A 72089-nucleotide genomic window follows, 5' to 3' on the forward strand; every position below is an offset into this window, starting at 1 on the left:
CACTCCTGAACCATCATAGCAGTCATTGAAGCTGCACGTCGGCTCAATGCATCGACCACCACATTTGCCTTCCCTGGGTGATATAAAATCTCACAATCATAATCCTTAAATAATTTAATCCATCGTCGCTACCTCATGTTTAACTCCTTCTAAGAGAAAATGTATTTCAAACTCTTATGATCTGTGTAAATTTCTATATTCTCACCATACAAATAATGCCTCTAAATTTTGAGAGCAAACACCACTACCGCTAACTCCAAGTTATGAGTAGGGTAGTTCATCTCTTATTTCTTCAACTATCTCAAGGCATAGGCATTTACATGCCCATCTTGCATCAACATACAGCCCGAACCTGTATGTGAAGCATCACTATAAATGGTGAACTTCTCCCCACTCCTTGGAATAGCCAGCACCGAAGTTGTAGTTAGCCTCCTCTTCAATTCTAGGATACAATTTTCGCATGCCTCATTCTACTCAAACTTAACTCCTTTCCATGTCAACTTGGTTATGGGTGAGAATAAACAGAGAAACCCTCAATAAATGTCCAATAATATCCAACTTAACGGCCTTCTTGGATGAATTTCCCCTTCCCAAGACTAAAATCAAAACTCTAATCATCAATTGCACTTAACAACAATTTATTTGAAGAATGGGGAGAAGAACACAAGCATTTTGAAAAGCAAGGGTTGAAAACAAGGCAGGACCAGTCGATAGTCACCAAGAAACAGGCGATCATTTAAGTGCTTTGGAAGGAAACAGTCGATAGGAATCAAAAAGCGATCGACAACCTCATCACAACTGTCGACAGCCAAACACATTTCTCCAAAACGATCACCTATGCATATTATTGACTTCCCGATACCAAGAAGCAACATGAAGACCGCAACCAAGACGAGAAAATGCATACGAGAACAGCAATCTTGCATTGCTCTAACCCTAACCAAAAAAAAAAAAAATGCATCATTCCTTTAAAGAAAAAGGGTGAAACAAAACCCTATTGAGACTTTGAATGAGGACCATCAAAAATCCAAGAAGACTCGTAAAGCTTACAAACCAAGGAAGGAAACCCACCAAGTCCAAAAATAGATTTCAAGAACACAACCCCAAGGAGAAAATGAACGAACCCTTGACCCATGAACTAAAAGAGGATTTAAAATCCTCATCTAGGAGAGAAAATCAAGGAAGTAACTTGCATTTTGAAATGAAGAAAAGGAAGAGAACTTGCTTTGATGATTGAACCGAAAAGGAAAAAGCAAACCTATTGAAAAAAATCTGAAAATCCCACCACTTGAAGCTCCAAGCCAAGAAGAAAATGGGAGAAGAAGAAAAGCAATTGAGTAGGGACAAGAAGGAGAGGAAAGAAAAGATGAAGTATGGGGAGGAGAGGGAGGAGGATTGGCCTGCCGCCACTTTCCAATAACTCCCACACCTTCCTTTTTCCCATTTTACCCCTCCATTTTATTCAATAATACATACATATCCCCTCTTATATACACACACATATACATATGTATATATATACGGCAGCCCATTTCATTTTCTATTCATCCCCCAATAAATTTTGACTTTTCAACCCTTGGCTTTTTGACTTTTTCAGACACATTTCTTTGACTTTTCAACTATCATTTAAATTCCCTTTTCATTTACTTAAACTTTTAATCACACACCTATTTCATTTATTTTGGGCTTTTCACATTTATTTCTTCTAAGCACCGAATACAATGTATCAAAACATTTCACATACAAAAATGACGATCAAATAATCTAGACCCACTAACGAGTTGTTACAGATTATCTAATGATTTTTTTCTATCACAATCCTCAAGCCAATTCTTAATCTTGGAATTTGTCTCATCATCCTTTTCCTGAGTTGGTTTGAGGATATCTCTAGTGACAATACGCCAAAGTTTTGATAGGCCCCCGGTCTATTGGACATACAAAAGATAATCCAAGAGGTAGGGATAGGAGAGTAAATTGCCTAGCTAGCATAACACCCAGCCATGTGCAAAAGTGTAGAGTTGGAAATCGTTGGTAAAGTTGTAACAAACCAGCATGTACGAATCCAAATTCGATTAGAGGATGAGGAGAAGAAAATATAAAGATAGAGAAAATTGTAAGAGAGTAGGTTGATTTTGGGATTTAGTTCTTCTGGACAGTTAAGGGCCTCTCGAATGCCCAATTTTCTTTTGTAATTTCGATTGGAATTGGTGAATTGACTCAAAGTTTTAGTGATTTTCTTTCTGGTACCCATCAATTTGGTATTAAAGCACCACCAACCCTAATGGTGAACCTAATGGATCGAGTAGGCGAATTGGAAATAAGGATGGAAGGAATGCAACGGGGAGTTGATGCCATGAGGGGTGAGGTTCAATCAGTGGAGAAGAATGTCGCAAACATGATGGAGTAGTTCGCATGGATGAGAACAAGGTAGGAAGAACATGAATGAGAGAGAAAGAATAAGGAGAAGATAGGAAATCAGCCACCAAAATTCGCTCGAGATTTCAAGGCAATGATGGAAATAGAAGGATAGCATGCTAAAGCAGGGGGTTCTGAAGGAGTTTGGCGACCAAAAATCTGTGGTCATCGATTAGAGATGCTCCTCTTCGAAAGTGAAGATCTGGATGGTTGGATATTTCGAGTTGAATGGTACTTTGCAGTGAACGAGTTGACTGATGATGAGAAGTTGGATACAGCAGCACTATGTTTGAAGTGTGTTGCACTTTCGTTGTTTCAAAGGGAAGAAAAGCAATGAAGGATGAGGAATTGGGAGGACTTCAAATTGCTACTGAGGAGTCATTTTTTACCCACCCAAGAAGGCTTCGTAAATGTGCAATTTCTAGCCCTTTGATAAAAAGGAACCATCATGGAGTACCGCTAATGCTTCGAGACATTGGCATCACCCATTGAGAACCTTCCAGAAGCCATGTTGGAAAGGCATTTCATAAATAGTTTAAAGCCTAATATTAAGGCTGAGTTGAGGGTGTTGAGGCCGAGGGGCTTGGAGTAGATGATGGATTTGGCTCAACATATAGAGGAACAAAATCAGGTGGTTCGTGGAGGTGCAATCGGATCAAGTTTGAATAAGGACAAGCCATTCCCAACCCAATTCTAACGTATCAGAGAAGGGGGATTTTTCCACACTCACAGCAGCCCGCCAAACCAATGACAGTCAGTCCTACCAACCCATATCGATCACAAGCCAATGGGAGATGGAGCAACCCTCCCTTCAAACAGCTTAGCAAGGAAGAGTGGAAGGCAAAAAGGGATAAGGGCCTATGTTTTGGCTGTGATGAGAAATATATTATAGGCCACAAGTGTAAAAATAAAGAGTTGCAAGTGATGATTATATATGATGAAGAGGTAGAAGAGGAAAGAGTTGAGGGAGAAACGTTGGAAAATGGAGAAGGAGAGCCAGGGCAAGGGGGTGAGGTCATTGAGCTCTCAATAAACTCTATAGTTGGATTGACTATGCCACAAACTATGAAGCTAAAGGGGGACATAAAGGGGCATCTAGTAGTGGTGCTTAATGATGGAGGAGCAATGCATAATTTTATAACAACCGAGATGGTACAGTAATTGGGTTTACCCAGGGCGGAAACAGTAGGATATGGGGTAATTATGGGAACGAGAATTGCAGTGCAAGGGGCTAGAATTTGCAAAGGAGTGAAGCTTAATCTCCAAAATCTGCAAAATTGTGGAGGATATTTTACCTCTAGAATTGGGGAGCTCGGATGTAATTTTGTGAATGAAGTGGCTAGCATCCGTTTGAAAGATGAATGTGAATTTGAAGACCCTCATGATGAAATTTTAGATAGGAGGCATAGTTGCAACATTGCAGTGGGGGGCTAGCTTGAGCAAGACCTTAGTGTCCTTGAAGGCTATGGTGAAAGCCTTTAAGGAAAATGGGGAGAGAATATTGTTGGAATTGGGAACCCTGGCAACTAAAATTAAAAAAGATCAGAAGGAAGTTCCAGTGATGCTGAGAGGGGTGTTGGTCAAGTTTGAGAGGGTTTTTTCTACACCAGAAGGGCTACCACCTTGCGGAGGAAAGATCATGCCACAAATCTGGTTTCGGGAACCACACCGATTAATGTAAGGCCCTGTTGTTACCCTTATTTACAAAAAAATAAAATTGAGAAGTTGGTGGGAGAGATGTTTGTTGTTGGAATTGTTCAGCCTAGTTCTAGCCAATTTTCTAGTCCAATGTTGTTGGTAAGGAAGAATGATGGAGGGTTGCATTTTTGTGTGGACTATAGGGCTTTAAACAAGGTTACTGTTCCTGACAAATTTTCCATTCCCATGATAGAAGAGTTACTTGATGAGTTGCACGGTACCATAGTCTTCTCCAACCTTGATTTGAAATCTAGTTACCATCAGATTAGAGTTAAGTCTAAGGATGTCCCTAAGACCGCTTTCAGGACTCATGAAGGGCATTACAAGTTCCTAGTAATGCCATTCGGGCTGACGAATGTGCCAGCCACCTTTCAATCATTGATGAATGATATTTTTAGAGAATATTTGAGGCGTTTTGTGTTGGTATTTTTTGATGCCATATTGGTGTATAGTAGGAATTTTGAACAGCACACACAACATTTACATTGTTTTTTAAAGGTACTAGCTATAACAACCTGCCCTTCCAAAGCGTGTCACTATTCTGGGATTTATATATATATATATATTTCTTGCAATACCATCTCAAAATTCTCAAAATATCATATTTAAAAATCCATAAACATAGATATTTAGCATTCCAAATGGCAAGCTAAAGAATGGTAAATTAAATACTTGCGAAAGCAGAATCGAAACCTGATGTGATATTGCAATCGCAAAGGAAAACAAATGGCACAATATTGTTCTTAATAACGTAAAAATTACAATATCCAGCAAATAAAACAATAGCCATAACATGCCACATTATTATCAAGATTCTCAAAACTTGTCCTATCACGAGTGTAGGACCATTACATGACTACCAATACAATTGTAACGCCCCGCTCCCACTTACGGGTGTTACTCGTGAACAATTACCCGAATTGTCCACCTGCCCGGGCAGAGATGAAGGGCGGACTATGTTTCAAGAAGAAACGCCCTAGGTGGGAACTAGGCTCGTCCTTCCCTTCCCTTCCCTTAAACCCCAAGATTTTCTAGTAGGATTGGGCTTTAAACCACACCGCGTTTGGTTAAAAAGAAATCTCGCGAAAACGCCCAATCATTATTTTCTCATTTGAATTTAATTCTTTTTCGACCAAGAATTTTACCGGGCTCCAAAAATCACCATTTAAACCAATCCATTGATGGATCACCAATTTTGGAGGAAAAACTCATCATTTTCAAATTTCCAAAATTTTGGTATTTTTTTCAAAATGCCCGAAAAATCCCTTTACTTTGAAAATTCCTTCGGGACCCAAATTCAATTAAAAAACGCCCCAAATTTCTCAATTTTTTTAAAAAATTTGGCCGGCAGGGCCCACGGCACGCCCCGGGGCCCACTCGGGGCCCTGCTGGCACTGGTCGCGCCTGCCCGAGCGCGGCCGCCTGCGCGCGCGGCCGCCTGCTCGCGTGCGGCAACAGCCTGCTGCTGCTGGCTGCCCCTTTTGCTGCTTCTGCATTTTTTTTTTTTTTCTTGGGCATTTAAACCCAAACTTTCCAGAAAAATAAATTGAATAAAATGCCTCACTTTCATCCAAATTTTGCCTTTAATTCTCCATAATTAAGGCCTAAACAATATACTTGATATCTCCACAACATACATCAAACACCCACTATTTTCCAACCATAAATCATAGGATTTAACTTCTTAGTGCTTCCCACCATACACGCCATATGAGACCTCACTCGACCTAGGCACCAACGTGCCATAAGCCACTATCTCATTGTATAAATACAACATACACTTCAACTAACAACAAATTTACATTACACAAATCAAACACATAAGTTTCCACAAGCCAAAATATACACTTGAATCTTCTTCCATGCTTTCCCATGCCATTTCACCTTGTCTTGACTTTACCATGCTTTCACAACCTACATATGAGGGTAAAAACCTCATGAGCCATTAAGCTCAATAAGGGTGCTTATGCAATAAGTATGAACATAAACATAAATCATGTAATGGCATGTGCATGCAAATGTAGTTAGGTCTTCCATGCTCTCACAACCTCTCAAGGTTTGAAGCCTTAACCTACCCTTTCCACCATGTATCTTAACAATCCCTATGGTCATAGCTATTATGTACATGAGGAGCATGCTTAATACAACATGAAAAGTTTATAAACATACTTACAACCATGCAAGGCCACCATCCCATGGGGCCATCCCTTACCTTTTTCCATTCTTTAAAGTTTCCACATGCTTTAACTTCAAGGCCTTCATTGCTTTCAACCTTTGCTCTTTCTCAAGAAACCCTTAAAAAAAAATAAGGTAGCTAAGCCACCATACAAGAAAGATAAAAGTATTTCTCTTTATTACTATAAGGTAGAAACCTTACCTTTGCATTCTTCATTTCCTTCTTCCTTTCTTCTCCATTCTTTCTTTTCTTCCTCTAAGCATTTGGCCAAAAAGCTTAGCCTTCTTCTCTACCTCCCTTTATATAGCCAAAATTCCCCTTTAACTCACTTATTTTATTTCCATGGCAAGAATAAATCTTAGCCCTAGGATTTCACTTAAGTTGGAAGAATACATCCTAGCCTTCCATAACAAGCACAATCCATGTGCTCTTGTCTTCTTTAATCTCCACCATTAGATTTCTTTTACTTTTGAAGACTAGATCTCAACCATTCAAATCCCTTTACATGTGGCAATCCATGCCGCTTCTCTTGAATCATCTCAACCATTAGATTTTCAAGACTTAATCTCCACCCTTGGATCAAGTCTTCCATGCCAAAATAGCTATTTTTCTCATTTATTTTTAAGGGGACTAATTTCATGCCATCACTTGAAAGACCACTTGAGAGACATAATTCATTTCCATAATGAATTAATTAAATGCCACCATTTTCCAACCATTAATGCATGACTATTTTCTTTTCCTTTTGCATTTTCTTTTTAAGCAACATTATCATTGCCTTCATTAAATGCTAGAATGACTAATATCATTTCTTTTACATTTATTTAACTCTTCATTTAACTTGGACCACCACTTGCCAAGTGTCACTCCATGACACCATTCTTGGCTTCCAAGCTTTAATCTCATCCATCCATGTGGCATCCCCACATTTATTCACCAAATTTAGGGAAAATTAATTATTTTCTCACATAATTCAATATTCACCATTTTCCCTATTTCCATAATTAAATTCCTTTATGGAATTAAATTCCAAATTCCAAAATACCCTTTGTGAATTTATTAATCCCTTAACTCCACATAATTACAAAATTGGGATTTAATTCACCTACTCACCTAATTCCACATAGGAATTATTTCCAATTTACCAAAATACCCTTTTTATTGGATTTCACTATCCAAATTACCAAAATGTCCCTCTCATAGGGCACCCTCAATCTCAAGGATCCAACACCTTCTCAAGGGCATTTTTGGAATTTTTCTCACTTTCTTTCCTATTCTTTTAACACCTGTAACACCGGGTGTTACAACAATCATATCTCAAAACCTCATTTTCTTTCCCTCTGCTCTTCTCACTTGGAATGTTGAATATTCTAGGGACAAAGTCCAAATTAGAAGATGAATCTTCTAAATGAGAGTTTGAAATAATTTTCATGAATGTATGATGCATGGACATAAATCAACCAACACCCTTTTTGTTAGCATTCTAGCCCTAGCACGGAACTCTCGACAATCATCTCAGCAATCACACACGACACGAGATACTTCTACAATCATTCCGAAAAAACTCACTTAGGAAAATACAAGTCACGCTACTAGGGCAACATCCCATCCCACCATGGTCAACATGGATGACACAATTATTGATATGCCAATAATTTCATGTCAAATGCATTATCATAATTACCGAGGCAATACAACATGCACAGATATGACAAGATGCACTTAAATCGCAAATATTTTGGCAACCCTTATGAGATTCACGCTCAATTTGGGTAAACCATTTGATGTGCAAATTTTTAGGATAAATCACACACCTTGATCTAACTGTTTAAGCTTACTCGAAACTCATGCCTTGCCTCAAAACACATACCCTGATATTTTTCCTTTACGTGCCTACACACTCCTGCACCCACGCGGCTTGTGCGTGCTTCCCACGTGCCTTCTTCGATCGTCTTCTTTGATTGCCCTCTCGCCATCGGCCACTGGTTTTTGCTTTTTGTTCTTCCTCTTTCTTACTCTATTCTCCCTTCCGATCACGATGGACCCCCTAATGGCTTGCAAATCTAGCCAAAATCCCCTCGATTTGAAAGATTAATCCTCGGCTCTGGCAAGTACTCGATTTTCTGGTGAGGCTTTGAAACACCCTCAAAACTACCTCAAAATTCCTCAAACTCTCTAGAAATTCTCTCATTCACTTGGAGAACAAAAGCCCTCTATCCATTTTCCCCAATTTTTCCCCAAATGCTCAGATTTTCAACTAAAAATTTTGATGAAACCCTCGACCAAAAAACCCCTATTTATAGCCAATTCCGGTCATTTTTCTAGCCAATTAGGTGGTCCCTTGCACCAATGACCTTACCTTAGGCCATAATGGCCCTAATCCTTTCCTAGACGTCGATTTGACATCTGTTACTAACAGGCACAGTACGGTTTGCTTGCAATTTGCAGTGTGTTCACATTGCTTATTGCATTTTAGCCCCTTAGCTTTTTCCCTCTTTCACTTTAGCCCCTTGCCCTCAAGTCCTTAGGTTTCAAAAATTACACTTAGTCCCCATAACTTTGAGAAATTACACTTTTGCCCCTAATAACTTTGAAAAAATACACTTTTACCCCCACAATAAAAATTACACCTAAGTACAAAACTTTTTGGGTATTACACTAACGAACAACCAATTCTTTGCCAATAGGAAGAAGTATGTGCTTGGACAACTGGAAATTGAATATTTAGGCCATATTATATCTCAACAAAAGGTTTTAGCCGATCAAAATAAGGTACAAGCTATGTTAAATTGGCCTACTCCTACAATGGTAAAGGAATTGAGAGGGTTTATTAGCCTTACGGGGTATTATAGACATCTTGTGAAAGATTATGGCAAGTTGGCAAGGCCTCTAATGGAGAGATTAAGGAAGAACAATTTCTTTTGCGATGTGGTAGCCAAGCAGGCCTTCCAACAACTTAAGGCTAAAATGGTATCCCTACCTATTTTAGCCTTGTTGAACTTTAGGAAGCATTTCATCATTGAATCTGATGCCTTGAGACAAGGAATGGGGGTTGTATTAATGCAAGAACAAAGGCCTATTGCTTATTTCAATCATGCTTTTAGTTAGTTAGGGAGGAAAAAATCTATTTATGAGAGGGAACTGATGTCCATAGTGTTTGTTGTGAAAAAATTGAGATACTACTTATTAGGCAGGAAGTTTGTGGTTCGAACTAATCAAAAGAGTCTCAAATACTTGATGGAATAGCAGGCGATGAGTCCAAAATACTTGAAATGGATGGTGACATTGATGGGGTTCCAATTTGAGATTCAATATCGGCCAGGTTTGGAGAATAAGGTTGTTGATGGGCTGTCAAGAATCTACCACCCAGTAATAATAATGGCATTAACAGTGCCCAAGGTGGTCCAAATTGATCAATTAGCCTGTGAGATAGAAGCAGGTGAAAGATTGCAAGGAATTATCAAAGATCTCCAAGTTGATCCTTCTTCATAACCTAACTTCTAGCTGGTAAACAACCATCTCCTTTACAAGGGAAGGTCGTATTTACCAAAGGGATCCACTCTTATTCCGTTGTTACTTCATGAGGGGCATGATGAAAGTATAGGACATTCAGGGTTCTTAAAAACTTACAAGATGGTGGCAGCAAATGCTTGTTGGCAAGGAATGAAGAGGGACATATATTGGTATGTAAGTGATTGTTCGATTTTCCAACAAAATAAATACATGGCCTTAGCACCGAGGGGACTCTTGCAACCCCTTCCTATCCCAAACCAAATTTGGGACAACATTGCTATGAACTTCATTGAGGGATTGCCCAAGTCTGGCAAGATAGACTCAATTTTGGTGATGATGGATAGACTTAGTAAGTATAGGCATTTCATTAGCCTTAAAACACCCATTTACAACTGGGGAGGTGGCAGGAATTTTTATTAAAGAAGTGGTGCGGCTTCATGGAATGCCAAGATCCATTGTTTCGGATAGAGAAAAAACTTTGGGAAGAGATGTTCCGACTACAAGGCACCAAACTCAATAGAAGCATAGCCTATCACCCTCAAACAGATGGGCAAACGGAGGTACTTAATCGGACTTTGGAAACATACCTACGCTGTTTTGCTTCCTCAAAACTGAAGGCATGGTACATATCCTTGGGCTAAATTATGGTATAATACCTCTTATCACACAGCTGCTAGGGTGATTCCATTTCAAGCAGTATATGGGTGAGAACCACCACCTTTATTGAGTCTAAGAAGGGACTACCCCTGTTTCAATGGTGGAGCAGCAGTTGATTGAAAGAGATTAATCCTTGAGGAATTGAAGGCACAGATGATGAGAGCACAAGCGGTGATGAAGAAATGAGCAAATATGAAAAAATGGAGGTGAAGTACAAAGAAGAAGACTTGGTTTATTTGAAATTAAGGACATATCATTAGAAATCATTGGCAACTCGTGCAAATGAAAAGTTAGTTGCCCGATATTATGGTCCATTTAAAATTGAGAAGGAAGTAGGCCTAGTAGCCTATAAGCTAATACTGCCACCTCATTGCCCTATCCATCCCGTATTCCACGTATCCCAACTATAGGAGACAAGAGGGGAATTGAAAGCTAATGTGGAGATTCCCCGACAATTTAATGAAAACCTTGAGATGCTGGTAGAACTTAAGGTAGTGCTTGGAGTTCGGCTGAGGACTAGAAAGAACTTACAAGGATTAAAGGTGCTCATACAATGGAATGAGCTATCACCTTTAAAAGCTAATTGGGAGCCTTACCTCTTGATCCAACAGTAATTCCCATTTTTCCACCTTGAGGACAAGGTGAAAGTTGGGGGAGGGGGGAGTAATGATAGGCTCCCAGTCCACTAGACGTACCAAAGACAATCCAAGGGGCAGGGATAAAAGACCAAATTGGTTGGCTAGCATAACAGCCAACCATGTGCGGAGGGGTAGACTTGCATGTTTGTGTAACAAACTCACAGGTGGGAATCCAAATTCGGTTAGAGGAGAAGGAAAAGAAAATATAAGAAGAAGAGAAAATTATAGGAGAATAGGTTGGTTTTGGGATGTAGTTCTTTGGAGAGTTAAGGGTCTCTTGAATGTCCAATTTTCTTTTGTAATTTCAATTAGAGTTCGTGAATTGACTCAAAGTTTCACTCAAAGTTTCAGTAATTTTCTTAGTAATTTTCTTTCTGATGCACCTAATCAAAAATCTTTTCATACCTTGAACCCGAAGCTGTAGTTGGAACCGTCCGTTCAAAACAGTGGCGGTAATAGGCTTGGAAACTTCAAATTTCTCCATTTCAGGTGGCAGATTCGATGACGTGGCAGGGATTAAGATTCAGGGTGGGCAGGAGCAGTGTGAAACCGTGGGCTCAATTTGAAAAGACAAGCGGGCTGAATCTGGTTTGGGTCCTGCGCGCCACGTGTCACAAGCTCAGGTGGTTGAACTGGGGCCTGAGAGAAGAGGAAGAGAAAGGCGGTGGTGGTGAGGGGGAGGATGAAGGATTGTGTTGGCCATAAACAGAGAATTAAGCAAAAATAAAGGGAGCTTCTCAATTTATGCATGTATGAGAAAGAGCTCAGAAAAAGGAAAAATAATCAAAAATCCGAAATCAATTCTAAAATCATGTCTACAATCAAGCCTTGGAGCCTATAGCTGTACAATTAATTGCTATAATTTAGGGTCAATCCCTTAAATATGCCAGCACATAGGATACAATATGATTCGTGACACAAAAATTAGGCCTTTCAAATATATCTCAATTTCACAAGTATCATTAGAAGTTTTAGATTTTGCTTCAATTTTAGAATTTAATTTTGACAGGTAAGAGGTTGCGGAAATCTAACAAGGATGGAGGAGAAAAAGGCGAGTCATTTCCAAAATACTACTAGTGTTTTGAGATTTTAGAAACTTAGGGAAACAAAATAACAGACCAATTTTAGAAATTTCAGAAGCAATAATTCTAACAAAAAAAAAGAAGAGGATATTTATAGTAACTAAATAATATTAGATTAAAAAAAATTGGTAGCTAAGTTTTGGGCTATCTGTTCCTCTTGTCTCTCCCTCTTTTTATCTTCTCTATTTTGTCCTAGCTCCAGCAAGAGCTTATTTCTATCCCACATGACAACAATGCCTTTGAACTCCTATTTGTTGGTTAACAATGAAAACTATATATATTTATTGAAGTGTTTAATAGATGAAAAGGTCTAGCAATCAACAAAAAAACAAAAGTATGCATATGTTGTTTTATAACTGAAAATGAAGTCCCAAAAATATCTTCAAGAGGATTATAGAAAAGAATGGAGTCCAAGTTGATTATACAAAATATTATTGAAGATATGTACACGACAAGGTATCAAGTTAGTCTTAATCTCATTAGCTGGAGTCAAAATCACCAATCATCCTTGTCTACATATTTATGCAATGCAAGTAGCATCATTATTGATATTCTTTTACCTTCCAACTCTCCAATCCATAAATGGGGGCAATAAAGTCAGAAAGTTATTGACCATTTAGAGAAAACTCAGTTCTATGGAGGAATCAGCCAAGCTTCTTCCCAAGTCATTCATTCAAGTAGTAACCGCACTAAACATTAAAATGCCTAACTGGTATATGGTCATATTGTTAGATCAAACAGGTAAAAATAAAGAGCTCGCAAGCAATATTCATAAAGTGGTGCTCAACCAGCCTACATAACAGAACAAATCCATACACAAAGGATAATGCTTTACTCCAGTCCTCAAGAATAGGCAAAATCTCAAGATATCCAATAAGAGCATGGAGAAGAACCCAGAATGATTCTGCCTCGTCAAAACTAAAGAGGGAAAGACACAAAGAGCAAAATCCTGGTTTTTGCAACACATGCAGTACCCTAAGCAAGAAACCACTTACAATAAAATAAGTATGTAATAGAAAATGAACTAAAGAAACTTAAAAGAGTTACAAAAGGCTGATTGCCAATTTATTACTACCGAATACAATTGATATCCAATAACTTCCCTCCTGACATTAACATGTTTAATACAGTGCTAAATTCGCCCCTAGTACAACAACTTGGCTGGATAATGCCAACAGGAAAAGAATTCAATGAAGCTTGTTTCAACTCCAATTTAATACTAGTACCAAAAGGGCAGGCCAAACACAAACCTAATCTCTGGAAATATTTGTGCAATTGACTGCCTAGAACTCAATTTGCGTTCTGGCACATACTTTCTGGATCATATTGCTCCAATTTCCTACTTCCCTCCAAAATCACTGAAACAATCTCAGAAGATGTTTTAATATAATTAACTTTCATCCGCCAAGGAGTACGAAAGCGTAGAAGTGGATACTAAACATAGATGCTTTTACAGCAAATTGGGTAACTAGGGATTCAGGGTGACTTTACCTGAGAACATAAATTAGAAGTAATCCCAAGACAACCTAACACAAGTTACAGAACAATTAAACAGGTCTCTTGATACAAAACCAAAGAAATCCTGTTTTGCCATTAATTATTCATAAAGAGAGCATAGAGGAAGCACAAGCATGAAATATCCAATAGTGTCCGAAAAGAAAAGAAACAGGCCATAACAAAGAATAACTATAGTAATAACTACAGAAATGCATATAGAATTAACATCTCATTAGACTTTCACAGCGTCCTATTACATATAGACCTCAAAGCCAGTATACTTCGGGGTCTGACACAATGGGCAGATACCAAGCTTACCCTCGCATTCTTTACACAGGCAAAGATGCTTACAAGGTAACAAAAGCATGCAAGCTTCATTAACTCTACAAACCTTACAAGTAATCAAACCCTTCCTTGCGTTATTCTCCTTGCGAAGAAGGTGGAAATCAATAGCACGGACATTGCAGCAAGAGGCTGTATCATCAACCTCACTGTCACCACACCCTTCCTTACTTTCTTTATTCTGAGCATAGACTTGCTGAAGATTGAATGTAAGGGTGTTAATCATGTTTTCATTGTATTTGGCCCGTTCTTGCCAAGCACCTGCTTCCATAGCCAACTGCTCCATTTGCAATTCAAGCTCCATATTTTTCTTATTGATGTTTTCCACCTCTGCTTCTTTCTCACGGAGCTTTTGGATGACTTTATCTTCTACATATGAAAGAACTTGAAGCTGGTTTGCCTGAACCTTCTCTAGGACTTCTTGTTTCAACCGGTCACCCTTTTTCAACCACAAAAAGTAAGTTAAAATTTAATGAACAATACCATAAATAATGATAAGGATAAATAGTAGCTAATATCTATAAATTAATCTAAGACTCATTGCCATCAATAAAAATATGCTTCCCAAGTTAACATTTTTGCATCATTTAACGTCATATGAAATCGCCAATCAGGGGCTTGATCTCCCAGTTCAATTAATTTATCATCACTATCTGTCAATCTATAAAATATACACGTTGCATGGGAATTAAATTAGGGGCATGTAGAAAATTCACTTTAAGTGCAAAGTGCAGCATGCTGGAGACTCTTTCTGTGTGAAGCTCGGCAAATTTAGCTGAGCGTGATTAAAGCACCCTTAAGTGGCACTTTCACTTGTGGTTCAAAGCAAGCACTATACAGCGCACATTAAAAAAACACTTGGGTTTTTTTTTTATCAAACAATATAAATGATTGGATTTGTTTAAATTTTTGAAATTTTAGCAATGTTGTAACTGCTTGTATGGAATCCTTACCCAAAAAAGCTATTACTAGATCTTAGAAAGACCTAAACAAGTTCATATATACATTAAAAAAAAAAAAGAAAAAAGAAGATCCAGCTGTATCTACTGATCAAGAAATATTGAAGTGTCAGATCCAGATCTTGGATCTGACAATGGTTATTTCAGTAAAATTGAAAGTAGAGAGGGAGAGTGGAGAAGGAAATTGAGAAAGAAAATGAGAGAGAATCAGGAAAGAGGGAAAGATTCAATCTTCAATTGTCTGAATGCCTCCCCATCCCTTACAACTAGCCTTTTATAGGCATTACCAGGTTGTTCTTTAGTTATTGCAACTGAAGCTCAACAAACACAGCAACAGCCAGGGCATCTAACCTACTTACAACAGTATGATCTAACCGAATTACAACCATATGCAACCCAATTACAGTATTACCCTTCTACTATCGTAGGGTCGTGACATGAAGGAAACATGTGTCACAATCCAAGTGCAATTTTGAATTTTTTGTTGTTAAGGCAGCAGCCACGTGTATTAGTTAGTTGCTGCTTTGTTGATTGTACCCCTAGAGTTATGCTGTTAGCTGGTGCGAAGAGCCTATGTAAGGCTATGACGTAAGAGGATGGGAGTTCATGTTGAGAAATAACATAATTATTTCCCTCCTGTTTCTCTTCTGTTAGCAAACCTCTAGTGTACCATCGGTCTACACATGAAAAATTCAGAAATTAAATTCTGAATTAGGTATCATTAATTAATTATTGTATTTTATGTTAAGTTAGTGTTTATTTTGAATTTATTTGCTGATTAGTTATTATGTTGCAGTTGAGGAGGTTACTCCTCCACTTTTCCTGTATTCCTTGTTTTAGGAGGTAGTTACCCCCACCAAGCTTGTATTTAGAGATTTGACTTATTCAATGGAATTATCAGAAAAATTTATGCCTAGTTTCTGAAGACTTATCTCAGGAGATTGCAGGTTCTCTACGAGGAATCAGCATCATTGGTAGACACAGGAAAACACCTTTCCCAACCCCTTCTTCTAATTTTGAAACCACAATATTTCGTCCCATCACCAGATTTATCTCTAGGGACCGTAACATCTTCCCTCTCAATTCTCTCTTTCAAATTCTCCCTCCAAAACTCTCTTCTCTCCCTCGATCACTATCTAATTTCTGCTCTGCTCGAGTCTTACCTTAGAGACTTGACAACATGTAATTAGATGTAAATAAAGGGTTGCTAATCTATTCCTAATTGCAAGACAATAGGAATTGATGATTGACTCCAAATTGTTGTAAATTAGGGATTGTTGGTTTATTGTAAATTAGAGATTGATTGATTGGGGATGGCTGTAAATCAGGAATTGATTAATTAGAAATTGTTGTAAATTAGGGATAACTTTTTTCCTTATTCTTCTATGCAATCCTCTGTCTAATGAAATAGAATGGTTTTTTGCCAAACTTTTACAAAAAAACAAAAGACTCAGCAAAATCAAAAATAAAAAAGAATAAAAAAAAAACTAAAAAAGAAGCCTTAGCATATTTAGGTCCTTTCAACCGAGAGTTCAAACCAGATTGTCTTCAAATTCCATCAGGACTAGTAGCCAACTAGTTTGTATCTTTTTATATGTCCCCTATGTTTTTGCGCCTGTCACATGAACTTGTAAACGGGTATAAAATATAAATGAAAAATGGTATCTCATTTTTTCTTTTTTAATTTGCGGCCTTCCTTCTTGTTTATTTTGTTAATGATTGCTTTTTTAATAGTTATAGCTTATATGCTTATAAAAGTTTATATTATATTTTATTTATACGCACTTCACTTCACTTAAGTGTGCACTTTGCACTTAAGTGCAGTTAGCACCTTTAAAAAACAATGTTAGACCCTTGTACTTTGATGCTAAATACCAATAAAAAAGGGCAGAGGGGATAACTATTTAAAGTTTTTGAAACTAATCTCATGAAGACAATTTCAGAATGAAATAATGCCATAGGAGAGGCCACGGTAACAGCTGATCTGATTGACATTGAATGGATATGATTTCAGAAAGTGATGCCCTGAACAATCCTAGAATTCTACATCAAATGCAACACTTAATTAATATAAGAATACAACTGTAGAAAATATTTAGGAGAAAGGAAATTCACTGCTTCTGCATTCGTGCATGATATAGAAGTCCATTCTATTTACAAGATATCTAAGTTAATTTAAAATACAAACTAGCTATCTCTAAATTTTAGAAATATAATTTAAACTGAATTATCCTTTATCTCTAACTTCCCTAAGATTTTGAATCCTAATCTTGCACCATTCTTGGCCTGCTAGCCTCTCGATCTCTTAATTCCACTCCCCCCTCAAGCTGGACTGAATATGTTATTTAGGCCAAGTTTGCATCTTAACTCATCAAATATTCTTCTTGGTAAAGTCTTAGTGAGAATGTCAGCTACTTGACTGTTAGGAGTGTAGCTTAACTTGAATGCCCCTTCTTCTATCTTCTATTTGATGAAATGCCCATCAATCACCACATGTTTTGTCCGGTCATGATGAACCGGATTTTTTGCAATACTAATAGCTGATTAGTTATCACACGATACTTGTACTGGCTCAGTCCTAGGTATTTGTAATTCTTGAAGTAGCCTTCTTAGCTATATTCCTTCACAAAATCCTTAAGTCATAGCTCTAAGCTCAACCTCCGCACTACTCCTAGAGACAACAGATTGTTTCTTGCTGCGCCAAATAACTAGATTTCCTCATACAAAAGAACAATATCTAGAGGTTGATTTTCTATCTAGGATTGACCCAACCCAATCAGCATCACCATAGATTTTTATCCCCCAGTCTGCCTTTTTCCTAAACATTAATCTCTTGCCTGAAGTTAATTTTAAGTACCTTAAGATGTGATAAACTGCTCCAAATGCTCTTCTTTGGAATTATTCATGAATTGACTTACAATGCTCGCAGAAAAGCCTATATCCGGTCTAGTATGTGACAAATAAATGAGTTTTCCCACCAACCTTTAATATCTCCCTTTGTCAACTGGCGTGCTTTCTTTGTCACTGTCTAATTTTGTCATAGATTCCATAGGAGTATCTACCGGTTTGCAATCCAACATCCCTGTCTTATTTAAGAGATCTAGGATATACTTTCTTTGGAAGACTGAAATCTCTTCTTTGGACCTTGCAACTTCTATGCCTAAGAAGTATCTTAGACTTCCGAGATCCTTAATCTCAAATTCCCTTGCAAGTATTTCTTCAAGATTTTTTATTTCAGTAATATCATTTCCCATAACAATGACATCATCCACGTATACAAAAAAAAATAGATATTTTACCTTCCAAGGAGTGCTTGATGAATAAGGTGTGGTCTGTTTGGCATTGATTATATCCATGCTTCTTGATTGCCCTTGTTTAAGTCCATAGAGTGATCTCCTTAGCTTGCATACTTTGTTTCTTGTAAGCTTAGTTTCAAACCCATGGGAAATTTTCATGTAGACTTCCTCTTCTAGATCTCCATTTAGGAATACATTCTTTACATCTAACTGATGCAAAGGCCAATCCAAATTTGCTGCTAGAGACAACAACACTCTAATGGTATTTAGCTTTGTCACAGGGGCAAATATTTCTTGATATTCGATACCATAGGATTGGGTGAATCCCTTTGCCACTAGTCTAGCTTTAAACCTGTCAATCCTTCCATCCTGCCTGTATTTTACTGTAAAAACCCATTTGCAGCCCACAAGATTCTTTCCAAGAGGTAAATCAATGATATCCCATGTCTCAGTTTTTTCCAAAGCTTTGATTTCCTCAAGGACAGCTTCCCTCCACATAGGATGTTGAAAAGCCTCTTGAATAGTGTTGGGAACCTGCACTTTATCCACATTTAAAACAAATGTGCTAAATTTGGGTGAGAGACCCATGTATGAGATATAGTTTTGTATAGGATGTTGTCTGCATTGTCATGATCCTAGGGCTTATCCTAGGATCAGTTTGGGAATCGGAAGAATCTAATTCAGCTGCGACCAAAAACAGAAGGAAATTAAGGAGGAATTGGAAGAATGAGGGAGAGATTAGAAGAAGTGTTGGGGGGATTAGAAGAATAGAATAGAGGGAGATGAAGATCAAGAAAGGAGAGAGAATTTGGAAGAGGAGAAAAACAAATTTCAATTCATTAATTTCTTGGATAAGGAAACAAACCATTACAGCAACCTTTTATAGGCATATTTGCCTTCTAACAGCCTAGCACATGCTCCCATGTGCTTCTAACCACTTGCTAAAATATCCCTAGCAAGCTATTCTATCCTATTACAATAATACTCTTTTATTGCTCATAGGGTCATGACAATTCCCCCCTCCTTAAGAGAGTTCTTGTCCCCAAGAACTTGCCCCGAGTAGCCGTTGCTCTTCATCCAATTCCAACCTTCTCCATGCGGATCATCCTCCTTTCTTTCTTTCTACTTCTAGGTCTCTTCTTCTTCATTCTTAGATTTTCAAGATTAATTCCAAGTATAAATTGGCCCACAATTTCATTAGGGAAAACTCCATTACCCTCCCCCATTCAACCCACAGCCATGCTCTGCTGCAAAAATATCAACAGCAGCCTTCAAATGCAGCAATGGGGACTTGTAGATTTGCCTTGAATGCTCATACCAAGGCTGTTTGTGAGCATTAACATTAGGAGCTACTGCAATCTCAATTCCAGCCAACAATTTCTCAATGATTGACACTTCGCAAGTGTCTCAGCACTAGTAAGAGTGCTTGAGAGGTTGTCAATTGATTGAGTGCCTTCCTCCAATTCATTTTCCTCACTTTTTTCTTCCTCCTCCTCTTCTTCTTCTTCCCCTTCTTCCTTAAAGTTGGCTGCTCTTGTTGCAGAATCGCAAAAACATCACCATCGAGAACTTCTTTTCCCTTTTGTTGGCTGCAATTCCCCTCTATTTGGACTTCTTTTTCAGCAATATCAAATGATCCCTCTGCATTGAATGCCCTATCAATATGTTCATTACAGGTTCCCTTTGAAGGATGTAATCCATCACCAATATCCTCTTTGATGCTGCCAACATCCTTCTTGATATTGCTACCTAATTCAAAATACCCAAGCACATACTCGGAAGTCAATGATGAATCAGTTTCCCACCTTCTTGTCTTTTCCTTCGACTTCTCCATTTTAAAAAACTCCTCTTTGTTAAAACTTCCATAATAGTCATCAAAGTATTCGGCGGGAAAACTGTAATGATACTCCTTAGATAGTATCATTGCAAACTCTTGTAGCTTTTCACGTATCATTTGGCCTAATTCTTTGCTCGATTCATATACTACACTTCTTGTTTCCTTGTCAACTTGGCTAATCTCCTTCTCAAGATCCTTTCCCCATGTTTGATGCTTCTGGTCAACTGAAAATGCAGCCTTCTTTGGCCACTATAGAGACTCCATTCCAACTGAAAATGAGGCATTCTGCTTCATGTATGTGTTGTCGCCCCTAGCTTCACGAATAGGATACCCCACTAAAAATGTAGCACTAGTCCGCTGCAATGGAGTCTGCTCTCTTGCTTGAAAATTAACCACTGAAAATGCAGCATCATTCGGTTGCAATTGAGACCCCTTTTGTTTCAGGTGTGCCCTGCTTCCCTTAGCTGATTTTTCACAATCAGCATACTTTGAATATGAAGGAATATGAGTTCTATACATTCTGGATCTAACCCCTCCGCGAGCTAATCGGTTCTAAATTTGAATTGCCTCAAACAACACAGAATTACCATCGGAAGCACTGGGCCTGCTCCTATTCAAGAATTGAACTGAAATTCAGATCAGCCGACCCGTTACAGTCAGGAGAATAACTTCGCTCTGTGATGCTTGCAACACCTCCCAATTACGAACTGAGGGTGCTCGCTTGCTTGGAGATTAACACCTCCCAACGCCTAACCACCTTCCAGATGTCCAGAGTCGCTGGAACACTGCCCAGCCAAGTCGCCTTCTAGTCTTCTCAACCTGAACCTAATCACTGAGACAGATTTTCCTACCTTCAACTCGAATTGAAACCACAGACATGCAGCTACTACCCAATCATCGACCAACACCACCATCTCTGCTGTTGCTGGCCAGAATCAGCTCTGCTCGCGATTGCTGCGGATTCAACAATCTTCTCCAGCCGAATCCTTCTCACCCAATCACCAACCACAACTTGAGGACACTAACTCCCCTTCAAAATTTAATTTGAGAGATGCTCACCCGCTCCGATCTGCTTCCGGATCACAAAATGCCATGTGGTCGCCTTCCTGAACCACGTCTACAATAGCCAAAATCCCAAATTTTGTCGCGGCAAGGGAAGTTCGCTGGATTGGTGGACTCGCCATGAATCCTTCCTCCGGTTCTGCCTACACACTGATTGCGTTTGATAATGGCCCCCACACCTTCCTCGCCCGCGTCGCTAACTACAACGGAGCTCTCATGCCAACCTTCCACTCTGGTAGCAAGTCTCCTGGCCGTCCACGTTAATACCAATGGACTCGTTATCTCCTTGGAACTTCTACCTATTCACGAACGCTTGGGTTCCTCGCCTTCCTTAATCGGTTTTGTTACTTAGTCAGTGCCACTCTAATACGTTAATCGACTCTAGCGCAACCTTCGTTGGTTGAATTTTGCAACCAATAATCAACAGCTGCTTGGTCTTCAAAACTTTGTGACTCACTGCTGTGGTTTGTGGAAATTAGTTGACACCATTGATTTCGCACCTTCAAGTCACTCGGATTTCTACACAAAGATCACTTCTATAATCGACTACCTCCGTCGCTACTCCATCTTTCAGTTTCGAACTGCTTAGGATTAATTGATGCACTTGGTGAGAACTGCTTTGCTCTCTCGTTCACTATCAATCTTAATATCCTCCGAATCAAATTGGAAACAATCGCCTATCAACAGCCGATAATCACCCTCAGAACTTGAATCAAAACCACAGCCAAGGATGGCCATGCTCTGATACCATTTGTCATGATCCTAGGGCTTATCCTAGAATCAGCTTGGGAATCAGAAGAATCCGATTCAACTACAGCCAAAAACAAAAAGAAATTAAGGAGGAATTGGAAGAATGAGGGAGAGATTAGAAGAAGTGTTGGGAGGATTAGAAGAACAGAAAAGAGGGAGATGAAGATCAAGAAAGGGAGAGAGAATTTGGAAGAGGAGAAAAACAAATTTCAATTCATTAATTTCTTGGATAAGGAAACAAACCATTACAGCAACCTTTTATAGGCATATTTGCCTTCTAACAGCCTAGCACATGCTTCCATGTGCTTTTAACCATTTGCTAAAATATCCCTAACAAACTATTCTATCCTATTACAATAATACCCTTTTATTACTTATAGGATCATGACATGCATGATCTTAATCCTTTTCTCAAGGCAATGGGCCAATGCAAATCCTCGTTATCAATAGAAGTAGTATTAGAATCCTCACTAATGGTTGTATTCCTTCCCCTTATTATCACTGGATCTGAATTTGGGTTAGCTTCTCGATCAGTCCTAGGGCATATTTGGTCCTCACTTTCCTTATTTTTAGACTATCATTGAGAATAAACTTGAAATTCCTTAGTAGGAGAAGGAGAATGGTTGATTTTGGAATTAGAGTTTGGTTCCTCAGGCTGCTAGTTACTAGCAGGGAGCTTATCAGTAAGGAGAGGTAGAATATCCCAAAACTAGTATTCTGAAGTGTTATTTTGATTGTTTTGAGTAGTCTCCCCCTAAATATCAAATTTGGGATAATATGGTTGATGTTCAAAAAAGGTTACATCCATAAAGGTGAAGAATTTCTTAAGCTCGGGAGAGTAGCATTTGTAACATTTTTGATGAGGAGAGTAGCCTAGGAAGATGCATTTGATGGACTTAGAATCAAGTTTGCTTCTAAGGTGGATGTGAACATGAACAAATGCACAACAACCAAAAATTTTTAGAGGAATTTGTGAAAGAATCCGAGTGTGAGGAAAGGATTTGAGGAGAAGTTGACTAGGAGTTTGATCCTTTAGGAAGCGCGAGGGTATTCTATTTATAAGGTATGAGGTCGTAAGAATGGCCTCACCCCAAAAATGTTTGGGAAAATTAGTAGAACAATGAAGATCTTGCCACTTCTAAGAAGTATCGTTCTACCATTCAACAAACCCCATTTTGTTGGGGGGTATCGACACATGAGCTTTGATGTATAACGCCTTGTTGGGAGAGATAATAACCAAGAATAGAATTGAAGTATTCTTTGCCATTATTGATCCTTAGGATCTAAATTTTGGTATTAAATTGATATTGTACCATTGAATGAAAGCTTTTGAAAATAGGACCAGCTTTAGATTATCTTTCAGAAGAAACACCCGAGTTAAACGAGAATGATCATCAATAAAGGATATGAACCAATGAGCCTCAATAATGTTTTTAACCCTCAAAGGCCCCCACACATCACTATGAATCAAAGAAAAAGGATAAGATGGAATATAGGTCTGACTTGGATAAGTGTTTCAAATATGTTTAGAGAATTGATAGATTTCACATTGCAACATATGTGGATCTTGATTCTCAAATAATGAGGGAAAGAGTTTTTGGAGGTAAACAAAATTAGGATGTCCTAGTCTATAGTGCCATAACATAATTGCACTATTATTGGTAGAATGAAAATTAGACAGACAAACAGAGGGTTTAATGGAGGAACCATTGCTGAAATGAGCAAGCTTATTGCTAGAAGTAGTCCCTTGAAGGATGTAGTCCCGAACATGCCTCAACACTGCCAATCGTCTTCTCCGAAATCCAATCCTGAAATTCACACTTATTTTGTGAGAATTTAATCACACAATCATGATCAACAGACAACTTACTAACTGATAATAGGTTGCAGTCTAGATTTGGCACCAAAAGTACAGAATTTAAGGTAAGGTTTGTAGATGGAGCCACTGAACCTATTCCAGCCACCTTTGACAGTGAGCCATCAACAATTCTTACCATCCAATCTTACTTGCATGGTTGAAATCTAGTTAGTAGATTAGTATCTCTAGTCATGTGATCTGAAGCCCCTAAATCAACAACCCATATAGCAGAAAAATTACTCTTAGCAGTCAAGGCATAGAAGTTGTTACCTTTATGGGCTATAGAACCGGATGTTAATGTAGGAGACTGAGAAATTTGTGTCTTGCCAAACATATTTTGAAGCCATTCCATTTGTTCTTTGCTAAATAGGTTGGGTGATGGGGCTGTTGTGGTTTCCTCTATGGAGGCTAGGGTACCTCTACTCTTCCTTTCATAGGTCGGCTTCCAATCAGGTGGCTTCCCATGGATTTCCTAGCAAGTATCCTTAGTGTGGTCTGTCTTGTGACAATGGTCACACCAAGGACGCCCCTTCTTTTGTTTAGTTGAAGTTTGATGGCTTCCTCAGGGTGATTAAGGCTGATTGCTCCAAAGGTCGGGTTTGTATGCTTCAGCATGACTTTCATCTGACTTTCCTCCCTTCGAACTTCCGCAAACGCTTCTCTAAGACTTGGCAGAGGCTTTATACCAAGGATTCTCCCTCTTACTCCATCTACGTTTTTGTTCAAACCTATGAGAAACTTGTATAGTCTCTTCTTTTCCACAATCTACTTATATCTTGCTGAATCATCTGTACACTTTCATTGGATAGTATCATACTTATACAATTGAAGCCAATACTTGTTTAGGGAGTTAAAATACTGTGTAACATGAGAATCTCCTTGCTTTAGATCATCAAGCATGCTCTCTATCTCAAATAATTTAGAGGTATTCTCAATATGTGAATAGGCTTCCCTAGCAGCCACCCAAATCTCTTGTGCGGAGTCAAAAAGAAGAAAATTCTCACCTATTTCATTTGTCATAGAGTTGATGAGCCAAGACATCACCATATTATTTTCGGACTTCCAAGCTTTGAATCCTGGTTCTGCTTATCCCGATTTGGTTATGGCTCCTGTTAAGTAATCATCTTTTCCCTTGCCCATATATAAACATCAACACTGATTGTGACCATTAAAGATAGTTCTGACCATTTAGTTTGTGCCCCGTAATGGTGAACATCATGTTGTTGTCAATGCTTCCAAGGTTGCTATTTGGTAGGGGAATGATCCTTAGAGGATTGGTTGCTTTTGCCAGCCATTGTAAATCACGGCAAGACTGGAAGATACGGGTAAAAGGAGGCTACATTATGCGGCGGCTAATCCCTTAGGGTTTGATAACAAGAAAAAATCCTGCTCTGATATCATGTAAAAAATATTTAGGAGAAAGGAAATTCACTGCTTCTGCATTTGTGCATGGGATGTATGTATATGCATAAGACATCTACCTCCTATAGAAGTTTATTCTATTTACAAGATATCTAAGTTAATTTAAAATACAAACTAGCTATCTCTAAATTTTAGGAATATAATTTAAACTGAATTATCCTTTATCTCTAACTTCCCTAAGATTTCATATCCTTATCTTGCACCATTATCAAGCTACTAGCCTCTCGATCTCTTAATTCCACAACAACACAAGCTAACAATATTATTCTTTGGATGATGTTGCACATATTAGAACATGAAATGCATATGATAAGTTGTACAACATTAGGGGCAAAGAAAGACAAATAGCATCATCTAAATGTAGACACGGGGGGTTCAATTTTGGCAGCACACCGCTAATTGATCTCTTGAAGAAGGGAAACTTCAAATGGGGTAAAGAGGCTGATGAAGCTTTTCAAAAGCTTAAGGAAGCAATGAGTACAGTGCCAACTTTAGGATTGCCAAACTTCATTGAACCCTTTGTATTGGAGACTAACACTTGTGGGGTAGTCATAGGGGTAGTCCTAGTGCAAAAAGGGAGGCCACTGGCATTCTTGAGCCAAGCCTTAAGTACAAGGCACTTGGGGTTGAGCATCTATGAGAAAGAATTCCTAGTAGTGTTAACGGCTGTGGAGAAGTGGCAGGCATTATTTAGGAGGTAGATTTATCGTTAAAACAGATCATGAAAGTCTCAAGTTCTTACTACAACAGAAGTTACAAACTCAATTGCAAAAAAAGGGTATGGCCAGGTTGATGGGACTTGATTATTCAATACAATATAGGTGAGGCAAGGAAAATGTAGCTACCAATGCACTATCAAGGTGCCAAGAGGAAGGTAGTGTGGCAGCCATTACTACTGTGGTGCTTGAGTGGTGTCAGGAAGTTATTGATAGCTATGCCAACAATGAACAAATAAGGGAGCTACTGGAAAGGCTAGTGGTGGAGTCTAACGAGGCTGGAGGCTACACTCTAACAGAGGGGATGTTGAGGTTCAAGGGCAGGATTGTCATAAGGGGTAAAAGGGACCTTAAGCAAAAAAATCTTACAGTCCTTGCATGAGTCACCGGTGGGGGGAAATTCGAGTATCCAAAACACCTATCTCAGGGTTAAACAATTATTCTATTGGCCCAAGATGAAAATGGATGTAAAGAACTTTGTGCTAGCATGTGACATATGCAAGAGGTGTAAGCATGAGAATGTGGCTTACCCCGGTCTCTTACAGCCCCTACCAATACCTGACCGAGCTTGGGTTAGTGTGACCATGGATTTTATCTAAGGACTGCCCAAGTCATAAAAAAATGACAGTATTATGGTTGTGGTGGACAGGTTCACAAAGTTTGATCAGTTTATAGGGTTGTTGGCTCACCCTTGCACATCCAAGGAGGTAGGGTATTTATGGACAAGGTAGTGTCACAACATGGGGTGCCGGGAACCATTGTATCAAACCATGACAAGGTGTTTACAAGTCATTTTTGGAAGGAGCTTATGGGATCTATGAGAATTAAGCTCAACATGTCAACAGCCTATCACCCCCAAACGGATGGGCAAACTGAGAAGGTTAACCAAGTGTTGGAAACCTACCTAAGGTGCATGTGTATCTAGTAGCCCAAGAACTGGCATAGGTGGCTAGCCTTGGCACAATGGTGGTATAATTCTACTTACCACACATCCCTAAAAATGTCCCCATTTGAGGCACTGTATGGATACAAACCCCACTATTACCTGCCATAGAAGGGCATACTACGACAATGACAGTGGAAGAATACCTACAGCAAAGGAGGGTAGTTTTGTTACAATTAAAACAGGTGTTGGCCTCAGCCTGGAATCAGATGAAGCAATACGCAGACAAGAAGAGAAGTGACCAAGAATTTGAGGTGGGAGAAAAAGTGTATCCAAGGCTAAGGTATCCACACTTGAAGACCATCAATTAGGGTTCAGTGTCCAAGTTAAGTCCCTAGTATTTTGGTCCATTCATCATAACAGGCAAAGTAGGCAAGGTGGCTTACCGGCTCCAATTACCCGAAGGCACCCACATACATCCGATTTTTCACGTGTCCCTTTTAAAGAGGTCAACTAGAACCGAGCAAGTCAACCTAGCTCTACCTACACTACTTAAGGAGAAGGATAGCTAGATGGAGCCAGAAGGTATTATGGACAAGAGAGTTGTATACAATCAGGGGATTCCCCTCATCCAAGTATTGGTGAAATGGGAGCATGGGGACACCAAGGGCAACACCTGGGAGTATCTACCGAGCCTACTCCAACGTTTTCCAAGGGTTGCGAATCTCCTTAGCATTTCTTGAGGACAAGAAATGTTTCCAAGGGAGGGGAAATTGTCACAGCTATGGCTATTTAAATTTTTTGCCTTGATATTCAGTCTTTATTTTGTTTCCTTGTTATGTTGTAATTCCTTTATTTCAATTATTGTACTTAATTTCCAGTTGTCAATTCTGTTAGCGTAGGAGGGCCACGTGTGAGGCCATAGAAAAGGACAAAAGAAGTTGTTCTAACCGCTAGTAAGGGGGGTGATCTGCTGCATCCGCACCCATGCCAAGCGAGTATATTTACCCTCCCTACTCTATCAGAGAGGTTATGCAAAATCAAATACAGAACAACTCAATTTCTCTCCCTCTACACTCTCTTGTCGCACTCTTTTCTCTTTGTTCTTCCTTTGCTCTCTCTGATTTTCCCTGTTACGATCCCTTGAATCTCACCGAATCAAGGGAAACTCTATTGTTTCTGCCAAGGGAAGTGACAGCGTGCACTTTGCACTTAAGTGCAGTTAGCACCTTTAAAAAACAATGTTAGACCCTTGTACTTTGATGCTAATTACCAATACAAAGGGGCAGAGGGGATAACTATTTAAAGTTTTTGAAACTAATCTCATGAAGACAATTTCAGAATGAAATAATGCCATAGGAGAGGCCATGGTAACAGCTGATCTGATTTGACATTGAATGGATATGATTTCAGAAAGTGATGCCCTGAGCAATCCTAGAATTCTACATCAAATGCAACACTTAATTAATATAAGAATACAACACAAGCTAACAATATTATTCTTTGGATGATGCCACACATCTTAGAACATGAAATGCATATGATAAGCTGTACAACATTAAGGGCAAAGAAAGACCGATGACATCATCCAAATGTCTACAGGGGGTTCAATTTTGGCAGCACACCATCACTTCCAATCAACCTAGAGCTAAAAAGGGATACCATGTTCTCCGATACACGTATGCTTAAAATCATTTGTCCAATTCAAATAAAGGAAACACGGTCAATCCAATTTTGGCAGGAGAACCTCTAACCCATAAACCTGAAATGTAAATAAAGATACATTCTATTCCAAAGATACGTTTACAAGGTGTCCAAACCTTTGCCAGATACAATACAATAACATTGCATTGCAAATACTACAACATTAGCAAATACAATAACATGAGAAGCAACATTAGCAACCTAAATCAAAAACTGTAAAATACTATGTAATCAATAAATCCATTCAGATAATCATAAAGAACATTCAATAAATCAACTGAAAAAAGGCAAGGTAACAAATATGAGGGAAACCATGGGGGAAACGGCATAAGAAATAAAGTCAATGCTCACACGGATGAAACAATATCCATGTAAGTATATGCCAAATCCAGACCTGAACTTTGAGAAATCTAGCAATCTCAGCATCCTGGCGCTGTAACTCGAGATCAATGTCATCTCCGAAAAGGCCGGGAAAAGGCGAGTCGCCTGACGAAGCCAAGCGACCATTGTCCAGTGACAAGCCCAAACCTGTGGAGACCGATCGGGCCTGAAAGAAGTCCACGGACGAAATCTGTGAATTGTTCTCCAAGAAATCCTGCTCTTTCAACCTCTTCTTCACTGGTTCCAAGACATAGTTCCATTGCAATTCGAGTCCACCGTCACTGCCGTCTGCGGCAGGGCCCGGACCGGGCGCGAACCCAGCCACGTGAACTGGAATCCACAAAGAATCAAAGCCAGATCAGCGAAGTTTGTCCAATTACAGTGAAAAGAACTAGGGTTAAAGAAAGGACAGAGAAAGGGAAGATACAAGGAGGGATATACGGAGGATGGTCCTGGGACTGATCGGGAAGATTGTGGCCGCTGAAGTACGCCACCGGCGGCGAAATCTGGCTGTCAACGTTGTACAAATTTCTGGAACCAAAAGAAAAATGTTGAATACAGATGAAAGGGAAAACTTGTTTGAAATAGATAGGGTTTTGGACGATTGGTATTAGGCGTGGCTTACCTGAAGGGTTTAGATTGCAGCTGTTGTTGGAAAAGGTGATTCTGAGGCATAGCCATTGCCGGAGGGGGAGAGAGGGGGTTTCTGCAAGTAGCTGCGGAGATAGTATACGATGCCCGATGGGAAGAGATTCTTTCAAATTATGTTGCTGACCCTTTGATAAATATCGAAAATTTCTAGGGAAGTCCTACAACTTCCATTAATTCTAGATAATGGCCCATTCGAGTCGATTCCGTGGTACCCTTCTCGTCTTCAAATACTTTTAACTCGAAACAGATCGATAGATCTAGAATTAAGTTTAAGTTTGGATCCATTTATCTTTGGACCAGATCTGGATCTTGTCAATATATATTTATATTTTCTTCTGGGCAAATTACTAAAACATTCAGATATATTTGTTAATGATCAATCTGAATGTTTGCTATTTGAGTGAAATCTTTCTAATCTAATATCGATTTTGATGATGCGGAGCCGATCACCTTCTTCTGTCTTGAACCAAGTACCTGCAAAAAGGGTGGGGACTTGCTCCCCGTGATCCCTCCGACGCTCAAGTCAGTTCATAGGGTTTTTGAGGAGTATAATAACAGTAATGAAGGATAATCAAAGAGTCCCTTCGGAGTCCGCCCCCATACCTGTAGAGCCTGTCCTCTATTTATAGATGTCCCGTGGCCTTTCCCTTAGGAGATAAGATATATTTCAAAAGGAGAGGTTGATCCCCTTTCCATGGGGAGAAAAGATAATCTTCCCTAATAGAGATAATTCTTGAGATATTTAAAGATATCATTGGTTGACTTAATCTTCTTCTTTATCTCTTTCCAATTCAAAATCATAATAAAGATTATAAAGATAAGCGGAACTCCTAAGTCTTGACACGTGGCGATCGCCCATTGGCCTTTACTAGCACACGTGGCTCCAAGTTAATAGTAACCTCTAGGGGTAGCACAGTAAAATTGCCCCCCTATAAATATTCCCTCATCAGATTTCTTGTGGGATTGAATCAGGCATTGTAAATAAATGACATGGAATGGAAGGAAGGAAAGATGTCTAGGCTTTATAAGTCGGTAAGAAAGTTCGAGCAACTATGACTTCCTCTTAGAGTTGAAATTTTTTTATTTTTTAACCTTTTTTAAAGATATTACAAAACATTTTGATTCATGTTACCTTTAATTAGATTTTATTTAACGTAGCTAACGTCAAAACTTAACAAAAGGGGTAACGTGACAATATAGGAAAACTGTAAAGACTTGTTCAACTTAAAAGACATCACAGGGGTTCTTGAGCAAAAGGTCCAAACCACGTATATGTGGGAGCAATTAAATCTATTGTAAAGTTGAAATTGAACACAAAATTGATATAGAAATAAAAAAAACAAATTAATTTTAAGATTAAAAGTTTTTCTTTCTCATCTCTTATCACACTTTCTTGTTACTCTCTCATTTTAAAAAATAAAAATAATGGTTATTACTATTACTTGAATACAACAATAATATTTAGAGTCTCGAGAAATATATTTTTGAACTTATAAAACCCTATAACGAAGAATACCGTCAAAGGACGCAGAGCGATCCTTACGCAAAACTCTGATGCTTTATGTCAGTAGATGATAGATTGCTAAAAAAATTCACAAAATGCTTGATATCAGTAAGAATGACTTACCTAAGAGATATGGATCATCTTCTATTTGTAGGAATGATTTCTCAAAAAATGTAGGATTTCTTGTTATTGTGGGATAAGGATTGCTAATAGATAAGTCTTATTTGTTGAGATATTTTCGAATTGAACATCTAAGGTAAGCTACATGTTTCTTTGTGGATGCCCCGCAACTGGTCAAATAGGAGACTCAATCAAGGAAGGCATTTGTAATTCTCTTATGAGGCTTCTTAGAGGTCGACACAAAAGGGTCTCCCAAAGACTTTCCCTTATTTGGGAGATTATGTCGGATCCCTTGACTTGGCCTGGTCTTCGAGTCTCTTGGAGAAAAAAATAGTTTTTCATGCCGGATGACTCTCCCAAGAAAGTCTCTTGGATGAATGATCTTGATGTACATGAAGACTTATTTCTTTCATTTTGCTAGTGTACTAGTCCTTATCATGGGGTATCTTCCATTGGAAGACTTTTTCTTCTAATTTTTTATCTATTGCCATATTCTAATTAGACAATCGGAATTAGTAGACTTTTATTCTCCCATTTTCCTCTATAAATGGGGCTTGATTATTTATTCATTTTACCTTTTCACCATCTATTTACTCCATGCGATTTTTTATTAGCATTTAGAAGACTTTTCGATTTCATGTGTGGACCAAGTGACTCTTGTGATCTCCTAAAAGAGTCATTTAGATTTCGTATTTTCCCAATAGACTCTCATTCTACCTAAAAGACTTTCTTGAATCTTACTTTTAAAACTTTGGCAAGTTTCTTCTTTGTGATGGCTATAATAAGGCATCCTAGTCGAAAGGTAACTTTTCATCTTTTGAGAGTTATGAAAGATCATCCAAGAGGAGGTGAATTGAATGTTTTGGGAACTTTTGTGATATTTAAAAATAATTATGCATTAAACAAAATTTGAAATATACTTCTTATAAAATAAAAATGTTGCAGCAACTCAATAAGAAATATATGGATTAAAATATTTTTATGCAAATTAGTTCAAACTATGTATGAATGAAAAAATATCATTTTAGGATGAGAATGAGAAAACTAGCAATGTTGTAAAAAAAAAAAAAAGGTTTTATTTGATTAACTTTCAAAACATATGCATATTTGAAAAGCTCACATGCAAGAAGAAATATTTTGAATTTGAAAGATCACCTAAGAGATGAGTGAATTAAGTGTTTTGGAGACTTTTAAAATTATATGAAATATCATGTAGTAAAGTTATTTGAAAATGACATTTTCTTAAACTATAAATAATTGTTGTTAGTGTTGTATACCTTAGTGCTAGATTTGGATGACATCTAATGGGTGTATAATTAGTCACATTTATTGTATCTTTGTATATATTTATAAAAGACAAGTTTTCATCATTCATAAACTCTTTAGTTTATCACATGAATGAATCCCTGGATATTCTATCTATTTGATAGTCTTATTCTCAAGGTGTTGAGACTGTGTGACATATTTCTCTGGTAACAAGATGTCTTAAACAATTCCTAATGCTTAGATTCTTTGGATGGGGACTTCGATTAGTTGAATATGGACTAGCACAGTGATTACTACCTCGTTCAATATGAGTTACTAATGGGAGGGTGGTATATTACACGCCATATGACATAGGGATGTCGTTAATATACTTGTGGATGATTGTTAGGGAACAACCAGCCAAAAGTGTCGCCGATGACATACCACATGGCATGGTGGATAATGGTTTTTGTCGTCAAACTACAATGGGGTGTTGATCATTGGACTTAAACCAACACGGTTGTTTTGTATATTGGTGTGCAAGATTTGTTAATGAGCCGAAGCATCCAATCGGGAGGTGGAGAGGTTTATTTATGTGGTTTCGTATTGTTGATTTATGGAGATAGGTGTTGGGAATATGATTTGTTGCCCTTGTCAATAATTGATGGAATGAACATCCTATGTGATCTATTGTTAGTGTGATAAGACAATCCCTAGCTAGGGCAGATTGAATATCAAGGAAAGAGTTTCCTAATGTGTTCTCTAGTTACATTGAGAAGGTCAAATACATAGTTAATGAGTTTGTGAGTTTATCATTTCATGACTCTCACTTAGTCAGGATGTTAAGTGATGGAAGAATTATAGCATATAGTAATCGTTAGTCATAATAAGTTCACTTGAAGTGAGATTTCACTACCACTTATACTGCCTTAAACCGTAACTAGGCGCTATTTAAGAACTCTCGGATCATCATTGGGATATGGAGAGATTTCAATGATGGGTCAAGAAGTTAACCGGTACCAAAAGAGGTTTTAGTGATATCTGATTGCTAACGGGTAATGAACTCACACACTATATAGTGTCACGTTTGGTAACCACATCTTGTGCCTTAAGCGTCTCAGGGGTTGACAAATCAAACATTGACTTACTAGCTAGAGAGCTAACTTTCCTATGGTGGATGTCAACTTTCGGGGCAACGAAAGTCGACTTCCACTAAGGAAAAAGTTGATTTTCAGTCACCAAAGTACCGCTCTAATTAAGTGCCACGTGTTGGCCGATCAAAAGAGGGCGTGGGTGAGGCGGTGGATGTTTCTAGGGCAGGATTAAATTGGAGAAGCAGAGAGTTTACTACTTGACTCTTGCGTCTTTTTCTTCTGTTTCCTCTATTATTCTACTAACATAAAAATTAACACGTGTGACGGTCACGCAAGGAAAATTTGAGACGCAGGTACAGGGGCAACCCTTGTGTCTAGCTCGGGAAGGGAAAACCAGAATGGTACCGAACAATGTGTTAGGTGTGGACCGACTATGACCACCACAACATGAGATGGAACGATCTCAATATAGAAATAGTTTATGTACCAACCCTACATTAGGCTACAAGTATGTGTATATTTATATTCATGAGATGAATATATATGTTGTTTAAATACCCAATCTACATGTATGGCATGCATGTATATATTCCGCTCTGCATATCTGATGTGCATAAAATTTTAAAATTCTATATGTGACCATACACGGATTTTCAGTCAGTTGTAGCCACTTAGCCGATAATATATATACAAGTATAAATGTGCCATAAAATATTTTTCATAAAAACTATGTTAAGAAACTTTAATCATTTGATATATATGAATAAATTGATATATGAATGTATGCATTTGAAGAAGAAATTTAAAAAGCCTTTTCTCATCAAGAACAATCAATTTGAAACATATGAAATTAAATGTATGCATTGAGAAATAAGTATGGTACTTGAGAGATTCATAAAGCTTTTGTTTATGTAATGAAAACTGATGTTTACAAAACTTTTATGCAAGCAATGAGAATCATTACAAAAATACTTGATAATGATTGAGATAAATGATAATACATTGTATAAAAATGAATGAATGTTTTATGAAAACCAAATTCAAGTTTTAAGTCATAGAAAATATATGTAATGATGAAATGTAACATTTGAAAATAAGAATGAGCAAACTAGTTATGAAGATATAAAATGGTTATGCTGATTTTCCTAAATCTTAATCTTTAATTTTCATAAAAAATTTATGCATTTAAGAAGAATACATGCAAGTGGAAAATAAGTTCTTTATACTAAAAATAGATATTGAAACAAATATATATTTTTAAGATGATTCCAACAAGAAAGCATTTAAATGATGGCTAAAAAGACAAAACAATGTGCTGTTATTAGGTAAGAAATCATTTGTATGTTAAAGGAAAAATGATACTATTAAAACATAAATATTAGAAGCAAACACCATAAACACAACAGATTTAGAGTAGTTCGACCAACATGCTTAGCCCACTACTTTAACTTCTCACTAAAAATTTGAAAACATTTACTATAAAATTTTAGTTTTTAGAGCTCAACTATTGGCTGCACTCTCACCCTGCAATTAAAATACAAAACAAAACATAATAAAAATTTTATATTTTTTTTTCTTTATTTTGGTGAGAGGTTTATACTCATCAGTGTACAAGTGTAATTGTAGTTCAAATTTAAATTTATATTTTCTAGATGAGTCCAGGTCGTCCACTGAGAGATTTATTTATAATAAAAGAAAAAGAATGTCATACACACGCACACGCATTTGGACAAATTGGCAACAAGATTTTTTCTATGAATTTTTAGATAACAGATACTATGAAATAAAGCAAGACAAAGTTGAAATAAACGCTAAATGTGAGAATATGAAATTGGATAGCACTTGAGTTAAGACAATTTCAGCACCAACCCATTGATTCTAAAATTTTAGCATAAAAGATTAGCAACATTAATTTAATTTCAAATATGAGGGTTTGTTATTAAATACAATTAGAGATGATGATAGTTCTACTTTAAGCAATCCCCATACATGATATGCAGGATTCTAATTTAAGCAACTACTATAAATTCAATTGTAATTAATACACAAACACAATTAAATTAATTATCCAGGTTTGGGTATAATAGCGTTTCCAGTTCTAGTAACTCCTATGCATGGCATGGAAGCTCTAAATTAGGCTTACGCTCCAATCCAAATCTAGTGATTTCTCAATAATTAATACACACTCATACTGAAATTTAAATTAATATTACTCATTTAAAACACAGCTTTCTTTGGGAATCATTGGTGTTGGACACTGTCATTGCCTTAACCCAAAATTGGATTTAGCTACTCATTTTCATTTAAAAGTTAATTGACAGGAATTTAAATGGCGTAATTTAAATAATAGAATTTAAATTACAGGAATTAAAATAGTATAAATTAAATGTACATTTAGGCAGTGGATAATAAAATGACAGGAATTAAAATTAGAGAAATTTAAAAGTAGAAATTAACCGACCATTTAGGTGGTGGATAATAAAGTAACAATAAATGTCATAAGAATTCAATAGAAGAAAGAAAGAAAGTAAGATTACAAGAGAAAACAATAAAGAAAATAAGAAAGAACAAAAATAATTCTCAAAGAGAATATCTAAGAAAACAATTAAGTTTTGATTCAAGAATAATAATCTCCCTTACAATTGCAATCAAGTGAGTTATTTATAGCCCACAAAATGCAATACAAACCACACAATTTTAATTATTCAACTAGACATAATTATATCTAATGGACACTCACACACTTAAAGTTAAATGGATTTTAGCTATAATACACACCTAAAGTTAAATGAATTTTAGCTAAAATACATACCTAATAAAATACTCATAAAAAATATTAAAAAAATAAAAATAGATTTCTACAATTGGGTTTTTGATTTTCATTAGGATTAAAAATAATACTTGGGCTTTCTCCAAATGATGTCTTCCATGGGCTTGCTCAAGTTGGGCCTTAAGTATGTGCATGTATTGGGCTTTAATTGTTCATTCTTTAATCCAATTTGAGTCTCCAAGCCCATCTTCTTCATGCCTAAAAACAAATAATTGAGTGTTATTAAATTATATATTATGTATATATTTATATGATATATTATATGGTATATTATATACTTATATATTATATAGATGCTCCATGCATGCACTCCATTGAGTATATGTATTATGTTATAATATATATATATATATATTACACATAACTATTCAATTAAACCAATTTAAAATCAAAACACGGGTTATAATTATAACAAAATTTTCCACTAATCATACCCCCCAACTTAAACATTGCTAGTTCCTTAGCAATCAGACTACACATTTGCCAAGATTTATTCACAATAACTGTATGAATGTAAAAATTTCAAATTCGAAACCTAAATGTATAAAATCGAATAAGTAATTTAGCATTCTAAACAGATTTTTGGTTAAAGGTCATACAATCTCAGGAATGACAATTAGGATAACCAACACACAGACTTACTCCCTCGAAGTTTTGACTTTAAACCTTACTATGGATTTTTCCTCCAATAAAAAGGATTCCTCAGGTATACACACAAGGGGGTGCACCGTTATAAAAGTAAATACAGAACAAGTTCAAAACTCGGTGTCATCCCAAATACAAGGAACATATTTTCATGAAAGAATAGGGAAAATGACATAGCTTCATGACTGGAATAATGCTCTAGATGAATAACTTCCGAATTTAAACATAATTCCCTATTCCAAACTCGAATTCTGAGATCACATGATTTATAGCATCAAGAGAGACCAGACCAGGTTGTAATGGGGCTATGAGGTTAATACGGGTTGTCAAAGAAAAGGTAAAGTATGCAAAGGGTGTGTCGGGAATTTTTTTTTCCAGCATTTATTTTGAAACAATTATGCTGAATAGTTAAGAGAATTCCTTTTTTTTTTTTCACTTTTTTTTCTTTTTTTTCTTTGTTCTTTTTTTTTTAAATATGAAAATAGCTAGACAGACTAATTCCCAAAATCACACCAGTTGGACAAAATTCATATGGTTATGGGTTAAACGAGGGTAACGAAAAAAGTTGTACTACAATTAGCTCAAATAGGCTAGCAAGGGAGGTTAATGTAAATAAAGAAAAAGGTTAATAGGCCCAAAATGAAAGAAATTGATCCCCCTATCATGCTTATATAAAACGATGTTACTTAGTCATCTAATTTGGAATTTGAAACTAGTCAAATTCATCCGCTATCATACTAGACATTCAAAGCAAATTGATTTTTTGAAGCCATTGAAAAGATAAGATAAACAATAAAGCATATTTAGAGTAAGTGTTATTTCACTCAAAATTAACAATTATTAGGCTCAAAAACTCACTTGGGTAATAGTCTCCACTTTTATTGAGGGATCATACAGTGTACTAATCAGTTAATTACTGTTACCTTTGACTTTATGACCGATAATCAATTTTTAAATTTTGAATACCCGATGAATGCAAATTACTTATTCTAATGCATATACGTTTTCAAATAAGAAATCAATGTATTCATGTTTCGTATTACAAACTTAACCGGCTATTAGTGCATAACTCCAAAACTTTAGGAATAACATTATTTAAAACACACAATTTTTTTTTTTTTAATAAGAGCAGATACTGATAATCAATTCACACAAGACTATTAGCTAGCAATAGTAAACTCACAGTTAAACATGAACCAGATAATTCATAACTAGACCTTACACCCTCTAACATGAATTATAGTAATAAAATAGGGTTGTTAGAAATACTTGTAACTCCACAAGTCCATAGATTTACTGTGAACTGTTAAAACTCAAACAAACAAATGAGCATATCATATAGATATATATTTATATTTTCACACCAAAATAAAATTTTCATGCAAGTCATAAGATAAACAAAATGCGTCTCAAGAGTACAAAAAGTACTCCTTACTCAGCCATCTTATCATAGACTTGCCTAATAGCATTTCACAGTTTTTTTTTTTGTTAATTAATTTTTTTTTTTAGGAACACAACTAAGAAAAATCCTCCAAGTTGTACAATAATTATATGCGTCTCAAGAGTATAAAAAATACTCCTTACTCAGCCATCTTAACAAAGAGCACTCTTCACAGTGATAGATCTAAATTAATCAGACCCATTTAGCGCTTGTTACTGATTGCCTTAGTCCAGTCTATCCGAGACTCATGAGGATCGTTCTGTGGAACATAAGCGTATAATTTCTCTATCAGCTCCTCAATGGTGGATGCAGAAATGAGAATCTTTCTTGCTGAAGAGAAATGAACTTTTGGTCCACAACCTGATCAAGAAAATAGAGTAACCCATCGAAAAAATGGTTAACATTTAAAAGTCCAATGAGTTTGGTATAGAGATTACTCTTAGCCTAGGAGATTATACAAAAGATTTCTTCAAGTGTTTCAAAACCTCCTAGTAAATCAATGAAGGCGTCTAACTGATAAATCTTACAAGCCATACACTCAGACATAAAAGTCGTTTCTATAAGTTGACCGCATGTAATCCCGAAAATATGTGGTTCAACCAAAGGAATTGGCATTACACCTGCCACAGATGATTTTTCAAGATGTGCAGCTTGTGAAATATAATCATTCAATCCACGAATTTCCCCTCTATATACCAAATTAATTTTTTTCTCTCCCAATTTTTTGCCAAGTTCGCTCGCTGTAAGTGCGTAACAAATATCGCTCCCAAGTTGAGAGCCACAAAGTACACATATGGTATTGATTCGACGAACTAACTAGCCTTCCATGTTTGTTCCTTTTGTATGCCCTGGAAAGAGGTTTGGCGATCAAAAGTAGCTATTCAAAAATTCAACAAGAAATAAATACAAACAAAAATCATACGTATGTACAAGTAGTTGTGATTGTGGCTTATATCTTCCTCTAGTTTTACGTCCAGAAATGGCTTAAACACTTTCTATGAAGTGGGGATAGGCTTCCCATCCAATTTTCTTATAGATTGGCAAATATATTCATTTTTAGTCAGATTCCCAAGACTATAGCATTGGTGGTCACTTTTAAACTGGGTCCATAAAGCAAGAAATTCTCTTTGCACTATTCTACATGGATGCATCTCAAGAGTCAATCGGATATCATCCAAAGACTTCTTACTCAATCCATCCTTTATGAAACTAATTTTATCTTCTCGATTTATAGACATAAACCCCACAGATTTGCATTGTGTGTTACAGGTCCATCGAGCACATTTGTAACAACCATTCACTCTTTTCACTCTTCGTTTCTTCGCAAAACTACTCTTCCTTAAGCCTGGAAAGTGCTTAAAACTAGGTGAAGTTTCGCCAGCTAATCAAACTTTTGCTTCGATTAGCTAACGAATATCTTCAGGGATGTTATTACACGTCAACAGCCTAAGTCTTTCACACCTAGCGGCATCAATTTTTTTCAAATCATTCATTGGGAGAGATGTATAGTACTTGCGAATTTTTGAGAGTTAAAGATCCATTTTTTTTTAAATAACTATAATGAAAAGAAAGTAAAGAATTATAAACCTTACAAAATGGATGAGAGTACCTGATCGGAGAATAACACAAATGAGAGAAGACTGAGCTCAAAGAAGTGTAGCTTGCCTCATATAGATATGGAGTCTCTTATAGAGCAATGAGCATCACTATTCTACACTCGGCTCGAGGCATGCCATAATTGCACCGTCAGGCTTGGCATCGTCTAGCGTCTCATTTTTCAACATTTGACAGTGTGCCTCTTTCTTTATAGGGCAGTGTGATTGCACTGCCCGAGAAAAATGGCTACCACCAGCGTCAATTATGTCTCCCTCTTTTCTCTATCTTTTTTTTTGTATATATATATATATTTATTTTTTTAAAAAATATTTTTATTATATATTTTTATTATTTTTCTTAGAGTTTTTCTTTTCTTTTCTTCTAGTTAAGGATCAAATGAGTGGTTGTCCACCTAATCGTATAATAAATCCCATTCATTACACCACTTTTAAAGTTATTTTCAAAATTATGTAAATTGATTTTTCTCATGAATGCACATACATATTTTGAAAATATATCATCCGAAGGTGTTGGTTTTATTACATCAGAGTACGACACATTAATTCGTACAAACACCTCATACATGTTTGGTTTAATTTGATCCCCAATAATATAGACTAGCCTAAAAGATAGAAATTTAGGCTTAAATGTGGATAAACCTATGACATCTTCATATTTTGGCTCTCGAATTTTATCCTCTTCTTCCTCCCAGGTTTCTTCTTTTCTCACATCATTTTGGTCCAATTTTTCTTTTATGATTACTTGTATCATCCTAGGTTCATCAAGACTCTCAATTGGCTTATCATTCATAGGGATGGATGTAAATTGGATCAACTGTTGACCTATGGGTGCATTAAGTAACGATTTTTCCCCTTCGAAATTTTGATTGGGTTGGTTTGAAAACTCGCCAGGCTCACTCACGCTTGAGGTCTGTGTAAACTCAATCATTTGTTCTAAAATGTCACCTATGGCCCTAGTGGTTTGTTCTTGAAATTCGGCCACTTGTATATTAAAACTCATTTGACCTTGCATAAACTCCTAAAGGGTGTCCTCTAAAAAAATTTCATCTTGAAGTTGATAAGTATCAGTTCTAACCCCTTGTTCTAACTTGAATTGGTGAGATACTAGAGAGAAAAGTTCATAAGATTGGAACAAAGAGTCATCGTTCCAAGGATAATTCCAATGGTCATAGGAACTGGGGTAATCAGTATAAAGATCCGGGTCGTAGCTCGACAGATAAGAATTCTCCTTCTAACTCTAGTTAAAAGAAAACCTCCCCTCACTGGGATCGGGATGGCCAAATGCATTAGAAGACACATAAATGCTAAAATATTGAGACATAAAAAATATGAAAATGACAATTCAACAACAGATAATGATGCTAATGAATCAATTAATGTTTTAATAATCATACCTGACCGTAGTCTCTTTGCCGAGGCCAAAATTTGGCTGTTCTATCACCCTGCAATTAAAACACAAAACAAAACACAATAAAAATTTTATATATTTTTTTCCCTTTATTTTGGTGAGAGGTTTATACTCATCACTGTATGAGTACAGTTGTAGTCCAAATTTAAATTTATATCTTCTAGATGAGTCTAGATCATCCACTAAGAGATTTATTTATAGCAAAAGAAAAAGAATGTGACACACACACACACGCATTTGGACAAATTGACAACAAGATTTTTTTATGGATTTTTAGATAACAGATACTAGGAAATAAAGCAAGGCAGAAGTTGAAATAAATGCTAAAAGTGAGAATATGAAATTGGATAGCACTTGAGTTAAGACAATTTCAGCACCAACCCGTTGATTCCCAAATTTTAGCATAAAAGATTAGTAATATTAATTTAATTTTAGATATGAGGGTTTGTTATTAAATACAATTAGAGATGATGATAATTTTAGTTTAAGCAATCCCCATACATGATATGCAGGATTCTAATTTAAGCAACTACCATAAATCCAATTGCAATTAATACACAAACACAACTAAATTAATCATCTAGATTTGGGTATGATAGTGTTTCCAATTCTAGTAACTCCTATACATGGCATGGAAGCTCTAAGTTAGGCTTACGCTCCAATCCAAATCTATTGATTTCTCAATAATTAATACACACTCATACTGAAATTTAAATTAATGTTACTCATTTAAAACGCAATTTTCTTTGGGAATCATTGGCGTTGGACACTGTCCTTACCTTAACCCAAAATTGGATTTAGCTACTCATCTCCATTTAAAAGTTAATTGACAGAAATTTAAATGGCGTAATTTAAATAACAGAATTTAAATGACAGGAATTAAAATAGCAAAAATTAACTGACCATTTAGGCGGTGGATAATAAAGTAACAATAAATGGCATAAAAATTCAAGAGAAGAAAGTAAGATTATAAGAGAAAACAATAAAGAAAAAAAGAAAGAGCAAGAACAATTCTCAAAGATAATATCTAAGAAAACAATTAAGGTTTGATTCAAGAATAATAATTTCCCTTACAAATGCAATTAAGTGAGTTATTTATAGCCTACAAGATGCAATACAAACCACACAATTTCAATTATTCAACTAGACATAATTATATCTAATGGGCACTCACACACTTAAAGTTAAATGAATTTTAGCTATAATACACACCTAAAGTTAAATGGATTTTAGCTATAATACACACTTAAAGTTAAATGGATTTTAGCTAAAATACATACCTAATAAAGCACTCATAAAACAAATATTAAAAAAAATAAAAATAGATTTCTACAATTGGGTTGTTGATCTTCATTAGAATTAAAAATAATATTTGGGCCTTCTCCAAATGATGTCTTCCATGGGTTTACTCAAGTTGGGCCTTAAGCATGTGTTGGGCCTTGGGCCTTCAATTTAATGGGCATGTGTTGGACTTTAATTCTTTATTCTTCAATCCAATTTGAATCTCCAAGTCCACCTTCTTTATGCCTACAAACAAGCAATTGAGTGTTATTAAATTATATATTATTTATATATTTATATGATATATTATATAGTATATTATATTCTTATATATTATATAGATGCTCCACGTATGCACTCCATTGAGTATTTGTATTATGTTATAATATATATATATATATTACACATAACTATTCAATTAAACCAATTTAAAATCAAAACAGGGGTTATAATTATAACAAAATTTTACAAAATTTTCCACTAATCAACTATAACCTATATATAGTTTTTACAAGTTCACCTATAATCTCCACTTTTAATAGGTTAAGTAGGAACTTCAACTTTTACAGGAGTAGCCATAACCTTTACATGAGACTTTTTCATACTTGGCTCAGTCACAACCAAGACACTGCCTTTCAAGGTGCAGGCATAACCTTTTACAGGTTTTACAAAACATGTGAAAGGATTTCTTCATGAGAAAAATATATGATAATACAATGATAACAAGTATTCTCTTGAACAAAAGAGAGTTGGAAAAATAAATGAATGAAGCACTCAACTGTTTTATATAAAATCTGGTTTAGAAAAATATACATGAATTCTCACCAGATAATTTTTTGAAGTGAAAGAGGATGAATCATGAAAAAATTCACTTCAAGCATTTATTATAGGTCTAAAAAAGAATTAGGTTTGCAATGCTTAGGTTGGCTTTTTGTTGATCGATCAGCAGTTGTAATATGTATTAATCGTAGCCATACCATCAACAACAATCTCTTTGAAGCACTTGGCCTTTTATAGAAGCTTGAGACTTAGATTTTGCATTAATACCTACACACACACTCACAGCTTCTTTTGATTTGACTGATAGCAATCAAATTTGTTAAAATCATATGCATAATATATCGATAAATCATTTAGCACTCCATGCATTACCATATTTATCATTTTTTTATAAGAAAACATAGTTAGACTTCATGGAATAAAGAATTAAATCTCTAACTGTAAAAAATGTCATCTTTTTGCTTTCTGAGTAATGACTATAAATTTGAAAATTAGGCACCAATTACTCAACTAACTCATAGTCTTACTCGACTAATATAGAGGCATACTCGATTGGATATCTTAAGTAGTCGATCGTATATAAGTCTCATTCCGGTATGACCAAGTCATAACTCGACTAACTCAGAAGCCACAAATACTTTGCATTAAGCACTTGACTATAGAACTAAGCTTACTTGACTAACAAAAACATTTACCCAAGTATAAATATTAGTTATTCGATTACATTTAAGATTAGAGACTGAGTCAGATTCAATCCAATTTTTACTCGACTAACAGTTATAGATACTCGATTAGCAAAATACCTTAGTTGATTGATGAGAAAAATATACTCAATTAAGAAGATATTTGGAATTTTGATACCAAAAAGATATTCAATTGAAAATAGCTCCTTACTCGACTGATTTTATAAATACAGAGAGCTTGTAAAAATAACTCGAGTAAAAAACCTTAATAGTAAATTGAAAATAGATTTTACTAAAACATATGATCGACTAGTTTGAAAAACACACAAAGCATTACTCGATTAAAAACATAAGCTTAGATTTCAATACTCGATTTTCTTAAAAAACTTACTCGAGTGGTGAAGAAATAATACTCGATTATACAAATTACCATACTCGATTATAGATTTAAGAAACATAGCTTTTATAAGAATATACTTGATTAGTGATCAATTTTGTAAAAATTTTATTATAATTTCACCCTTATTTTGATCTTAAAATGGTTTAAATTGAATATTATTATGCATTTTGTAATTTTGTGCATGTTTAAAAATATTAATATAAAAATATATAAAATATAAAAAAATTAAATATAATATATATAATAATATAATATATATATACTAATATAAATATGGAAAGCCCAGGCCCAAGCCCAACACATGGAAAGCCCAGGCCCAAGCCCAACACAAGGAAGGCCCAAGCCCAAGCCCAACACAAGGAAGGCCCAAGTCCAACACAAGGAAGGCCCAAGCCCAAAAATATGAAAAGCCCAAGTCCCACAAATTGATGACATCATCGCTTACATCATGGGTTGGAGTGACATAATTGCTTATATCATGAGTTGGAATGACATCATTGCTTACATCATGTGTTAGATATTTTATTTATCTTTGTAATTTTAAATTAGTTATTTTATTTTTCTTTAGATATTTTGTATTATTAAATTATATAATTGAGTGGTCTCTATTGCATCTTTTACCCTATAAATAGAGCACTTAGGGTGCATTTGTAACCATTCAATTTTCTTATAATGAAAGTATAGTTATGTTCTTGAGATTTCTCTCTCAAAATTTTCACTTTAGTTTCAATATGATTTCGTTCTTAGAATTTCTCTCTTAAATCTTCAACCTTTGTTTCCATATAGTTGTATTATGTTATTCATATTATCTTTTTATTATATACGGCCTATATGGTCGGTTGAATATTGTCTTTAAATATTGTCTTTTCATTATAAACTGCCTATATGGTCGGTTAAAAAAATAGTCTTTCAATTCTTGTCTTTTCATTATAAACCGCCTATATGGTCGGTTAAAAAATAGTCTTTCAATTCTTGTCTTTTCATTATAAACCGCCTATATGGTCGGTTAAAAAAATAGTCTTTCAATTCTTGTCTTTTCATTATAAACCGCCTATATGGTCGGTTAAAAAAATAGTCTTTCAATTCTTGTCTTTTCATTATAAACCGCCTATATGGTCGGTTAAAAAATAGTCTTTCAATTCTTGTCTTTTCATTATAAACCGCCTATATGGTCGGTTAAAAAATAGTCTTTTAATTCTTGTCTTTTCATTATAAACCGCCTATATGGTCGGTTAAAAAATAGTCTTTTAAATACTGTCTTTTAATTCCCGTCATTTAAATTCCTGCCAATTTATTTTAAAAATGAAGATGAGTAGCTAAATCCGATCTTGGGTTAAGGCAAGGACAGTGTCCAACGCCAATGATTCCCAAAGAAAGCTGCGCTTCAATTGTGTAATATTAATCTGATTTAATTTGAGCAGTGTGCGTATAGTGTATCTTTGAGTTTGGATTGGAGCATAAGCCTAACTTAGAGTTTCCATGCCACGTATGGAGATTGCTAGACCTGGAAATGTTTTCATACCCAAGCCCAAATGATTAATCTGTACCTATAAATTCTATCTGTGGGATATAATTCAATTTATGATAATTGCTTGACTTAGAATTTCCATGCCATGTATGGAGATTGCTTAAACAAGAATTATCATTATCTTGAATTAAAATTACTCATAGATCTGCAAAACTTAATTCAGATGAATATTATTGATCTTTTCTATTAAGTTGGGAATTAATTGGTTTTGACACTAAAATTGTCTTGACCCAAGCTACTTAAACTCATTGTTAATTTAGTTTTAATCATTTCCTTTAGATTATCTTAATCACCTCTTAAAATCAAATATTCAGTGATTTCTGTTTTCATCCAAAATAATTTCCCTGTGAACCGACTCGGACTCACCGAATTATAAATTTAAAATTGTACTACACGCACACTCACACACTGGCGAGTATAATCGCCCTATACCTGCTTTAACAAAAGGATTAATGTTTGATAAATTTGGTTGTTGTTTTGATAAATAAATGTGCAGGGTAGCATAGCAGTCAATACTCAAGTAAGTTTTTATGATAGTCGATTGAAACGTATCAATTCACTCGATTATTTTGAAAACATACTCAATTATTTTGAAAGCAATACTTGATTGAATCAAAAGTTGTTTTATATTGAAAATAAATGTAGAAGTTTTAAAAGAATATTTAAATACTTTGCCTTCAAAATCTTTATAGATATATTACTTTTGACCAAAAGTCTTTTATACTTAGCGATTTTTCATGAAGATTTTTAGTATATTCAAAACATATTTAGCTATTTTGAAATATACATATATAAGTATGAAATTCTCCAATTTAAGAAAAATATTTTCATAAGCTTCATACTCTTTGATCACTTGAAAGATTACCCAAGATGGGGGTGAATTGGGTGTTTTGATTATAATGAAAATATCTTGAAAATTATGATGCAATAAAGTTATTTGAAGAAAATAATTTTTGTAAACTACAAATAGATGCAGCAATGGATAAGATAAACATGTAGCATACAAGATTTTCATAAACATAATTTGAGAAAACTTTAGACATTTGATAAATTTTATATGAAAATATTCATATGAGAATGTATGTATTTTAGAGAAATGTTTTAGGAAACATTTTTGAATAAAGAAGAATGTAAGAGGTATTTTGGGATGATAGATATTAGTATGAAATACATGAGTAGTTAGTAAAGATTTTTGTATATATGCAATGAAACAATGTTCGAAAAGACTGTTATGCATAAATGATATATTTTCTGAAAAATGAGTGCCATTTAGAGAAGAATGTATGCTAATGAATAGAAACACTTTATGCATAAATGAAAGTTGACACTAAATAAGATGATTCCAACCAAGAAACACATTTAAATGACAGTGATGAAAGTAATGCAATATGCATATTTATGAATGAAGAAATGATCCATAGCAAATAAAGATTAATACTGTTAATATGAAGATGATAAAAAGAAAGTAACATGAATACAACAATTTAGAGTGGTTCGGTCAACTGCCTAGTCCACTACCTTAGTTCTTCACTAAGAATGGTAGTTTTTACAAGTTCAACTATAACCTCCACTTTTAACGAGTTAAATAGGAACCCTTACTTTTACAGGTCAAACAATAATCTCTACTTTTAACAGACGAAGTAAGAATTTTCTTTTTTACAAGTTAAGCAGTAACCTCCACTTTTATAGGCTAAGTGGGAATCTCCACTTTTAATAGGCTAAGTAGGAACCTTTACATGAGATTTTTTTGTTTTAGGCTAAGCCACAACCACTACCTTTAAAAGGATAATATGTAACCTTTACATGAGGTTTTTTCATTCTAAACTAAGCAATAACCATTATCTTTTAAAATATAAGGTGTAACTTTTACAAGTTCACAATACATATGAAAGGATTTCTCGAGAGAAAAATATAAGATGTACAAAAACACCACTTTTCTCTCGGACAAACGAGAGTTCGAAAGAATAAAGGAATAAGCAGTCAACTCTTGTATACAATCTGGTTTAGAATGATATTCAAATAATCTCACCAGATATTTTCTTAAAATGAATAAGGATAAGTGTGAAGAACTATCACTTAAGCATTGGCAGCTTGTTGTATTAAGGTTAGCTCTATGTCACTTTAACATCAGCACATATGGCTATGGTAGCACCATGCACTCTCTTTTTGGTGGCTCAACAACAGCTTGATCGATCGCACACTTTGGCCTTTTATAAAAGCTTGATAGATGGATTCAGCATTGAGAATTGGCCAATTCACATTTTCTTTGATTTGACCATTAATGGTCAAATTCATTAGAATCATATGCAATTTATATAAATAAGCAGTAAACACACTTGCATAAATATATTATAACATTCTTTTATAAGAGAACACAATTAGATGCATTGGAAAAGGTAAATAAAGTTCTAACGGTCAAAACTGTCAGTTTTTAGCTTTATGAGTAACGGTTATAAAATTTGAAATCAAATACCAGCTACTTGACTGAGTCCTAGAAATACTCGACTAATATATGAGCATACTCGATTGAAAATATCAAGTAATCGATTATGGATAAATCTCACTCGAGTATGACAAAGCAATACTTGACTAACTCAAAAGACACAAAGATTTTGCATTAAACACTCGACTACTTGGCTAGACTTACTTGACTAACATAAGTATATACTCGAGTGCAAATAACTGATACTCGATTAAAATTAAGCACAAAGACTTAGCCACATTCTATCCAATCTTTACTCGATTAAAACATATAGATAATCTGTTGAGCCAACTTGCTCATATTAATTAAGTTTTGATGATTAACAAAAATATTTTTATGATATAAATATTTTCTCATACTCATGCGAAAAGTAAATTTATTTTGAATTAAAAGATAATTGCTTTTAGACATATTTTCTTGTTTTAATCATTTATATCTCAAATGTTTATATTTGAATTTTTAAATTTTGAATTAAAGGATAATTATTTTTAGACATGTTTTCTCTTACTCATACAAAAGTAAATTTATTTTGAATTAAATAAGATTGCTTTTAGACATGTTTTATTGTTTTAATCATTTATGTCTTAAAAGCTTATATTTGAATTTTTAAATTTTGAATTAAAGGAGAATTATTTTTAAACATGTTTTCTCTTACTCATACAAAAAGTAAATTTATTTTGAATTAAATGAGATTGCTTTTAGATATGTTTTCTTGTTTTAATCATTTATGTCTCAAAAGCTTATATTTGAATTTTCAAATCTTGATTTCTCATGCAAAAAATAAATTATTTTGAATTAAAGATGAGACATATTTTCTTATTGTTTAAGAAAACTTAAACATTTTTTGACTTTCAAACTTCATATTAACCCTTTCTTTAATGGATAGTGTGTTTGGAAGATGTATATATATAGGGTAAGTATGGAGGTTTAAGGTAGAACAAACTTGATAGAGCATTCAAACAAGAGTGAGAAGGTTTAAAGTGCTAAAAGTGTGCTGACTGGTGGAATTCTCAACCGTTGGTGACTTGTTTGTAATTGTCTATGGTTGTAAGTTTGTTATTTTTACTCACTTGTTATGTGAGGGGATTATTTTACTCACTTATTGTGTGAGGAGATTATATTTACTAGTAGTATGTTAGTGGTTCTTGCATAGGCAATGGATTGTATGTTGGTTCTAACTCCAATTAAAAGCTAGTATTGATTCTCCCTAGTAGAACCTCAAGCTAAGTCTTAAGAGAAAAGATTAGGCTCTTTAGAGCCAAACCTTTATAAATTTCTTTTGTTTCTTGTGGTTGTGTGATTTTATTGTTATTAATCCTACTGCAATCACTACATATTAAAATAAAAAATTTAAGAGTTTTTAAAAGAGTTAAAATTATTAATTTCTTTTAAAAACCCAATTCACCCCTCACTTCGGTATTTCTCTACGCAACAATTGGTATCAGAGCATCTTTTAAAATATTTGTGTTTCAAATCTCAAATCTTAGGAAAAGATCATAAAATGGCCTCATATCTACCTCATGAATCATGTTGTAAATTAGCTTCTTGGAAACCAGAAAACGAAATATTTTCTTTTAGGATGTGTCCAAAATTATCTGTAAAGCTTGGATCGAGTTTTGGAATAGAGTTTGAATTAGTTTCTGGGTGAAACCAATTTTGAATATTTTGAGAGTTTACACAAGAGTCTACAAACTCCTTCAAAAAGGCTAGATAAACTTGTATATTGTTACCTAAAAATCACACATAATTAGCAAATTAAGTCTAGAAATTCAAAAAGATGAATTGGTATATAAAAATTCTTTTTCCTTAAAATTATTTTGATAAAAAGAGATGTCTATGAAGTCCACAGCTTCGTTAAACCTCAAGACCTTGAAATGACACGATGAGGTATCAATCGTATAAAGATAATCTCGTCTTAACAATGGAGAAAACAAGATTGAAAAATATGAAATCTTTTTCAATGAAAGGTTAAATATATGAATAAAGTGAGAAATATAAAAATGCTTAAAAAGATAAATAAACAAAGAACACAAGTACAAGAGAACACAAAATTTATTGTGGTTCATCATACCTACTGTTGGAAGGCAAAAATTTCGGATACACAATCATAAATGGGATCTTGAAGCCTAACTTGAGCTTCATATGAGAGTGTAATGACAACCGCATAACAATCACTTACCGGAAGGTTGACCAGGAGATTGGAGGCATTTCTGACACTAAAAATAATGTGGATTGCTACAAAAGAAGTAGGTCCTTGTTCATGGTTAAAGTAAGGAGCAAAAACACACCCTTGGATACATCTTCTTCTCAAGAATCTGTAGGTACCGCATCGAGAACCATATGCTGAAGTTATGGCTAGAGTTGCAATCGGGGCAGTAAAGAAGGTTAAGGGAGCAACATTGACAACAGTAGCGTTGGTGGCCATGTTAGATTTTGCTCTCTAATGAATAGTAAAAAACGAGCAATATATGATCTCTGGTGAACAGTGGAATGACTGAAGGAAAATAGAAGAGAGAGAGAGACTCTCTAATTTCGTCTAAATCTTCTTATAGATGGACGGAGTTTAATTATATAACCAAACTCGACTCAACATGGAGACAGACACTCCGCGAAACCAGCCTCAAAATCTGCAGAAAATTCGTGAGACATGCTGGAGAGAAACACGCGGAGGAAAATTAGAAAGGCTGCTGGGACCTTACGACAGCATTTGAACGCACACAGAAATTCTAGAAAGCTGTTGGAACATGCACCGGACGCGTGGAGAGAAATTCGAAAAGTTGTTTCGAATAAAAAATATAATAATAATAATAATAATAATAATAATAATATATGTAATAAAATAAAATATAAATAATTTAAATTATTGCCTCAAATTAATATTTAAAAAAATGTAATTATATAATAAATCTGTTTTGAATAAAAGAGAACATTTTTCTATGTGTTGAATGTCTAAATGTGTTCTCATATATATGAAAGATAAATATGTGCTAAATGCGAAAATATTTTACGAAAAATATTATTATCAAATAACTTTATACTGCATCATAATTTTAAAATTATTTTCATGCAGTAATATTTTTCATGATGGATATGTTGTATTGTTTTTAATACTTAACGTTACATCTATATTGTCAGTACTTTCTATTTATCATCCATCATATTGTTTATGTGGATTATATTTGGTAAATGTCTCTCTAGACTATATTGTTTATATATGTATTCTCCTTACTAACAATGTCTTTTTGATTATGACAAAAATGGGGAGAAAAATGAGATGTTATGAGATGAGAGATTGTATGTATGAGAGTGTGTTATAATTTTATTTTTGTATGGGGGAGAAAAATATATTATGATATTTTTTCGTGTATGTGAGGAAATAGTATATATGAGAGACAAGACATCAAGCAGGTGCAATCAAGACAATCAGATTTGGCAATCAGGTTTAGTCTTTAACACTCTTAAAAATTATTTTATCTATTAAGCTATATCCAAATACTTTTATATTATTAGTATTTTTGAAAGGGGGAGTAGTATAAAATTAAGGGAGAATTCAAAAATATTTTATCAAATTAATAATCTCATAAATAATTTCTTTTGTCATCATCAAAAATGGGGGAGAATGTTGAGCCAACTTGCTCATATTAATTAAGTTTTGATGATTAACAAAAATATTTTTATGATATAAATATTTTCTCTTACTCATGCAGAAAGTGAATTTATTTTGAATTAAATGAGATTATTTTTTGACATATTTTCTTGTTTTAATCATTTATGTCTCAAAAGCTTATATTTTAATTTTCAAATCTTGATTTCTCATATAAAAGTAAATTTATTTTGAATTAAAGGTGAGACATGTTTTCTTATTGTTTGAGAAAACCTAAATATTTTTTGAATTTCAAACTTCATATTAACCATTTTTTTAATTGCTAGTGTGTTTGGAAGATGTATATATATATAAGATAAGTATGGAGGCTTAAAGTAGAACAAACTTGATAGTGTTGAGTTCTAACCTAGTCAAGAGGGGGGGTGAATTGACACCTTTTAAAACTTTAATGCAAAACTTATGCACGTATATATATGAGAAAACAAATTTAATATAAACCAAAATTGTAGTTGAGAGTACGGGAGCACTTAAATACTAGATGGATAATATGATATCCGCCAGCTGTGCTAGTATGTGCTTAGATCCAATATACTCTTCAAATTACAACTTGGTGAAAAACATGTGATTTGAATGCACACAATAACAAGACTTTAAATAAACCAAATGGAATATTGAATGAGTACAAAGAATGATCAATTAAAGCAAATCAGAATATAATAGCCAACAAGAATGTAGGCCTTAGGATTTGGCCACACAAAAACAAAAACAAACAAGTATAATCAAGCAAGAATAAGTAAAGAGTGAAGAGAAGAAGGACACAACGATTTATAGTGGTTCGGCCCTTATGGCTTACATCCACTACCTAAGGATTCCCTTCCTTAGGATTTTCAATCAAATCCACTATATGAAACTTTTCTTACAACCACCAAAGCCTTCACTTGGCTTCACCACCACCAAACTATTTCTGGAGTCTCACACTCACTAGCTTGGATTTTGTACGCTCTTTACAAGATAGTAGAGATTGAAAAATAGGGTTCTCTCAAAAATAATACAATGAAGTGTAGAGAACTCTTTTAGTTTTCTCTTAAGAAGATAGAGGAAAAGAAAGACTTAGAGAGAATGAAAATCTTGGCCAATGATGTAGAGAATAATAGGGCTTCAAAAAGTTGTTCTAAAGGCTTCAAGAGATCCTTTTATATAGTGTTAGAGTTGGCTTTCCTTGATCAATCTCAGCCCTCCATGTGTCAAGTCTTCAAGCCAATCTTAGCCCTTCGTTTTGAATTTTTGATTTACCTTCCATAATCAGCTAACTTGATTGATCTTCAAGACCTTTGACTTTTGTAGATCTCCAATCAGCCTTGAATGAGCAAATCAATTCCAATAATGCATGGCTGATTTCAAGGATTAAAAATATCATCCAAACCCTTCATAATTCTTGCAAAATCGAAATTAAATAACAAATGATCAATTCTGACTTCTAGTTGATCTTCAAACTCCTTTGATTGTGCAATTGGCCCCTTAGCTTCCATAACAAGCATAGCTAATTTGAAATTTGAATTTAAACCTCCAAATGGTGTAAAATCCTTCCAAATATTCTCAGATAATGAAGCAAATTTGTCCAATAATGAAGATATCAATTATAACTTCAAAAGCCCTTAATTGATCAAGTTTCCATACTAAAAAATGTTGACAACAAGAAGAGAATCAATTTGTGTAGCTGAATATATGCAAGATATCCTTAGAATATTCTCCCATAATGAAGATATCAATTAGCTATAATGAGGATATCAATTAGTCATAATAAGTAGGATAATTGATTCCATGATTTGAGTAGAGGATCCTTTTAATGAGATAGAATCAGCAATAAAGGAAAGTAATATCAATCAAGGTTTAACTTTCAAACCTTAATTTCCTCCATTAATGTTGAATAATAGGGCTGAATCTTTAACTTCTCCACTTGAATGCAATTAAAAAATTCTTCCATATTTAACTAAGTAAAGAAGCTTCTAAGAACCTTTAAATTTACTCCATGATTCTCTTACCATATTTAGACCAACGAGAAGATGTAACCTTGATGAGTGTGCTCCACGTGGCTGCCATGTCATCAAAATGCCACATTAACAATGCCATGTCGCCAAGTTACATATATGGCAACTCCATATAGTGGACTACTCCAATCTCCTCAAAAACTTCCATATATATCTTTTGAACTTCCCATATATGAACAAGGATTCAATATATCTTCTAGACTTTCCATTCTAAGAAGAACTTTCCATTCATAGCTCAAATACTCAAATTTCTAGAAAGCTCTCTAAAAACTTGTTTCCATATATAATGAAATCTCTATATAAGTATAAGAAGTTTCCATATATAACCTGTGTCATGAAATCACTAAAGAATAGCTTTGTAAGCCTTATGAAGGCTTCATGCTTTGTTAGAACATAAAATATAAATTCACATTCACACATGCCAATCATCAATCATCAAAATCTACACTCAACAGATAGAACATTCAAACAAGAGTGAGAAGGTTCGAAGTGTTGGAAGTGTGCTAACTGGTGGAATTCTCAACCGTTTGTGACTTGTTTGTAATTGTCTCCAGTTGTAAGTTTGCTATTTTTACTCACTTGTTATGTGAGAGAATTATTTTACTCACTTGTTGTATGAGGGGATTATATTTACAAGTAGTATGCTAGTGATTCTTGCATAAACAAGAGATTGTATGTTGGTTCTAACTCTAATTAAAAGTTAGTGTTGATTCTCCATAGTGGAATCTCAAACTAAGTTTTGAGAGCCTCAAGTTAAGTTTTGAGATAGAAGATTAGGCTCTTTAAAGCCGAACCTTTATAAATTTCTCTTATTTCTTATGGTTGTGTGATTTTATTGTTATTAATCCTACTGCAATCACCACATATTAAAATAACAAATTTAAGAGTTTTTAAAAGAGTTAAAATTATTAATTTCTTTTAAAAACCCAATGCACCCCATTTTTGGGTATTTCTCTGGCTAACATAATCGATTATGAAAATACATTAGTCGATTGAGAGAAAGATATACTTGATAAAAGAGATACTTGGAGTTTTGATACTAGAAAAATATTCGATTGAAACATTCCTTACTCGACTGATTTTGGAAATACAGAGAATTTGTAAAAAACTTATTCGAGTAGGAAATCTTAATAGTCGATTGAAAGAAATTAAGTTTTGCTAAAACATATAATCAACTGATTTTAAAGTAATTAAAAAAATATGCTAAGATGTCAATAGCAATAAAGATACTTGATTATACAAATTCCATACTTGATTGAATACTTGAATATACTGAGCAATATTTGTTTGATAAAGCTATTTTTTATTAAAAGCAGATGAAGAAGGTTTAAAAGAATGTTTTAATACTTTGAATTCAAAAACTTTAAAAATACATATACTTAGTGTAAAAATAGGACTTTTATACTTAGCCAATTTTCAAAGAGCTTTTATAGAGGAAAGCTTTGGAATTTACATATATATATATATATATATATATGGAGATCTGAAGTTATCTAATTTAAAGAAAAATATATTTATAAGTGTAGTACTCCTTTATCAACCAAAAGCAATACTTAATTGTTTTCAAAGACATAAATATATGAGTACGAGGTCTTCATAAAATGATTTATATAAAATATTTTGGAAATCATTATTAGATCAAATTTACTAAAAATATATTTTTTAATATTATTTTCTCCATAAATCAAAGTACAAATTTCTCAACAATCTCTCATTTTTTTATTTATGAGCCCATTTGATGATGACAAAACATTTTAATTCAAAGGGATTTTAGAAAATATATGAGGAGAAATTTTAAAGAATTATATTTGAAAAATATAGATTTTTAAGAAAATATGGAGTTTTAAGAAAACAAGAAAACTCCCTCTAGCATTTTACCTATAAGGAGAAAAGTTCCCCATGAAACTATTATCCTTATTTCTCTCCCATTTGAGATATACTTTATTTTTATCTCCCTTTTTTGTCACAAATAAAAAAGGTTCAAAAAGGGCTTTTGAAAAACATTTTGTAAAGAGTTTTAAGGACAAAAACATATGAGAATATAGAAAATAAGATAGGATAAGATGATAATTAAACGATAATTACAACTCCTTCTAAAACACTGATTTATATCATATAAGGAAAACTCCCCCTAACTTAGAGAGTATGATACCCGTAACACTCTATTTTCTCAGGTGTGTTATAACTTAGAAAATTTTGAGCTATACACTGTTTTCAATAATCAATCTCATCATAACACATACTCCCAAAATTTTCATCTACCCTGTTAGCATGGGCTTCATACATCATATAAGTTAGGCTAGGTACTTAATTGATAGCGGAAGACAATAATTGAACCTTAACATTAACCATAAATAAGATTGTACATCACCATGCTTCAAAACGTTCAGAATTCAAAGTAGCAGAAATTAAATACATAGATTGCATAAACATATAGCCAATATGACATGCACTCTTGCTAAGTGCCATTGCATGCTTCTTCCATGCTCGCTTATACTATAATCGTCATCTGGAACGTTTGAATATTTCAGAGACAAAGTCCAATTAAATGCTGAATCATCTAAGTAAGGGTACAAAATTCATATTTAGTGCATGTATGCAAAATGCAAAATATTCTCATTCTTTTTATTTGAACCAACAAGGCATTAACCAAACTTTAATGCTATTCCCTATTTTACAACCTCCTTACCAGACCGAGGTGTTGTACAACACTCGTAGTAAAGCAGTGATGCTTATCCATACTTTCAAACATATGCGATGCATGATTAACAATATCATTATGAACATATGCATATTTTATCATCATGACATGTGAATGCAACTACATGATGTATACATATCAAGGCATGTCAATATGTCAAACTGATGGTGGAGCGTACTTGCATATACGAATCATACTGATTTATAAAATAGGCTAAGTTTGTGTAATACCCTGGAAATTATTAAGAGTATATATGGTATTTAATGAAGGGTATAACTGAAATTATTGAAAGAATAAGGCTATAGGACACACTAACGCAGCTTTGGATGACCGAATTAGTCGGAGGGAGTACCCTGGACCCTAGAAGATTAAGGAAAATGGTATAGTATCGACGAGTGATTTAAAATATGATTTTTAGTGATGAAAGAAATTAGATCGGGAACAATTTTCGGTACAACTATCGATCGAGTTGAGAAAATCGAATCGACATAGGAGACGTTCAGAAGGTCAATGGAGCAGGTCAAGGACTAGTATTTAATGTGTAGAACAACCCTTAAACGATTTCGGGTTGAAACAAATGGATTTAAGGTCAAATTAATCAGTCGGGCCTAAGTGTAATTTTCTAAATTTGCCCGAGAGAGGTCAAAACGGTAGTTTTTCAGAAGTTTCAAGGTTCAAATGAGAAGTACAAATATTGTAGGCCTTGGTGGTATAGTTGGATAGATTAGGGGTATAATGAAAAAGGCCAAAATGAGAGTTGAAGAAATCAGGGGGTGAAAGTGCAATAAAACAAAGTTATAGTGTGAACATAGTGAAGGGAAATTGGCTGCCGCAAATCTTCGCACGTGGGGGGCCGAATCCGGCGATGGGACGGTCAAGGGCGACCTGGGAGAGGTGGTAGCCGGCGTGAGGATGCTTGGTGACCAAGCCATGGCCGGTGATTGGCCGGAGAAAGGTCAATTTTTCGGGTATAAAAGGGGCCGAGGGTTTCGATTTTTGAAGCATGAAATCGACCTCGTTTTTGGGTGATTTTGAGGGAATGGTTAAGGGGCTTTAGATCCTTGCATTCAGGAGAGTCATTCTGGAGTTTTTGGTGGGTTTTCGAGTGAGTTTAATGGCTGATTGAGGCTTGGCCGAAGTCGGGTGGCGGACCGCCGCGAGCCGCCTACAACTGCCATTTTCGACCGTTTTTCGATGGCCTTTTGGCCTAAAACCGGTACCACATGGATCGATTCCTCATGGGCTTCAAGGGGTACCCTTTTCGTGGTTATCGGAACACCTGTCGGTAGCCAAAATTTTGGAGAAGATGGTGGCGCGTGAGCTGCACGCTCCACACATTGCTTGCACTCATGTGCCGGCGTGTGAAGGCGCGTGAGAAGGGGCATTTTGGTAATTCTTTTCCCAGTATTTTTATTGATTTATTTTAGGATTTATCATGTGGAAAAATTGGGAAAAATGTTTAAGGAAATAATTATTTTGGAATTATTAAGGTGAAAAAAATGGGAGAAAATAGAGGAAATTATGGAAAAATTAAGGAAAATAGATTTTAATGTTTCCTTAATTTAATATGGTGTTTAGGGAATATTGTGGCTCGAGGTTGAGCATAAGTTCAAGTATTTGGGATTCGGCATGCAAATCGAGATAGTGAACGAGGATCGAGGCGATCCGAATATGTCCGAGGTGAGTGGTTTGACTCTAGTTTTACCTTTGTTTGGATGTCTTGGTGTGAGTTCAGGTGAACGAGTGACACGGTAGGGCACTCGAGACTAAAACTCGGTATGCTATGTTTATGCGTTTTATTCATGTATATATGGTATCATTTACATATTAATCATGTGGTATATTGCATCAACTATTTTTACTTTCAAAAGAGTCAGTGCATGGCGTGTGATTTTCATATCGTCGGGGTATTGATTTTCGTGTCGTTATTGGGTCCATATGGGACGGGATGGGGTCTTATTGAGAATGGGACAAAGTTAATCTTGATGAACGAGTGACACGGTAGGGCACTCGAGAGATTAAGTATGTCGCGGCAAGGTCATCCCCAACGGTGTGTGGAATCAATTTTCCATGGGAGGTTGAGTATGTCATGGAGATTTCTCAAGGTAGACATGTTTGCATGTGTCGTTTGTCTGTGTATGCCATGCTCGTATGTTTTTCATGCATTATGTAAACTGTTTCATATCGTCACTTAGATGTTTTGTCATCTAACCTGGGTTATACCCCTGGAACATTCAATGTTCCAGTCAGGGACTATTGCGAGGACAAGGACATGGCCGGTTGAAGGTCAACGGTGCTTAGATTGATAGTTGTTGTAAACTGTGGGGTTTTGGTATGTATTCCAGCGTGCGTATAAATAATTGTACGATAACATTGTTATCATTTGGTTATCTGTAATATGTATTTCGTTATGAAAATGTTATGTAAGAATCACGGTGTTTGATGTTAATGTATCCGCTGCATTATGATATCTCTCGTATAGTTGTTAAGATTATTAATCTTGTTAGTTAAACGGGCAAGACTGGGATTTTCGGGATCTTGTGTGTGCATGTGAAGGTTGTTCATGAAGCACTTTGCGTAATGATGTTATTAAAAAAAAAAAAAAGATTCTCGAAAATACCCTTATAGTAACACGCTCGGTGAGGCGGGGTCTTACAGTTTGGATAGAACCACTTATCTTGACTTAGTCTGTCAGGCTTTCTCGATATGTGTGCCTTGACCTCCAAATGCGTGGTTGGATAATTTCCTAGTTTCGGGCATATTCTTCTAGCTCCAAATTAATTTTTAGAATTTTTTGAAATTTTTCGAAAGCTTTTCCCATTTTTTTTCTCATTTTTTTTTATTTTTTCTTTTTTTCTTTTTCTCCTGCCTCTTCGTCTTGTAACACATTGCCACTAGCTGTCGCATGCAACATCTCCAACCACCTCCGCGCGTGCCATTATCGCCTGCTGAACCACTGTCGCAGGCCACCACAACCACCATCGCAGCTATAGCCAGCCATCCACGTGCCACCCCTAGCCATCACCCACTACTACGCTGCCATAGCCGTCGCTGCTTACTGTTCCAACCTTGGCTGCATCTTTTTCTACCATTTCCACTTCCGATTTATTCTTTTCCTTTGCCTCCTATCCTATTTATAGCCATTCCATCGCCTCATTGCCTTGGCCATCACTTTTGCAACAATTTTGGCCATGAAGTTTCATTGCAGTAGCTTGGCCACCACATAGGTATGTATATATATATTATATCTCTATAATATACTATGTAATATAATAATTACACATTAAATCCCTAAATTTCTTTTACTTTTCGCTTGGGTATTTTTTAATTGCATTACACTCTCAAACATTGAATTAATAATCATCGAGATACTTAAAATCCAAGATTAACAACTCAAAATTATTCAATAAGTATGTTTTTACCCCCGGTGTCCTCACAGGATCTTTGTTTCATCTCGAAATCACTTATGGGTTGATTCTTACATAAAATTGGATCCCTCTCAAGGTTCCGTTGACTTTCTGAAAGTCCCTTATGATTGTTCGATTTCCCAAGTTATATTTTAACTATACCGAAAGTTGTTCCTGTCCTGATTACTTTTATCGCCATAAATCTCATCTTGAGATATTTGTCAATCTCATATCTTTTTTCTTAGATATCTAAGTTACAGGGCAATCCTTGCAGTTGATTCGGTCACTCATAATTCTAAAAAATTTTACTTTAATCTCAAAGATTTGAAAAATTCCACTTACGCCCCAAGATAAATTACACTTGACTTCTTTAGAAATTCTCTAGTATTACAATACCACTAATGAGTATTTAAACAAATTCTAGGAATTTTTAAGAGGAAGAGTTAACTTACCCTAATTCAAAGCCTACATAATATTAGAGAGACTATTTAAAAATATGTTGTATAGGCATAAACAGAATATATTATAAAACAAAGGAAATTTGAGACATACTCATAGGAAGATAATGTAAGAAAGCATAGCAAGATACATTTTATGAAATACAAAGAATTTGTAGGTGCGCAATAGATATTCTGCCTTTTAAAATAGATCATCATTCACAAGATATGTACCACATTAAAAGAAATTCAAGTTTGTACTTCCTATTATAGTGGTACGAGCATCCATAAAAATTTATCATAATTACATATTTTCAAAAAGATAGTTTGCTAGAAGAAATCCTAGAGACTACATGAGATATTATCCTAGTCCTAGTCATTTTCTTCTTTACTATGGACTTAATCTTCTTCAGCTTTCTCTTTTCCTTTTTTCCTTGATCCACGGTCTGCCTATGCTTGATCTTCTCCTGATCCCTCTGGTTGTCTTTGAACATCTTGTGCACTAGCCTCAACTCCTCCTTCTTCTATTCATCTCATTCTCAATTCTGCTTTTCCTCGTTTTTCTTGTCTCTGTTCCCTTACCGTCCTTTCTTCTACATCTTCCACCGTAGTTCTTTAGGACCTTTGTGCTGCAGACTTGAATCTACCAGAGGCATGTATAACCTTATTCCTGCTATCCCTTTTTCCATTTGTGACTCAGAAACAATTAGTCTTAATTCATATTGGTCCATCCTTTTAACAAAGCATTTTGATTGGAGAGAATTGAATTTATTGAATCAGAAATTCATTCAGGGGCAATTGAGATACTTTTTTAGATGATAGTTGACGAGAATAAAATTTTTGAAGAAGAGGCTGGAGCTGGAGGAGCATTTAACTGATCGGGTTGCTGATTGGGATCGTGAGATGAAGGAGGAAGAGAAGTGTCATCTTCAAGTTAAGGAGGCACTATTTCCTCAGGATGATCAAGGTGTTATTTCTTGGATGTCATCTTCCAAACCTCATTTAAAAAAAAAAAAAAAAATCCCATTCTTTTTAAGGTAGAAAGAGAGTAGGTATCATACCGAAGGAGAGGAACAAATTTTCTAGACAGAGAGCCATGAGAATTTTAGAGAATTAGGGTGACTAGCATTCCAAATGGAAATTTTTTCTTTATTTTGACAATGACTGCTTCATACACCCAGAAGAAGATGAGTAAGGGAACATTAAATTTGATGTTTTTAATACCACACCACATTAGGGCTAAGTCTAGAAAAGAAACAAAGTGATAGGAGGCTGATCTAATATTGAGTGGGTAATAAAGTGTTGAAGAACTCAGTGTTCTGGTTCGAGAAAATCACGAGCTACAGGATGATTATTGGACGTGAAGGATTTCTTTTTCCCAGTTAGCTCAAACCATAAATGATCATAATCAAACTCTAGGTCATCTATGTGTGTCTTACAATCGTTGAGATCTAGCATGGCTACAAATTAGTCATCTGTTAAGTTATATTCTTTTCCACCAAATCTGAATTTTAAGACTATCTAGAGGCTATACTTCTTTCTTATTTGGTTCAAGAGATTTTGGAAGACTTGAGTAGAATTCTTCTAGAGCTTTTGGGTAAACTGGTACTTGATTGAGTCACCTTAATACTCGATTATTTTGAAAAGAAATACTCAATTGATATCAAAAACTTATTTAGATTAAAAATATTTTCAAAAGCTTTTACTTGATTACTTTGCTTTCAAAAGCCTTATAAATATTCAACTATTATGAGCAAATATTTGATTTAGATATATCAAAAACCTTTTTCTTATATAGCCAATTTTTCATAAAGGTTTTTGGCATGCTTGACTAGTATAGAAACATACTCAACTATTTTGAAATATATATATATATATATATATAAACCTGAAGTTCTTAAATTTAAAAAAAAATTATATAAAATATTTTATAGATCATCAATAAACTAAATTTACTAAAAATATATTTTTTAAAATTATTTTATTTCATAAATTAAAATACAAATTTCTCAACAAGTTAGTTTAGGAAGTTTGTCCTGTCTTACTAAAGAGGACCTTGCGAAGTTACCTTGTCATTTTCAAGTGGATTATGAGATTAGTCTCCCCGGTGTTCAGAATACGCGCACTGCTCACCTGAGTGAGGTTCTAGTAAACATCATTGTAGCTAGATGGGGTTTACTAGTCAAAGAGATGCAAGCCTCAAGTGACGTCCCAGCCTTACCAATGGAGAAGGGCTTCCTAATCCATTCTCTAGTGACGTCCCAGACTCAACTAGCGATTCTTTCCAAAGTTTGCCCTCCAGTTTTTCTCCAGCAAATGATTCTTCTCCTGATGATGTATGGAGGGAGAGGAGAAGTGAAATGAGAGAGAAGGGTCCCTTGCACACTTCTACATCCCCACAAGAGGTCATTAATGAGCAAGATAAGGGAGAGTTAATTGAAATTCGAAATGATTTTCGGATCAAGATATGGAATGATCAAAATAAAATTGAGAAGCATTTTAAAATTTTTATCAAACTGTTTGTTAAATTTTTTAAAATGCACTAGATGATACAAATGTCATTTTTTTATTTATTTATAAAGACTAAGATATGCTTATCTTGAGGGGAGGAGAGATAAACATATCTTGAAAAATCAAGATAAGAGGTAATTAATGATTTTTTCAAGAATTGTCAAATAAGCTTAACAAATATGTTGGAAATGATAGAAGTTTGGAATGTATCTCATATCTTGACTTTTCCAACTCATATATTGATTAACAAATGCCCCTAAGGATATTTTTCTTTTTTTTATTTTGCTTCTTCTTCTTTTTTATGTGTTCTTCATACTATTCTAATCTATTTTTTCAAGATGTGTCAATTTGGAAGCATATATAGCCTTTTTGCGGTTTGAGGTGGATGAAGCAAAGGCAGCCTAAGCTTTTAAACGGTCCAAGATCATAAAGGACAAGGCAGGCCCCTCTTCTCACATGGGGGCAACTGCTACTCTTATTGTTGCTATTGTTATTACTCCTCTACTGCCTACCACAACTTCGATGCCATTGCCATCGTCACCTTTTACTCAAGTTGTAGTAAATCTCTCTTTTCCATCTCCGCCTCCTTCTATTCGGGTGCTCCCGTCAAGGGCAGTCGTTTGCAAAGAGCTCTTGTCATGGCCTTTCTACTTTTCCTGGCCACGAAGAGAATGAGGAGGTAACTTCTGTAATCTTAATGAGCATCATAGTCATGGTCAAATGGAGTGCAATCTCCTAGTGATAACAAAACCTCATTCTCTGATTACATAGGGAGAATGAGGACCTCAATATGTGGTTAAAGGAGGGCGATAGCGCTTATGTAATGTAGATGGGTTCAGTACAAGAGAAAGTTCGCAACATGAAAAGGACGAGTAGGGATTTGAAGAGAGAGATCAAGGAACTGAAGTCTTCTTATTTAGACCTTATTTAAGAAAGGGATCAACAGGCTAAGAAGTTATCTTCTGAAAGCACTCATGTCATGAAGCTTCAAGAACATTTAAAGGCGGCTAAGCAGTAGAGGGATGAGGACTTTTCGGCCACATGAGCCAAGGCGGTGCACGACTATAGGCTTTCCCTAGACTATTTTGATCGAAAGGAGCGCTATGCTACAGGGTTCATCAAATATGGTTTTTGCCTCTCGTGATCCTTCCTTGAGTTGAAGCATCCTAGGGGAATCATTTGGCGAGCTTGTTTACATTTAGGAGGTTGCCAGTTTTGACATCCCACACTGGCATTGCTACAACCCATACTTGATGAGTCCTAATACTTATCTAGAGTCTTACTTAACAACCTAGAAAATCTGACCAACCCTTAGGAGCCATATATTTCTAGTCAGACAGACCCAGAGATGATTGACACTCTCGTGGATTTAGATGAGGCAACACCTAATGTGTTTGAGGAGCCAATGCCTTCTGCTCATGATCCACTCACAACTTCCCTAAAGAATATAGAGCTACTACCATCTACTGTTGGGGCTCACGATGTGTCGTTCGTTGTACCCCGTGTGAATAACCCAATGTCACCAACATATGTGTGTGTGTAACAACAATGCAACATACTTAGCACTAACACATCCCATGAGACATATGTTATGTAATAATAAAATGGGGGTCAAGGATGAGTTGGCAAGCTAAATACCCTCAAATCAGTTAGCTAACCCTTAAACTCACATTAAACACAATGAAAAACACATAAGCTATTTTCCTTCACATTAATAACCAACTATAACTCAAAACCCAACCAAAATTCCTTTTTTTTTACCTTAGTAAGAAAAGACTCAAATTAGTGGTCAAACTCTAAAACTCTTCAAACTTCTTCCTTACGTCACTTTCTCAACTAACAAGAAAATAAGTGGAGAAAACCTGGCTTTTGCTCTTATATGGCAACCCAATAGCCATTTTAACCTTCATTTCCACCTTCAAGTCAAAATATCTAAGCATATATATGTATTTGGTGCCAAAGAGATTTGTCTCAAGCCTTTTCTAGACTTGGGAAGGGATTTTATCCCTTTTTGCAGTTGAGCAGATTTCGCAGGGTCCTCATTGACATTTCAAGTTTTGCTTTTAACTTTCCTACTCTTCATCATCAAATACACCAAGCCTTCCATTCATGAAAATGGTCTCCCTTGGGTTAGGTTTTAACCCCATGTTAGTGAGTTTAACTCACTTTGGTCATTAAGTTTTTTATCCCTAATGCTTAATCATGTGTTTTTATGAACTTAGTCACTTGATCCAAATTTTTTCCCTCAATTAATCAATTCATTTCAATCCAACTCCACTAGCATGTTGGTAATGTTTTAAGAGAGCTATATTTTAAATTTCATAGCCAAATCCCAAGAAACGGGCCTCCACTCATATTTTTGGTTGAACTATCTCACTAACAAAATTTTTAGTTTTTGGGGATCATGTTTCAAAGCTTGCCCCTTTAGTTTGCAAACTACCCATTCCATAAAGTCTTATTTCAACACTTTAATCCTTGGTTACGAAACTTGCCTTCATCCCACCTTACTAACTCTTTAGTTTTGAAAATTTTGTATCTAGTTTTGAAACTTTTGGCCTTTACCTTTGAAATTTTGGTTTCTTAGGCCTAATATTACTCCAAAATTTCACTTCTAACCTTTTTTACTCAACATGACCAACCAAAGTCACTTCCTTAACTCACAATTAATCTATTAGATCTTTTTTTTTTTTTTTTTACATCTTTTAATCCAAATTACAAGAATTTTACTACCACTACAAGAAAAACGGGTTTTAATGACGGAAAAATCAGTGGTTGAAAGTTGATTTTCGGTTGTTAAAAAGTTTTAACGACGGGAATTTTTCTGTCGTCAGTCGTCGTTATTGCCTCCGAGAATAAAAGTCTTTAACGACGGGAATGATAAACCCGTCGTTAATTGTATTAGCGATCGTATGATTCCTGTCGTTAAAAATAATTATTAACTACCAAATTATAACTCAATAACGACAATATTTTTTGTCGTTAATAGTCTAAATAATTAGCGACCGTATGATTCCCGTCGTTAAAAATAATTATTAACTACCAAATTATAACTCAATAACGACAATATTTTCCGTCGTTAATAGTCTAAACAATTAGCAACCGTATGATTCTTGTCGTTAAAAATAACTTTTTAGTTATCAAAACACAAACCAATAAAGGCAATATTTCCTCTCGTTAATAATGTGAACAATTAGTGACGGTATGATTCTTATCGTTAAAAAAATATATTTTTTATTTTTTTAATTTTTTTAATAGCATGAAAACAATTGCTAGTCATCAATGACAAAAAATCCTGTTTTGATATAAACCACCAAACCTATATATTATTATCCATATCAAATTGAAATAAAACTCATAAAATTAAACATGTCATTCAAATAATACTAAAGTAATCATTATCCATTAGCATTTACATACCAAAAGTAATATATATATATATATATGTGTGTGTGTGTGTTAATTGCCAACAAATTACACCAAAAAATATGTTCAACTAAAAATAATACTTTGACAATTGTATATATTATTCAAAAATGTACAACAAAAAAGATATTCAACTAAAAGTAACACTTTAATAATCATATATACTATTCAAAAATGTACAACAAAACACTATATATAGTCATAAAACTGTTCATGGACTCTAAAGAAACAGTTGCTTCCTTTAGAGTCTTGTTGTCTCATTGACTTACAAAAAAAAAAAAAAAAGAAATATGAAATTAGAGTCAAAGAAGTGTTCATGTTTTCTTTATAAAATGTTAGAAATAGAATTAACAAAACCCAAAACGTCTCAATCACAAACTACATAATGTACAATCACTAAAATGTAGCAAAACATAGAAACCCTTAAATATAGAGTAGATTGAGATGTAGATTAACAAAAACACCAAGCCTTAGTTCTATGAAATGGGGCCACCTATATGAATTCTAATTTATGAATTATCTTTATCCATGACCATATCTTCTATAAGATCATTAGTCTTATGACCCAACATAAAATATTTGGAAGATGGCAAGTATATTATTTTTTGCATTCATGGCTAATCTCACAAATCAAAAAGCCACTTTCTCTTCGTGCAACAACTTTCAAACATAAAATCTCCTTCCAACAATCCATGAATCCATATTGGAAGGATTCAGATCCTATATTTCAAAATTCTCTTTTTTTTTTTTTTTCCAGCATTAGAAATCACTAAATCAGATCCTATATTAAAATTTTAAAGGCTTTTTAGATTTTATATAGATATACATGTATGAATCATGATTGATACATTAATTCTATCTCTACGAAGACTCAAAATCTGCTCATATGTTAGCTTCCCTAGCATCTATATAATAGCCTTTGTAAGAAAGCAGAGGAAACATCCAATAGCCACTAAGCATGGACATTCCAAAATAGATGTTGTAAATGTATTCAACACGAATGCCCATGTGACATGCTAAATATGCGTTTTACAAACACAAGCTGACATTGTATATAAATATCAAATACACAGTATAGCTATTGTTTTATATAAATAAGTGTTAATGGTATTACTTGCGGCTTCTTCCAGCTTCAGTTTCAGGAATGTGCAAGTGAGGATTGCTCTATTACATTCGCAATTCTTCAGAAAACATTATTAATATCTCCCAACTTTGTGCTGATAGGTATAAGAGCCTCTATTCCCATATCTTGACTTACCTAGGGAGTAAAAATTTTGTGTCACTGGTTTTGATCAATTTATATTTAGCTTTCTTGAAAATTCTTACAAATTAGGGAGATTTTGTGAAATTGGTAAAATTTTATTCTAGAAGTTTTGGTGAATTTGTTCCATTTTTCCTAACAGTTGTGACTGTTGTGTATCTCTATCACAAATTCAACAAAACTAGCTCTATTTGGCGCTGCAATTCTAAACGACCTTCCATTGTCTGCAACCACCCATTTTTTGCATTCATGGCAATTCTAAATTTCTCTTGGTTTAAAAAGGAAAATAAAGATTTCTAAAAATTAATTTAATTTCATGCCTGATAAGTCAACAATAGAAGCTATACTTGCAAAAATCTAAAAAAAGGTTAGGGGGATAAACATAATTATTTATATATGATGTTTATAGGCATGGAAAAAAAAAAAACCTATAACAAAATCTTTAAAGGAATCTTATGAAATTTTTTAGAAAAGAATGGAGCATGAGTTGTTTATTAAAGACATACCCTATCTCCATTGCTCTCTCTCAATGTCTACTGGACCCACTTGATTTCTCTCCTCATCTGTGGTGTACACGTCGTAGTATTTTGCGCTATTTAATCTCTTATTCACCCATAACTTACTTTTGGCATCTAACAAGCCCACATACAACACACTATATAAAAATATAATTAACATCTAAGGCTCACTAGACGAGTCGTTACATATTAAATCTTATCACTCATAGGATACATATAGTATTGAGCATTAAAAATTTTAAAAAATAGGTGATCACCTACCACCCGGAGGGAGTGATTAAATCCTATCACTCACAGGATACATATAGTACTAAGCATTCAAAATTTTAAAAAATGGGTGATCACCCACCACCCGGAGGGAGTGATTAAATCCTATCACTCACATGATACATATAGTACTAAGCATTCAAAATTTAAAAAAATGGGTGATCACCCACCACCTGGAGGGAGTGATTAAATCCTATCAGTCACAGGATACATACCTCGAACTATGTTGGTATCACAAATAATTATCAACTCCATAACATAATGGTCTGAAAGTCTTATCATCTAATTGCATCCAATTCTTATCCATCGTACTAATATAACAAAAATTGATAGTATTAGAGGTAGATTAAATTACAGAACACGAGAATATAGGATAAAAGCACTACCAGTATTCATGTACATATATATATACATATACATATATATCTATCAACCTAAAAGAAACAAAACTCTTATATTAGTATTCTTTACATATATATTAATAATTCAAAAAAAGTTAAAACTTTTGGCACACGCATGGCATTGTTGGTCCCTTGACACACATAATGGCCACTCAAGAGGGGGGTGAATTGAGTGATTAAAAACTTATTGAATCGATTCTTTCCTTTTTGAAACTCTTGAGATTTTCTTATACACAAAATACACTTGTTATAAATATATATGTTGTTTGGAAATGATAACAATATAAATACACAAACAATCACAATATAAACACAAGATATATTGTAGTTCGGTGTATCCAACACCTACTCCACTCTCTCAAGGTCAAACTAACACTTGAGGTTCCATTAAAACCACCACTAGGTTTCCACACAAGATCATCTAGCAAACTTGTATACCTCGAGGTTTCCCCTTAGCTTACCCCAGAAACTATTACAACACAATAATACACCTAGATTACTTAGGCTCTAGGATGCCACTCACAATTCACAATCTAATACAAATAAATCAATCCTATGTCCAACACACTTGGACTACAATGGATATCAATATAAGAACAATATACAAGGCAAAATGAAATTATACAAGTTACCAATAAGAAGAAAACTTCTTCTTTGCCTTGAGGCTCCAATGGATAGATCTTTGAAGCTCATTGGGCCTTGAATTGCTTTGATTGAGTGCTTGGGTGTGCTTTAGGAAGATAGGAAATGGTAGTGCATTAGCCTTCTCAAGATTTCTCCCTTTGATATTTATAATGGGGCTCCCAAAATGACCTGCAACAGCTCCAAAAATCCGACCGTTGGAGTTTGGCAGTCGACTGCTCTAACTGACAGTCAACTCCGCGACACCCACAGTCGACTCTTGCTGCCGACAATCAACTCTCGCTCAACCCACAATCGACTTTCTCACAGACAGTCGACTCTCATTGGCCTACAGTTGACTCGACAGTCGACTGGCCAAAACCCACTCTCGGCTACCTCGACTCTACATAAACAAGGCTCGGCTATATCAACTGATGCACATTGACCGGCTGTCGAACCACTCCATAATTAGAGATCTATGTTTGTATCTCTTCTCTAGTTTGCAGCAAAGTGCACCCTAGGTCATCTCTCACAAGAAGCCTCACTTTCTTCTACCAACAAAGAGAACCAATTATAAAGAACAGTTTGTTTAGGGGGGGTTTCGACAGAAAACTAATTAACAAAACAGAAAGACAAGGATGGATGAAAAATCAGTAAAAGAAATGCAACCGGTTGTGTATTTGTCCCCTCTATGAAATCTTCCTCATCCACTCTATAAATCTTAGCTTGTTAGATGTTTTAATCTCTGGATATCAAACTTAAAGCATCCCCAACAACCGTCCAAGGATTAGAATGATTGGAATAACAAAATGAATATAGAAACCTCTTATAAACAAAATGCAACCATCCACTCTCTATTCAACCTATCCGGACCTATGCAAGAACAACCGTTCAAGCACATAATATTCATTTCCGAGATGTTATACCAACCGGCTATAACATTCTGTTCTCTTAAGCATTTAACAGAAAATGAAACCATGCAAATTCACACAAACCTGCCATGAACTCCATGCATTCACAAATCTGCTCAAACTAAACCAAATGGAAATGAATAAGAAACAAACAACAAACCAGGTTTTTGTAGCTCATCCGGGACTCAGATTCCACATAGATTCAAGATACACAACCGGTTACAAATGCTCTAGCCTATCATTACAGCAAGGAAGACAAAATGGAACAAAATGAAGAAAACAGAAAAAATGCTAGAACAACAAAAACGGCTAGAGAATCCTCTCTCTTTTCTCCTCCTCTTCCCATGAAATAAGTGCTAAGAGGCCTTAAATACATGGCTAAGAAATGAAGAGCTAGGAAGGCTAGGGTTGGGCCTAGCCCAACAGAAAATAAGTGAGCCCAAAAACAGCAAAATTGAGCAGCCCAAGTCTGCTCCTTGAAAGTGAGCCCAAGCTCCTTTAGTTGAGCCACTTCTCTAGCCCATCCAATATTCCCTAAAGCCTGGATCCATAGAAGTAAGATAGAAAATAGTGTAAGGATTGTTTGAAGTATAATAAAATAGAAACAATGAAAGATTAGCAAAAATTACTTCAAATGGTGTAATAAGATTGAGGTGAAATGCCAAAATATAGCATAAATATGCATGCTATCACACATACACAGTCGACTGCCATTGACTTACAGTCGACTGTCCTTCACCGAGAGTCGACTCTCAGTCCAAATTTCAGAAAAATAAGATTTGTTTTGATAATACAATACATAGCATAAATTCATTACAAGATATTTACATTCATAAAAAAAAGTACAATACTATAATATTTAACAATATTGTATTATAAGATACAATACATAAATGTAAATAACAAAGTACCCCCCATTTGGATTCAATAAAAATATCTAAAAAATCAAAATCCAAATAGATAAGAAAGTAGATTTTGGGTTTTAGAACAAATTCCGATTTTGACAAATTTAGCACTTCCAAAAACATACTTTCCATTACTTGAAAAATTCACTAAAAATCATTTTCACAATAATGAATACTAGCTATGAAAATACCGGGAGTTAGTTTTCCAAAAGGAAAACATTTTCTTATATGTTCCCTTATAGTGTGCTAATATTCTACTTAGAATCAAATATCATTTCTTGGTTCGTTTCGATACACAAAATACTATAATACTTAACAAGTATCAAAAATCCATTAGGGGTTTTAAACATACTAAAAATAGTTTTACTAAAATTATGTTTTGTTAAACATCAAAATACACAATAGGTTAATTGGAGCAACTTGGCTCAACAGGCATGACTCAACTGTTATACAAACTTGGTATGATCAATACTAACTTGA

General features: G+C 35.0%; 1 protein-coding gene across 1 annotated transcript; it reads right to left on the reverse strand.

The window, feature by feature from the left end:
- Positions 1 to 13854: 13854 nt before the first annotated feature.
- On the reverse strand, positions 13855 to 29662 carry LOC127808301 (probable BOI-related E3 ubiquitin-protein ligase 2). Its single transcript, XM_052346786.1, has 4 exons — positions 29512 to 29662; positions 29314 to 29417; positions 28900 to 29216; positions 13855 to 14457 (listed from the first exon to the last, which is right to left on the reverse strand). The coding sequence occupies exons 1-4, from the start codon at positions 29565 to 29567 to the stop codon at positions 13930 to 13932; spliced, it is 1005 nt and encodes a 334-aa protein (XP_052202746.1). The 5' UTR covers positions 29568 to 29662; the 3' UTR covers positions 13855 to 13929.
- Positions 29663 to 72089: the final 42427 nt, after the last annotated feature.

Source organism: Diospyros lotus, chromosome 8, assembly GCF_014633365.1.
Source record: "Diospyros lotus cultivar Yz01 chromosome 8, ASM1463336v1, whole genome shotgun sequence".
NCBI classification, from domain to species: domain Eukaryota; kingdom Viridiplantae; phylum Streptophyta; class Magnoliopsida; order Ericales; family Ebenaceae; genus Diospyros; species Diospyros lotus.

Bases quoted from the DNA above. Each gene is read 5' to 3' on its own strand.
- LOC127808301 (XM_052346786.1), bottom strand. From the start codon at position 29,567: ATGGCTATGCCTCAGAATCACCTTTTCCAACAACAGCTGCAATCTAAA. The intron at 29,418-29,511 runs GTAAGCCACGCC...TTTTGGTTCCAG, and splicing joins CTGCAATCTAAACCCTTCAG to AAATTTGTACAACGTTGACA. The intron at 29,217-29,313 runs GTATCTTCCCTT...TGTGGATTCCAG, and splicing joins TCCTCCGTATATCCCTCCTT to TTCACGTGGCTGGGTTCGCG.